Genomic DNA, 60948 nt, shown 5'->3' on the forward strand with positions numbered 1-60948 from the left:
TCTTTCTCTCACCTGGACATCCAAATAGCCCTTGTCCAGTTCAGCTATGAGGTGAGTGTTTGTCTCCAGCACGCTCTCCTTCTCCATCATCACAGCCCTCAGCTCTGCTTCTGTGCTGGCCATGCTCTTCTTTACAGCCTCCAGCTCCTGGTCTCTCCCTCTCACAGCCTGCTGCAGGCTCCTGAGCACAAAGACAGAGCCAGGGGTCAGCTTGGCTCGTGTGGTAGCAAAAAAGTCACATGCTCCTATTTCAATGGCATAGCTGTCAGACATAACATAGTTTAAACAATGAGGATGTATTTAGTTTATGCATCCGGGTATGGTCAATTGAAAGCCTGTTGTCTATTACAGTGATGAACTGGGAGAGGGAATTATTTCATTTGTTAAAATTGAGCATTATTAAATGGCCAGATTAGGAATTTAACCAGGACACCCCGGAGCCCCCCTGCTCTTTTGAAATGAGTGCCATGGAATCTTCAACATCTCATCCAAAACATGGCATCTCCTAGAGTGCTGTGTCTCCATCACTGCACTGAGGCATAGGTGTCCTGTAAGGTCCAGAGAGAAAACTGGGCCCATACTGGCCCACCAGCACCACTTCTAGCAGCAACCTGGTTTTCCAGGAGCTTTCCTATCAAAGTACTAACCAAGACCATCGCTGACTAGCTTCAGCCATCAGGCAGGAAAGATTCAAGATTCAAGAACTTAAAATTTGTACAGACAGAATAAAAAACTAGAAAGTAAAAAAATGTACAGTAAGAATAATAAAAATAAAAACTAGAAAGTATCCCATCATTAAAGTCCAGAGTGTGTGTTTAAGATTAGTGTGGTGGGCATGTCCACGTTGAGGAGTCTGATTTGCAGGGTGGTATGGCTGCTGGAATTCTTATACAGAGACTGATCAGGTCTTACCCTGCTGAGGACTCCAGCTCCTTAACTGTTAGCTGCAGTCGCTCAATGACTCCCTCCTGAAAAACAAGTAAAATGCAAAAGGAATTTTACTCCAGAGATTCATTTAAATGTGGAGGAAAGTTTACTATTGTGAACAAAACTGTGTTCAACAAAACAAAATGTATATATTGCAGACCAACAATACAGAACAGCACAGACTAGTGGAGTACAATACAATGGTAGAGTACAATATAACAATACTAAACAATAGAATAGCGAGGTGCAATACTGAGTAACACAGAGGAGAATAACTGACTAAACAGCCAAAAGTACTGCACATCAGAGCCATATTCAGCATAGACCAGTACTGGGGGGCAGAACACAGAGTAGGGCACTACACTACAACAAAACATTGTTTTTCTATCATACATATGTTTATTCCATGAATTCTGCAAGTGCATAAGCTTTTCCACCCACAGATAGACCAACACTTACATCAGAGGAAAGCAGTTGATTTGTGCAGGAGGACTCAGTGACATAGTCCTGCAAATTCCTCTGAAGGACCTCCATGTCCTGGCGGGACTCCTCCAACTTGTAAAGCAGGGCCTGGGGAGAGTCCAACCAGACTGTCAGACACTATACGTGAGTGCTGGTGACTGGGATATGATACTCAGCTACAACATTCCCTCTTAAACCTGAAATAACAAAGTATTCTGTGTGATAAAACTAAAACACTGACACAAATCTTTCTGCTTTCTGTCTGTCATAGCAGTGATCATACAGTTTGTTACTGAGACACTGGTAATTACTATGAAGCCAAGATATAATGACTTATTGCTTTTTTTTTTTAAATTGTATTAAAGAAGCTGTCAGAATTCCCAGTGAGATTTCATTTCCCTCAAATGTTTCTGTCATTAAACTACTTTAATATTAGTCTTAATACAGTAAGTCTATTACCCCATTAAAATGCCTCAAGAAATTAAAAGAGAATGGAGAAAATCTCAATTCTCCAATTTTAGTTTTGAGTTAAGGGGTATGGCCACATGCTCACCCAGCTGCTGTGGAGGGAAACTCCTCCCCACTCACCTGGTTCTCCAGGTAGGCCTTTTCAAGATTGTCTCTAAGGTGGCAGTTTGATTCCAGCAGAGCGTCCTTCTCCCCCATCACAGCCTCCAGGGTTCCCTCTAGGTCAGACATTTTGTTCCGCATGGCCGCCAGCTCCAGGTGCCTCCTATTCACCACCTGTCGCAGGCTCCTGAGCTCACAAATAGCATCAGAGGTTAGTTTATTTTGCATGTGTCTCTGTTCAGAACAACATCTTGAGAATCAAAAGTTTCAGAATGCCGACTCATGCTCTGACTGAACAGGCCTTACTCTGCGGAAGCCTCCAGCTCTTCAACAGTGGACTGCAGTCTCTGAATGACGCTCTCCTGAAACACAACCATATCACAGATGCCGTTTAAGTCCAGAGATCAATAAGAGTTCACAGCACTGAATTCTACAAAAGACAGAATATATGCTATGTTAAATTCAGTTTAGTACAGGGAACGGCAGCAATGACATCAGAACACTGGGGTGTACAGTGGAGTAACGCATTACAATATAATACTGTTTCCAGTGAACATATGAGGATTCCAAGCATGCTGCAGATACATATGCTTTCCCCTCTATGCTTGGATCAAAATGTACCTTAGTAGACATCAGTTCACTTGCGCACAAGGACTCGGTGGCATAGTCCTGGATTTTGCTCTGTAGGGCCTCCATTTCCTGACTGTATCCTTCCATTTTGCTAAGCAGGGCCTGGGGAGAACAGTGTCAGATGCTGGGGTATGATGCTCACCTTTGTACTAGCATTTTGGAATTCGCTCAGGATAAGGGTATTTGCCAAATTGAATGTAACTACAACATGGACTCGTGTTTTTGTTCAGGAAAACACTGCATCACAATCAAATTTCTGAGCCTAGAGGAAACGTAATGAACTAATGTTTACAGCGGGACACAAAGCAGGCCACCTAAGCAATTGCCAGCGAAAGATATGCCTGATGCAAGACCATGACCAAAATCATGCTTGGTGCTTTAAAGTCACGAACAGGCTGCCGAAATTGCTGGCAAAATTTCAAACAACATTTTGGTCTGAGGGCTGCTGCTCTGTCTTCACCCAGAGATGTGCAAGCCTCCCTCTCCCCCTGCCCCACCCACCTTGTTATCCAGACAGAGCTTGTCAAGGTCAGCTCTGAGGTGAACATTTGACTCTAGAATGGCCTCCTTGTCCTTCTTCACAGCCTCCAGCTCGGCCTCAGCATTGGCCAGGGTCCTCTGTAGGTTTTGCAGCTGCCGCTCACCCCCACTCACAGCCTGCTGCAGGCTCCTGAACACACAGCGAGGGTCAGCTTGTCTACTGTGTCTCTATTCAAAGGGACATCCTCCCCATTACATTACATTATTGGCATTTAGCAGATGCTCTTATCCAGAGTGACTTACATAGGTTACACTTTTTTACAATGTTATCCATTTATACAGCTGGATATTTACTGAGACAATTGTGGGTTAAGTATCTTGCCCAAGGGTACAACGGCAGTGCCCCAGCAGGGAATCGAACTGGCAACCTTAACCACTATGCTACACTACCTCCCCTTTAAATGCTAATGCTATCAGAATGAGATCCTCCCCTTTAAATGCTAATACACCCAGAATGGCATCCTTTCCTTCAAATACTAACAAATATCAGATTGAGAGCCTCCCCTTTAAATGCTAACACTATCAGAATGAGCTTGGTTTAAAGAGGACTTGTACACAGGCTAACTTCTTCTTACTCTGCCGACTTCTCCAACTCCTCAATCTTGAGCCTCTGAATCTCGATGGTTTTCTCCTGAAGTACAAATAAACCACAAATTGAAATTTTGTCAAAGAGATGATGGATTACAACATGGATCAGCCTGCTCTCATATGTACAACCACATTTATGAAAATGTAGTAGCATGAATCACAGTACTGAACAGTAGTACAGCAAAGTACTATGTAGAGCAGCAGTGAACAGTTGAACAGTGTAGTGAGAGCAGTTCGGTTACCTTGTCTTCCAGCTGCTTCTGTAGAGCATCTTTGTCCTGTTTCAGCTGGGAAACTGTAGACTGCAAAGGGCGGGCCTCCTCAGTGAGACCATTCACCTGCTTCAACAGTGAGTCTGAAATATGACATGTTTACACAGGGATGGTAAGAATTATTTCTTTTTTTGCACAAGAAATATAAACACATTTACACTGAGATGGTAAGAATTATCTCTTTTTTCAGGGAATATAAACACATTTAACCCTTTCTCTATCTCTCTATCCTAACTTCTTTGGCTAATTTGTGTATTTGAGATGCTATTTCCCCCAGAAAAAGCTGCACAACAAATGGGGCTAGAAAAGGGGGTGATGAGATACAGTTCAAAACAGGGGATGATGGGATATTGAGTTAGGAGTGTGTACTGGGCGGGGAGCAGGGGTCGCACATTGGGTGTGTTGTTCTCTGTATGTATTTAGTTATCCATGTTAGAGTTCTTTTTCCCCGTGGCAAAAAGCTACAATTGTTGCCATTGGTAACAATTCAAGAAAACTCAGTAACGGTCACTTTCATCTAGTTCATTCGAAACATCGGTTAATTCGCCCACATTCAAGCTTGAGCATCGTTGGTATGTCTTACATCTATTAGATATTTTACATAATTTATATTTTAACATAAGTATATTTTTGGTTATTTTATGTATAACATAATATTCGAGTTAAGTTACAGTTCGTTTGTATCATGAAAGTCAGACACAGACGCAGTGGTTGCTAATGTTATTTACTGAAGTGTGTTAATAATCATTACGACTGTGTTTGTGTGTTTAGTTTCACCCTGTCTGCGATCGTCATTAAAGGAAGACGAAGCCAGTCCAGTGTCGTCTGCGTGATGATTGTAGAGGGAGTTACACTGTCCATCAATTTACATAAAGGGTTGTAGAGAGGCTATTTGAGATGCTATTTCCCCCAGAAAAAGCTGCACAACAAATGGGGCTAGAAAAGGGGGTGATGAGATACAGTTCAAAACAGGGGATGATGGGATATTGAGTTAGGGGTGTGTACTGGGCGGGGAGCAGGGGTCGCACAGTGGACTCTTACCATTCCTCTCCTCCAGCTGTTTGTTCCTGTCCTGGACATTGCGCAGTTCTCTGATCTTGGCAATTAAATTGCGCTGACTGTCACCGAGGGCACTCTCTGTCTTGGATTTGAGCTGCCTGTGAATCAAAGGCAGACACCAGTCAGTCAGTCTAACTGACATATGTTACTGAATCATGCAAACACCTGCCACTCGCAGAAACTGAAATGACTCTGGGCAGATTGCCATGCCTCTGTCAATCTAAACATTTGCCAGTTCATTGATAAACATAATGGCCTGCCTTTTGATCTGAAATGGCCTCATGATGGTATAACTCAATGTGCCAGCAGGGTGAACAACAGCCAAATCAGAATGCTAACTACACCTCACTTACAGAGCAGAGGTAAGCATTTAGTCCTCTAAATACATATAGGGATGCAGTGGGAAATATAGCAGGTGAGTTGCATTTGGATGTTAGGCAGGAACACAGTCCACATTTCCACCAGAGTGAGGAGTGCCCCCTACTGGCCTACCAGTAACATACTAGAGAGGTGTCCTATATACATATATATATATCCATATATCATATACATATATCCTATATACATACTGACTAAGCCCTTGCATGCATACAGTATCTCCTGCCACAGTGGGAAAGTGCTGCAGGGTAGTATCGCTAATGACCGTACGACCACTGTGTGTGCTAGCATGCCTATATCTTACCTCACTGACGTGCACTCTGTTTTGGCCTTTTTAAGCTCCTCTTCGGAGGCCTCCAGCTTGCAGCCTAAACTGTGGATCTCCTCCTCCATGCCCACCATGTCCGCCTCCATTAGAGACTGCCTGTTCATGTATTGATTGCGCTCCTCGTCCAGCTGAGATGGAGACACCAACAGTCACCACCGGCAGTCACCGTTGAGACCCCATTCACAGTTGCAGGTTTGAAAAAGAAATTAAATCCATAATATTATTAAAGCAACACATTTTTGGTGTCCTTTTTGGGGAGTCCCCCACAGGGCCTGTGCTTGGGAGTGTCCTCACAGTGAGAATGGTGGCCTGCAAGTTCTCCACCCTCTGCATCTGGTGTAGCTTCTCACTTAGGGCTCGCTCCCGCGAAAGCTGCAACAGACAATGTGGTGACATTCAGAACATGGCAAACATGAAGGTGTGCTCTTAATTTTCTTCTACGCGTATTACTGCTGACAGTTTTAGCTTCGTGGTCAGGACAAGTCTCCTAACATGTACTCCAACCTGCCCTGAAAACAGCAGATTCCAAAGCACTGACTGACACACCCACACACACTGCAAATGCATGGTCAGCTTAAGTCTTGCATTAATTAGTCTTGAATTAATTAAATACATTACTGTAAAAATAGGGGAGAAATCATTTACCACCTTCAGACAAGACTAGAGTAACTTGCAGCACAAGACCACAATTACAGGCATTCCAAACATCATAATTAAGCTGACAGCTGCAAACTGGAATCCAAGATGTGATTTTAGGCTTCATCACTCCACAGTCATCTAAAGGGCTGCTAGACAGCCAGGCAGATGGGAAGACGATAGGAGAAATCATTTACCAGCTTTAGCCAGGGCTAGATTCTAATTTACAGGCCACAACCAAAAGACCACAACAAACATATCATAATTAGGCTGTCAGCTGCAAACTGCAATCCAACGTGTGATTCTGGGCCCCAGCACCTGTCGTTAATATCTGAATCTCACACTGAATGGGGAGATTACAGGGGTTGCCTGAGAGGTGGAGAACAAAATTAATCTGGGAAGATGGATGTGAAGGATTTGAGCAGAAAAACCAAATACAGTCACTATAATGGTTACAGTATGGATTTTCCTTTAACTAGGTTCTGAAGCAGGTCAGAGACCTCCTACTACTGCAGCCAATCCTCACTTCAAAAGGCTGGGACTTCTAGTCTTGAAGCTCTGAACTCAAAACACTGGACAAATTTAGACACTGCAAAGTTGCCACTTTTAGCAATATCCCTTGAGGTTTCATTGTAGTTAGCTGAACTCTGTGTGCCTGTCTTTCAGTCTGTGCTCTACCCTGAGCTGTTCCATCAAGCTGTCCCTCTCGATGGTCAAGTGCTGCAGGTTGGCCAGAGCTTCCTCCCGCTCTATCTCCACTGACTTTAGGTTTAAGGGTGACCTCATCACCTCCTGCTGAAGGTAGGCAACCTCACCCTATCAGGGGGGACCCAGACAGACGCCAGGATGAGTAAGGTCATTTCCATGTTGATACATCGCTTGTTCAATGAACGCTTCTTTTTCAGGGGTGAGGTGTCCGAGCACTCACCTGCTGGTAGGAAATGCCCGTCAGGTTCATGTTTCCTGGGGGAGTCTGGGCGTCTTCATATATTCCTGGCAAGGTGGACATCAATGTAGCATCCCTCTCTTTCAATGGGTTTGAGTCAAAGGGGTATGCCTGTGCACAGCAGGACACAAAGCAGGCCACATAAGCAATTGCCAGTGAAAGAAATATGCCTGATGCAAGACCAAGACCAAAATCATGCTTGGTGCTTGGAATATGGTGCTACATTCTATGGAGCACCATGTTCAACAAATACACCAGGGAGAAACACCAAAAAAATGTTTCTGCAGCTTTTTTCTTATTTTATGTTCTAGTGTCTTCTCTACCTTATTAAGGTTATGGTTATAGGGGTATCCCAACATGGGGCCGCCAGGGGACTGAATCATATCCTGGTTGCATGCCCACGGTTTTTCCAAACCCAAGTTTCTCTCTGTAGGGGACAAAGAACAAAGCATTGCATCCTGATTACAATGTACTATATGCATTATGTCTTTTTTTATAAATATGTAATATTTTCTGATACATGCATGATAGTCTAACCATATCATATTCTACTTCACATTTCTCTAGCCAGGTTCCATGTATTCCAGGGTAGTACAAGAACAGGACAACAGGAAAAAAAATGACTGATTGACGGACAGGATATGAGCTTGGGATATCCGCTATGAGTGTGGGGCCAGTGTTCACTTAATTGAAGAAACCCTCCTGTTAAAACTGGGTGAAACTTGGTATGTGTGGTGTATGTGAGTAAAGGCCAAACCAAGGAGCAACTTATCCACACAAGGATTGGAGCATGGCAATAATGATTACTGTCTGCAGAGCTGGGGTGCATTCCATCTCAATTCATTCAATTCAGGGAATCAGTTGAAACTCACTTCCTGAATGTTCATAGAAAAGCATGGGGCAAATAATTCATACATCAAATTTGAATTCACTTCTTCACTTGACTAAATTGAAAAGGAACTTGCCCCAACTCTGACTGTCACTGGGATTGCAAGAGCTGTCCCTAAACCTGTCTGTCCCAAAGACTCACCTGAGAGGTCAGGCATCTCTGGGTTTGGCCTGGCTGTGTAGCTCATCCGAGCCTGTGGCACATCCAGGCTTGTGTACAGTGGCCTTCTTTCCTGAGGCAGGGAGAGAGAGAGATGAGAGCTAGTCCTTTCCCAGAGTTAATGAGAGAATGACACTAATGGCAAAAGGGCCAACTGGAACAAACATCATTATCATTTATTCATATAGAAATATGAAATGCAGGGTCTCATAATCTTACCATGGTCTCATCTGACTCGCTGTGAAGAGTCAAACGTAATGTCCTTGTCTCTTTCCAGCTAAAAGCTGCACACACAGAAATACATAAATAATTTACAGCACACAAAGTTGGCAGATCACAATATGTTTACTATCAAGGAAAATTAAATGTTTATATTGAATTTCCAAGGTTTTGCCATCTTCCAGAACAGTATTGAAAAGTGCATGCATGTACCTCATGTATATGTGTATACTACTCACTGAGTGTATACTACCTCTTTTAGTTATTCGTTCTATCACCATTCTTTTAATAATAATAGTAATCATAGACCCAGTGGGCTTTACAGTACTTTCCCCACATATAAAGCAATGATCAATAAACATTTTTCTCTGAAAGAGTTCATTTTATATTGTAGAATATCGTCCGCCTGCAGCAGCGGCATAATCCGCTTGTGACTGGTCAAGAGATGCCCTGGTCCGTTGTGCACAGCTCTTATATCAGGACATTACCTCTCCGCGGCATTGTTGTTATATTCTGTCCTGGTGTTAACTACTGAAGACATCAATTACTAGAAATACTGTCATGATTTGAATCTAGTAAACCACAATCGCAGGGGTCTACTAACCGCTTTTCTCTCGATGTTATAAACGTCCAGTGGTGCAGTACAATACACATTCTTAAGCGTCACAACACCCGCAATTGTTCAGAAACAATTCACCGATACACTTGATAGCAACTAACATTGACGACGGACACCAAGGAGCTACTCCAACAATAAAGAGCCCTGGTCGCATTCTCATAAAAAGTATTTTGCCACCGAGCAAAGACCATGGCTAATCCTCTGCACCAGATTTTGTTAGACAATTCTCCTTTGTTCATATTATTATTTTTTAAAACGGTATGCCAGGCAGATTGTCAGCCGTTGAGGACAAAACGTGTCAACATTACATTTTCACTAACAATTATATTTTATAATTTGCCAGACGCTCTTATCTAAAGAAATTTACAAACGAGTGCAACAAATAAAGTTGCACGATAGACGTTTGGCTACAAGTAGGGCAAGTGTTGCCCTACTTGTTGACATAACATAGGGTTGACATAACATAGGGAACATAGGGAACATCTGGGATAATGGCACTGTTGCGTCCAGAAATAAAACTCAATGGTTGGTGTAATAAAGGGAGGTATTTATTGTTATTACATTCGTGACCAAGCCAGCACACATAGCCTACCGTATCTAGTAGACAGCCACCCTCGTTTTTCAGACAGGTGTCAGGTCAGACCTGTAGATTACTGTAAGGTTTATTATCTGTTTGGTTAGTTATTAGCTACTGTAAGCCAGATACTGTTGAATACGCACTGGATACAAGCTGCAGTATCTGATGCACGCTTATGATTTTGGATGCCCCTTAAATCTGCCGCAACTTGTTCGGATTTACTTTGTGGCCTGACAAGCTAAAGTCCTTGGTCTATAGGCCTACTGCCCAACAGATATTTTTATTAAAATTACAATCCCAAACTGACGCAGTGGCTACTACATTCAAGCAATCATGCCGTACTGTATATCTTCTGATCTTATGACATGCTATAAAAGGCTACGTGACTGTCGTCTTAACAATACAAGTGCAATCATTGTATTTTTAATTTAGAAAGTCTTCTCTGTACAATACACATGTGCCTCTGTAGACTTCTATAGAAACTCTTTAATCTCCCAAAGTCACCTGTCCGGCGCAATATTCCAACATCCACGCTTTTTCGCGTGGTAACTTGTGGAAGTGATCTGCGATAGGAGTGATGGATAACTCGATCGGTGAACTGATTTTATGTTTTGTTCGCTTGGTCTTCTTTACAGATGTCCACTGCTCAACAAACCCTGATGCTGGAATTACTGATCAAGGCACGAAGATCGCCTCATTTGGTAAGGCGCGAAAACACGCCCCAAATTACCATGAGAGTTTTTTTCGTGTGAGACATAGAGCATGGCACGTTTTCACAATCAGTAAACGTTCCTTCTTTGCGAGTTGGTAGGCTAATTGTTTAGTTTGTTGTGGTACGTTGCCAAGGCAATGCATTAGAAAGCATGGCAAAACAATTGCGGGTATTGTTACGTTTCAGAACGGGTAACAGGAATGGAATTGTTCTTTCAATGCGAGTACAATCCAGAGAGTACTATAGCATGCGGTTGAATATACGTACCTTAAATCAAGTTGTGTTTTTGAATTCTTGTCTGCAAAGACAGCAAGCGCAAAACTGCGGCTAAGAGGACAGGTAATGTCCTGACTAATAAAATTTATCCTGTAACATTTTTTATAAATAGGTGAGGTGCTTTACTGAAAAGATACATACTGAAAACATACGGTACTGTACAGAAGAGAGCTTCAAATAAAATAAACATAAAATACTGTCTATGAGGTGAAATGCTTAATAGGAACACCGAAATGACGGCTCAATTAAAATATCCCAAAGCAACACGGTACACAAATAGCACTAAAAATGTCAAAAAAAAAAAAAAAAACAGATTAGTAACTACAGCAGTGCTACCTATTTTGCAAATTTTACATTTAACGATGTATGTTATTATATCATTCTTGTCAAATTCAACGAAATACTGCTGCTTTAAAACTATATATGTAATTTTTATCCTTAGATTCTCTTGTCTAGAGCAATTTACAAGGCTATCTTGAAAATACACATTAAGTACATGGCTGGAGCAAAAACAGCAAAAGATATGGAAAAGCTAGCAACAGCCAGTACACATAAGACTGAAAATCTTTTAAAATATGAGGATTAATCAGGAATTATTATTACAGAACTATTATTAACTATTATTAATTATCATTAAGTGGGGCAGACATACATAATACTAAAGAACAAACATAGCCAAACAATGATCTGTTCCGTTTAAATTCTACCAATTCCTTGTGTGTTTTCTCATGTGTGTGCAGCTTTTAGATGGAAAGAGACAAGGACTCCATGCAAGGATTTCACTCTTCACAGCTAGTCAGATGAGACTATGGTGAGGTTATGGGGCAACACATGTTTACACTGATTTCATATTTATACATGGATAAATGATGAATGATGTTTGTTCCAGTTGGCCCTTTTGCCATTAGTGTCATTCTCTCATTAACTCTGGGAAAGGACTAGCTCTCATCTCTCTCTTTCCCTGCCTCAGGAAAGAAGGCCATTGTACACAAGCCTGGATGTGCCACAGGCTCAGATGAGTTACACAGCCAGGCCAAACTTGGAGAAGCCTGGTCTAATAGGTGGTACTGACACTCGAGATGGACAGGATCAGTACTGGAGAAACAGCTACAGATGCAGTGAGAATGATCATTGGTGTCATTGGTCAAGCCTAGTATGGCTGAGTTTCTCAGCCCTGTTACTGCCTTGGCCCCCCCCAGGCTACACATACTAACAAGTCTCTCCAGTTTGAACAGGATTGTTTCTCTAATCCACTGGGTCCTTTTGGGAGAAGCACAGATATAATGGTATCCAAAGCCAGGCCCTGTCCATCGGTTTATAATCATGTTTATACTGTCTTTTTTGCTATCTGGGAACATCATGGGAAAACAGAGAAATGACTACAGATATGTAATGTAACTAGTTTTTAGTTTCATATGATGCAGAGATTTCCATGCCTATAGAGTGAAAAGGTACCCTAAAAAACATACATGCATTGAGATCATGATGTGGTGCTACGTTATTGTCGCTCCCCCACAGAGGGAAGTTGGATTGTAGAGAAAGAGCAAGCCTACAAAGAGGAAGTGAGCAGACAGCGACCTATGAAGGTAGAGAAAGAGCTCTTCAAAACAAAAATCAGACAGTACCTGAGAATTGCAGGAAAAGCGCAGAAACTAACTTTGGGATGTTTCTCCCTATTGTATTTGATGGCTACCATGCTCTGTATAGTTGATAATTTTTTCTTGCTCTTGAACTGATAGTTGCAGCAACTCTTTCCTTATGCTTATTTGATCTGCTTTGTGGACAGGGGTACACCTTTGACTCAGCCCTGATGAGGGAGAGGGACAACAAGTTCACGTCCAACCTGCCAGGGAAATACATAGATGTCAGAGACCTGCCCGCAAATGCAAACACACCCAGTGTACCCTACCAGCAGGTGAGTGCCCGAATACCCCATCCCTAAAAACGCTGCACATCAACGTTCAGTCAACATGCAGCTCACCTTGCACTTCCCGGCCATGTTTGTAGGCTCCCCGCAAGGATGAGATTGTCTACTTGCAGCAGGAAGTGGCGATGAATTCGCCCTTAAACCTGAAGCCCATGGAAATGGAGCAGGCGGAAGCCAACCTGCATCATGTAATCTCTGAGAGGGACAGCCTGAAGGAGCAGCTCAGGGTAGAGCACAGAATGACAGACAAATGCACAGAGTTTAGCAAACAACAACAGATCCCAGAGCAGTTAGCATTTAAAGCAGTGACTTTGCAGTGCCCGCAGTCGTCCAAACTGAGTTTTGAGCTCAGTGTTAAGACTGGAAGTCCCAGCCTTTTGAAGTGACAAATTGCTGCAGTTTCTGACCTGCTTCAGACACTGGTTAAAGGAAAATCGATGTTGTAACCATTACAGTATCAGGTTTTTATGCTCAAACCGTTTACATCCATTTTCTCAGAGTAATTTTATTCTCCACCTCTCAGATAACCCCTGTAATCTCCCCACAGCTGTGTGGCCCATTCAGTGTGAGATTCAGATATTAACGACAGGTGCTGGGGCCCAGAATCACACGTTGGATTGTAGTTTGCAGCTGACAGCCTAATTATGATATGTTTGGTATGGTTTTGCCTGTAAGTTAGATTTTAGTCATGGCTGAAGTTGTTAAATGATTTCTCCCATCGTCTTCCCATCTGCCTGGCTGTCTAGTAGCCCTTAAGATGACTGTGGGGCGTGTAAGCATCTGCTTTTCCTGTACTCAGTAGGTGTGTGTGTTTGTGTGTGTGTGCGTGTGTGTGTGTGTCAGTGCTTGGGACTGCTTTCATTAGGAAATGAAGTATATCAGCAATTTTAATAATCTGGAAGAATCAGGAACAGCAATTTAGAATAATATTGAGGATGTATTTTTATGTTTCCCATACTATGACTCTCACAACAGAATCACTTCCTTTCTCTGTCTTGACACGTACGAAGTGGAACACTTCCCACTTCTTTCAGAACAGAATTGCTTCTCACATTCTGTCACAGACAGAAGACTCACCTCTTCAAACTGTACCTCATTTCCCCCTCCCTAGTTTGATATTCTTCCCCTTTTATGTCATTTCTTTATTTATTGTAGTTTTGTTGTCTGTAGTTTTTGTACTCTTTTGATTCTCATAATAATTTAGATACTGCATTTCACTTGATGAATCATGTACATGTCCCTGTGTTTGGTACAGCATTTCATGCTGTTTTGTAAAATGTGCTTTGTAATTGCACATTGAAAGTCACTTGGAATAACAGCATCTGCTAAATGACAAATGCAATGTAATGTAAAGATGTATTGTTTTGTGGTGCCACATTTGTAGATCCTCCAGGAACGAGCCCTTAGCGAGCGGGACTACCTGATACAGAGGGTAGAGGACCTACAGGCCACCATCCTAACAGTGAGAATATAACCACACATACACCCTGAGACCAAACAGAACTCCCCAGAGAGAACAGCAAAACAAATGTGTTGATTTATTACTAGTTCTGATGTTCTGTTTGACACAGAATGTAGTGTATGACTGTGCATGGTTACATGTCTCAATGCTGACCCCTGGTGGCGACTTTCTTTCTCTCCTTGTGTTTTCAGCTGGACCAGCAGCGCAGTGAATCTAAAAGCAAGCAGTCCACAATGGAAGAGGATATGCTGGGCCTTGAGGGGGAGATCCACACCTTAGGCAGCAAGCTGCAATCTACTGAAGAGGAGCTTACCAAGACGAAATCTGAGTGCATCTCACTGAGGCAAGATATAAGCACGTTAGTGCACACAGTAGCCACATGCTCATTAGCCATGCCACCCTGCAGCATTTTCCTGATATGGCAAGAGATACCGTATGCACAGAAGGGCTTGGTTAGTATGTACATAAGAGACCTCCCTTGTATGTTACTAATAGGTAGGCCAGTAGGGGGCACTCCGCTCTGTGGAGGAAATGTGGACTGTGTTCCTGCTTAATATGTTCTCCAAATGTATTTGGTAGATTAAATGCTTACTCCTGCACTGAAAGTCAGGTGTGGTCAGTATTATAATACTGCAGTGTTTAATCCTGCTGGTAGACCACTGTTTTACACCTTCATTGTAAATTATGATCAGAGTGCAGGACATTTTTATCATTACTGTACTGGTCTGGCAGTCTTCAGAGCATCAGGTAGGCCAGCCTTTCCACAGCTCTGTCAGTGTGTACAATGGGCAGGTCTGCAGTCTTCAAAGATGTTCACTTTTGTTCTGCAGGCAGCACATGACCAAGTTGGAGACTGCTTTCACTGACAGACAGCGTAATATGGTCACTAAGATCAGGGAGCTGCAAAATGTTGAGGAGAGGAACAAACAACTAGATGAGAAAAATGGTAAGGATCCACTGTGGCTAACCCTTCCTCCCTCCACATAACACACTCTTACCTCCATATCCTGTCAGTTCCCATTCCACACAACACACTCATAACTCTATATCCGAACACCCCCGATTCCACATAACACTCATACCTACATATGCCATCACCCTCCATTTCATGAGACATGCAACATACCGACATTCCTCTGTTAATGTGTTGTATTTCAGACTCACTGCTGAAACAGGTTAATGGTCTCACTGAGGAGGCTCGAACCTTGCAGTCTACAGTCTCCCTGCTGAATCAGGACAAAGATGCTCTACAGAAGCAGCTGGAAGACAAGGTAACTGAACTGTACTCACTATACTGTACACAGTATAGTGCTGTGCTGCAGTACTTTGCTGCACTACTGCTCAATATTTTTCTGCCAAGAACAATACTACTACTAGTAGTAATGCTAATCACTGTTAAATGTTCTGATAGCTAATGTGATTTATTTACATTTCAGGAGAAAATGGTTGGAATTCTGAAGCTCAGAGCGGAGAAACTGGAGACAACTGCAGGGTAAGACCTGATCAGTCTGTTTGAAAAGTCTTGTTCGGTTAGCATTAGCGATTCTCCAGGCCTGTGAAATGAGCTGGCCCCCGGCTCTGTCTGTGCACACAGGAGCCTGCAGCAGGCTATGAGAGGGAAAGACCAGGAGCTGGAGGCCTTGCGGAGGAACCTGGCTGACACAGAGGCGGAGTTGGACGCTATGCTGAGAGAGAAGGAGGAAGCAAGTGCTCAGCTCAGAGCCAACCTTGACAAGGCCTATATAGATAACCAGGTGAGGGACAGAGTTGTACCCCTTTCCTCAGTCCCAAACTCACAAATGAATTATCACTGGTGTTTTGGTACCTTCCCTGAGATTGTGAGTTGAAAACATAATTTCATGGACTTTGGACTCTCGTCAGACCCTCCTGCGCAAGGTTGAGGGCTACAACCAGGAAATGAAGGTCCTCCAAGGCAAACTGCAGGACTACGTCACTGAGACTTCCTGCACAAATGAACTGCTGTCCTCCAATGTAAGTATGGAAAAACACATAGTATGCATATACAGAGTACTTGAAATAAAAACCAATGTTCCATTGTAATGTGCTGCCTTGCTCTACATGGCTCTACTGCTGCGCTAAACTGTCCTGGCATTCAGCAGTAACTGCTAATCGTACTCTGCTCTTGAATTATTCCTGTGTTGCTCAGTATTGCACCATATTCTAAAATCTTTATTGTTCAGTCTGAATCACACTATTCTATTGTTCTACTCTATTGTTCCATGGCATTGTACCTCTGATTGGTTCTGTTCAGCACCATTGCTTGTTTTGATGTATTTTGATCGATATGGTTAACTTATACCAGGTTTCACACTGTAATTGGTTAAAAAAATGGTTGATGTTTTTATTCTATCACAGGAGGAAGTCATTGAACAGCTCCAGAATACAATCGAGGAGCTAGAGATGTCAGCAGGGTAAGACCTGATTGAGCTGATTTCTAATAGCAATGCTACTGAAATGGGAAAATGTGACTTTTTTGCTACCACACGAGCCAAGCTGACCCCTGGCTCTGTCTTTGTGCTCAGAAGCCTGCAGCAGGCTGTGAGAGGGAGAGACCAGGAGCTGGAGGCCATAAAGAAGAACATGGCCAGCAGAGAAGCAGAGCTGATGGGTGTCATGAGGGAGAAGAAGATGATGGTGGACGCAAATGCTCAGCTCAGAGCTGAACTGGACAAGACCTATTTGGATATTCAGGTGAGCATACCTGTGGAGCTAGCTGACAACAGAACAGCACCCCTCACACGAGCAGATGCCCTTACAGGAGGCTGGACAACTTACTCAGTCTCCATGTTTAAACATAAGCTTCAGACAGCAGGGCCCGAGAATAAAACCTGCAACCTCCCAGTTCATCTTTAAATCCTTACTTCATACTATCAACATCTGATTAAAAGAAGTCTCAGTCTTATTTTTGGCAGCTTCTTTTAGTCTTGATATATGACCTTTGGTCATTTGGTCAAGGCTGTGTTGTTTAAAGAACGCTGCAATATAACAGAAGTGAAAGTGTATATTGTAGCTGAATACTTTATCATGGTCACCAGCACTGGTGCACGGTATCTAACACTGGCTTGACTCTCCCCAGGCCCTGCAGCGCAAGCTACAAGAGTCCGGTCAGGAAGTGGAGGTCCTCCAGAACAAATTCCAGGAATATGATGTTGACATGTCCTGTATGATGGATGAGCTGTCCATGAAAGTAAGTGCTGCCCAAACCAGAGGTGGAGCCTGCTAAGAATACACTGAATAGCTCACTGCATAATTATGAGAATGGAGGAAAGATGTACTGTAGACTTTATCGTACTGTATAGTTGTGCACTACACTACAGTGTGTGATAGCTGGTAATTGCGTGCACTGCATTATAATGTTCTACAATCCGTTGCTGTTCTACAGTGCACTACACCTTTGTATTAAACAGTACTGTTTTCAGCTACACTTCTGGTTTAAGATACGGTTATGTTGTGCCCTGCATCCTACTCCTCTGATGCTCAGTAATACTGTTCTCTGGACTGTAGTATACAAGCATTCAGTTCAATTGCACTGCTCTCCATATCCTCTGTGCTGTTCAGTAATGCCACTGTAGGCCACATCTGACTGCATTCAGCATTGCCATTGGTATGGTAGATGGTATGGCATGGTAGATAAGCGATAAGTTTGTGCTGAATTAATTGGAATTTAGTTGGCGGTGGCACTTAACCTCTGGAGTAAAATTCCATCTGTGGTTTAATCTCATTGCAGGAGAACGTGATTGGACGTCTGCAGCTCACTGTTGAGGAACTGGAGAGGAGTTTAGAGTAAGGCGCGATCAGTCCATGCACAAGGCCCTCATTTTAAACTGTGCTGGCTCTGACAGCAGCAGCATTGCTGAGGAAGGATGCTGCTCCCGGTTGCACCTTAAAACAAACTAACTGCTCTGCTCCCTCTATGCACCCAGGAGCCTGCAGGTAGCCTTGAGAAGAGGGGACCAGGAGCTGGAAACCGTGCAGAGGAAACTGGCCGAAACGGAGGAGAGCCTCAGCTCTGCCAAGAGGGAGAAAGAGATCATGCTGCAGACAAATACCCACCTGAGAATCAACCTTGACAAGGCTTACTTGGATAATCAGGTGAATAGGGGAGAGGGAGGGGAGTTTCCCCTTACATGTGAAGATGGGGCAGTACTTAACTGAACTGTTATATTTTTGGCACAAGCTCTTATTCTGGTTTTTCCTTGCATGGCTCACAAAGCTTACATATCTGTGTACTACCCTTTTCGTTCAGCAGCACATTTACTGAATTAGTACAGCCTGGGTATTCATTTTTTGTTGCAACAGCAGTACCCCACCTTGCAGTTGCAGGGTGAGTCTGTACTGTGCCACATTGCCAGCATGTGGACCTCACTGGCATCTTTCACAGCTTCTTTTGGTATCATTTAAAAGTTAACCAATCTAATTGAGAGTTTTGGCAGCATGTTTTTTTTTTAACAAAACACAGGTTGGATTGATTTCATTGACGTCTGGCTGTGGAAAAAGCTGTATATTCCATTGATATTCACTCCCTGTCTTGCAGTAAAGACTGTATAATCTTCTCAACAACACACAGAGAACATCACAGAGAAGGAGAAATGCAATTTTGTTGCAAATGATGTCAGTGTATCAGGCATATTATTCAGGAGAAGAGCACAGTATTAATCCATTAGTGCATCCAAATGCATTCGCTATAGTGTGTTTTTCACATTCTCCTTAGGGCCTGCAGCGGAAGGTAGACAACTCCAGTCAGGAGGTGGAGGTGCTGCAGAGCAAACTAAAGAACTACGATATGGACGTGTCTAACATGGAGGAGCAGCTGTCCTCCAAGGTGAGTGTCACAGACACAGTGGATACACAGGACACACAAAATGATACATGGATGGTGAAAGCATCATTTTAAACTACTGTATTGCTGTACACTACACTGTTCAGTAATGCTTCATCACACTGTTCTATAGTTTAGTGCTGTTCTACAGGGCATATTTATTTTATATATTCTTTACCAGGAAAAGTCACATTGAGAGATAAAATCTCTTTTGGAGCGGAGTCCTGGTAATGTACTTTTATATCTTACAGTACTGCACAATGTTGGCTTAATTTAATGTTCAGCTCAACACTAATGTTCTGAAGTTGAGCAATATTCTGCACTACACTAGAATACTACTTTCTGTTATGTTATTCTGTATTGCACAGCTATGCACTGCTTTGTAATGTTAGGCTACAACAGACTGCCTTCTGCATATTGATAAATTCAGTTAAACATATGATAAGACTGTACCACACATTTTAATTTTCGTGATTTAATTGTGTTTCAGGAGAAAGTCATCGGACGTCTGCAGCTAACACTTAAGGAGCTGGAGACATCAGCAGAGTAAGAACTGCTCAGACCACGTACCCCTCTTTTCAACTGAGCTGTTTATGACATTACCAGAATAGAAAAGGGAGTGTGTTCATTTGCGTGCCCAGGTGAGATACGCCAGCCTCCCTTATTTCCTGTTTGTGCCCAGGAGTCGGCAGGAAGCCATGAACAGGGGCAGCATGGAGCTGGACGGCCTGCGGAGGAAACTGCTTGACACAGAAGAGAGCCTGGACACTGTGATGAGTGAAAGGGATGCTGTGCTGGAGGAGAACACTGACCTAAGAGATGACCTCGAAAAGGTCAAGTTTGAAAACCAGGTGAGTGGGAGAGAGTCCATATGAGGTCTGGACAGCAGTCCTTACCTATGATAAATGGTGTCTTACTTCCTGTTTTAGAAGTAAATTTCATTATCGTTTAAAACTTACCAAAACAAGAATGTTGGGTCACTGGGTCTAGGGCTATCTGTGAAAAGAACTGTAGTCTGTTAATATTCATTATAGAAATGCACTTTATGATTGTCTAAAGAAGATAGTGAGATGTGATTTTGATGCACACTATGTATGAGAGTTAAGTGTATTGCTCTGGAGGACACTGTAACATTACTGTAGTTGAATATAATATCAACAGTCTCCAGCACCCACATGCAGTATCCAAGGCTGGATTATGGACCGGGCCAGTGGGACCAGTGCCCCGGGGCCTTGGACTGCCAGGGGGCCTCCAAGCCTCAGGCCACGCAGTGCGTGGCCCCAGACTTCCGAAGGAAGTTGAACGCCAGGGCCCTCAGTGCGCACAGTGCAAGCTGAACACTAGGCCCCTGGGTGCTTATAGCATGAGCTAACCACTAGGGCCCCCAAGACCCCTCAGCGCTTACAATGTGGGAGCACCCAGGCCCCTTGGTGTTTAAAATGTGAGCTCACCACTAAGGCCCCCCAGAACCCTCAGTGCTTACAATGTGAGGGCCCCCACACCCCTTGGTGTTTAAAATGTGAGCTCACTGCTACTGCCCTCAAACCCCTGGAGCTTACAATGTGAGGGCCCCCAGGCCTCTTGGCGTTTAAAGAGTGAGCCGACCACTAGGGCCCCTAGGCCCCTGGGGCTTAAAGCGTGATCTGACCACTAGGGCCCCTCGGCCCCTTGGCACCTACAGTGTGAGGGTCCCTGGGCCCCTCCGAGCTTAAAGCATGAGCTGACTACTAGGGCCCCCGGGCCCGCAGCACTTACAATGTAAGGCCCCTCGGTGCTTAAAGCATGAGCTGACCACTAGGGCCCCTGGGCCCTTGGGTGTTTACAGTGTGAGTTCAACTCTGTACAACTGAGCCACTGGTTGGCACGCTACAATATGCTGGGACATGATACAATATTCACCAACAAGTCAGTTCATTCTGCATAACAGGACCGTTTGAAGGGTGTCATATAATGGCAAGCCATTCGATATTTGACCTACCGTAACTAGCTATCCCTTTATTTTAGCTAACTTCCCATTTTCCCTAGCTAGCTGCCCATATGATTCAGTTTGTTAACAGAAATTAGTAAGCTAGCTGCCATTTTTGCCAGCTAGCTGCCCTTACAACCAAATTAGCTGCACTAAAAAGCCAGCTAGCTATTGGCCTAAAACTCAGCTGTCCAACTAGTTACGTGGCACACAACTTAACTAGTTAGTTAGGTGGCATTTGTTCGCAGGGCGTCTGTGTGAAAAGGGTATAAAATAAAGGGGTAGCTAGCTAAAGTGGGTTGAATGAATGTTAAAACAGCATGCCATAGTCATGATGCTTAAATCATAGCTAACTGTTAGTGCTATTAGTTCAAAACTACTATTAGCTCAAAACATGGGATGCTGTGGCCATGGGAATAAAAACCTCACTGAGAGCTTATTAGATAGCCCAAGTTCGGTGGTACGTGCAATGATGATAATGAGAAAAGAGATACTCAAATTGAGGCCGCTGGACTATGTGCTAAATTGGACACCTTAGAGATGGTATTCATGGCACATTTCTGGGATGTCATACTTGACCGGTTCCATGCTAAAAGCATTCACCTACAGAAAAGTGACATTGACATCTCTGTAGCAGCACAGCTTTTGCCATCGTTGTTTTTTTTTTTTTCAATTTTGTGGCGGGACAGCAAGACCAGTTTCATGTTTTTGAAACGGCAGCCTTAAATGTGACAGGTGTCTCTCAGTCATATGAGCACGGTCTTCAAAAGACATATGCCCAGGGGCCTCACAGGACCATGATCCGACCATGGCTGTATCTGACAGACTGGCTCAACTCTCTCCCCAGGCCCTATTGATCAAGTTGGACGGGTGCAATCAGGAAATGGAGATCTTTCGAAAGAAACTCCGGGAATATTTCACTCAGAGCTCTAACACCAAGAAACTGCTGAACTCTAAGGTAAGTGTAATTTCCTTAATACTGATGTTCTGATGGTAAAACGCTATGGACATGTTATAGCATATAATGACGAATTGTAAAGGTACAACAATGTTTTTCACTTTTAATAATTACTTGGGCTGATGATTTACATAGGTACTGCAGTTGCAATGTCACGTAAAGCCATTACGGTGGGGGTATTCTACTGATACAAACATTATGATACTAGTTTAACAGTACTATGTTAATACCATGCAAAGTCCTCTCACATACAGATGAAAGATTTTTCAGTGCAAACCTCAACATTTCTAGTTACATTTTTGATTGAATTGTATTTCAGGAGAAAATCATTGGGCGTCTGCAGCTGGCGGTTGATGACCTGGAGTCATCGTCAAAGTAAGACCTGATCAGTCTGTGTGTGAGCTTTCATCATTTTAGTGTGTGGATTCTGACTGTAGTGGGGTTGAAAGAGGAGGATGGTACATTGTGTACCTACATGTGAAACGTGTACAAACTGAATTTATGAAAATAACATTCAGGCTCTGTCTGTGTGCTCAGGAGCCTGCAGCAGATAGTGAGCGGAAGAGACCAGGAGCTGGAGGCAGTAAAGAAGAAACTGACAGCTGCTGAGAAAAACCTGGACACTGTGATGAGGGACAAGGAAACGGTACTTCAGGGTAACGCCACCTACAGGGATGTGAATGTCCAATCGGATGATCAGGTGAGCGGGAGAAAGGGAGAGGAGATGCATAGCTTGAGAAAGATCTCTGTGGCTTTCAGTATTGTTAAAGATGGTCATTAGGTCATTGGGTTTAGGCCTTGATGTGGAATAAATCGACATTCATTCCTACTTGCTAAACAGACACTTATCCAGAGCATTTACATGCTGTAAATTTACAGAGGCAATTGTGGGATAAGTAGAATGCCCTAATGTGGATCTGAATGAACAAACTTTGGGTTAGAATCTCTGCTGCTTACCACTACATTACACTGCCAAACCCCAACTCCCAATAAAATACAGCATGATTACAGTAATACAAATGCAGTATTACAACACTTAGAGGGCATCTTATAGTTGAGTACTGTATCACAGTCACTGGCACCAGTGTCCAATATCTGACGGTGTGGCTGGACTCCCTCTAGGCTGTACAGAGCAAGGTGGGGGGCTACAACCAGGAAATGGGGGAGCTCCAGAGGAAGCTCCATAACTTGAACACAGGTTTTTCTGGCTTTGAGACCTGGGTATCCACCAAGGTAAGTGGGATAAATCCATCCAGGGTTGAAAAATCCTATGGATATGGAGAATGCATGCTGTTGTTACATTGGTGCTGGAACTACCTGTACTAATTCATCACCTGCTGCAATCTGTTGTTCTCATACTCAGCGCTGTCCTACATTTTACAGCAATTAACTATTGTTCAGAGCTGTTATAGCTGTTCAAGACTGAAACACACAATTATTGTTTTTTGTCTGCTTTTCCATTGCACTGAACTCCACTGTTCTGCACTACTGGGCTAAATCCTTCTACATTCTGGCAAATAACAAATTCTGCTCCTTTGCGGTTTATTTGTACCTTAGGAGAGAACCATCAGATGTCCGCAGCCCACCACCGCAGGACTAGCAACATCAGCAAAGTAGGTCCCAATAAGTAGCAGTATCATTAATGGTGAATATGGAGGATGCGGCTCTGATGTTACTTTTTGGTAGCCAAATCTGGGACAACTGACCCCTGACTCCCCCTTTGTGCACAGTAACATGCGTAAGATGGTGCGGGGTTGGAACCAGCCGATGGACACTGTGTGGACAAAACCCACTGAGACAGAGGCTAATAGTGACACTTCAGTGAGGGAGCAGCAGACAAAATTAACCCAGCTTATGGACCAGAGACGTGTGTGTTACTAGTAATGTGACCCTGTGTTACATAGACACTGTGTCTGCTCTTCAAATAAAATGTTTTTGATGAAGTATTAATGGCAAGTGTGTGTGCTTCTCTTCTTTTTTTTTTTTAAATCAAGTAGTAATACTGAGTATACCACAAAGTAGTTAAGGGGCCCAGAACAAAAGGTCTGGTATAATGACAGCTAAAAATTCATTGCTCAATAGACCTTGTTAATCATAAGATAAAATAGAAAATCATATACTTAAGGTCCCCTAATTTCACATTAATTGGACTGATAGTTCAACAGAGGTTAAGAGTTTATTTCAACAGTTAAAAATCCCTGAAAAACATTTGAACATAAGAACATATTATGACGAGAACAGGCCATTCGGCCCAACTAAGCTCACCATTTCAATTAAAGAGTATCCAAAACTGCATCAAGTCTGGACTTGAACACAGCAAGGCATGTATGGAGCTAGATAGTTAATTCAGGACTGCTGCCACATTGTTATTTTTAAAATAATTAATGTTGAGGAGAGAAATATTATCTCTTCACTATTAACAATCATATTTATGCTAATATGCCAGCTAATATGCCTAATTATGCAAATAATGCTTACAATCATTGTGATGTTAATAATGCTGGAAACCACTGTTGTCAGGCTTTGTGGGGAAAGGACCCAGGCGCAGACAATACAGGCAGTATGAAAAGGCTATTCTTTAATAACAAGTCTAAAAATCACAAACAAAATCGAAGTCACAAAAACAATCCAAGTCAGTAGCCAAAAAATCCAGTGGAAAACAGACAACATCCATAATGTAACCTACAGTATGTCTTGAAAGGTTTTCAATCAATCTTCAATTTTGTTGTTTTCAAACTTCTCAGCAATGACATAATAACTAACCATTGCGTCAGAAATCCTCAAATTATAAAACAAAATATGATACACAATTAAGTAATACTGTACCTGCTTTGGGTTACCAGTAGATCACTGCCTTGGAACCAGGGGAATGGTGTTTGTTAATTATTACGATATTGTTTGCAGTAATCTTATGCTGATACTGTAGCTGTGGTTTTAAACAAGCCATGGACATTAGGCACTTAATTTCTAACGCGGTTTATTACTACACTTGACGATTCCACAGGGAATATTTGGTTGCCATACTTACATTCACCACAGGAGAGGGCGAGAGGACACCAAATTTTAAAGGAAACCCATACTTCCATCAAATGTGGTCAACCCGCCCTGTGTTTGGAGCTAGAATTTACCAGTCATTGTGAAAGGACTACGTTAAAATGTTTGTGCATTGAATTACCGCCTGTTGTGAAATTTAAAACTGACAACAATCTCATGTCAATTACCTTGGATATGAGCTGGATAGGTAAAAACCTTCATGACTCTACAAACAAAATGCTCTAGTGTAGCTTATTTTGGGAAGTATTATCTCGTCGTACACTATTGTATCATTAAACATTTGCCCGTCTAGAGGAGCGTTGCTTCTGGAAGATAAGCCCTCCCTTTACCTGTCATCATGCAAGAGCTGGGCCGGGTTGCTACGACCAAGAAGCTGGGCCTACCTCAATGGTGGTCTGTGAATCCTCCCCATACCATTGCGTCTTCATGTGTTATGGGTGTTGGCTCCATGTAGGAGAATCGCACCCTTCCAAGACGATTTGGTGTTTGATTCTTAAAAGGGACAAATGAATGGATGAAGTGGAAGTTCATGTTGTATAACCTTACCTCTTTTCACTGAAATGTCCCTAGCTGAACATGCAATGCCTATTAAGCTAAAATACCTACAGTGGAGAATGACCCTCCTAGAATGTTTGTACAAAAGTCGTCGTTGTGCTTTAAGTAGTTTATTTATTTATTACTGCTGCTATTGACCTTTGTTTACTTAGGAAGTATCTTAAAAAAACAACAACAATAATACAATAGCCATTAATTACCCCCTCAATGCCTTAAAACAAATACAGGTAGGCCTATCTACAATATTCGTCTAAGATATTACATGACAATGACAATGACAATAACTGACAATGATAGTTTCATCTAAGACGGCCTACCTTCTGTAAAGTGTTTCACATTAATGGTGCATTATATGTGTAAGACTTTCCCATCTCTGCTTAATGCTTAATAAGCAGCCTCTGATGTATTTTTCACTACTCTGTAAATCGTCAATGGCATTTACGATTCACCTGGCATTGCTTACACATGTGATGTTGACCGTGGTCTCTCTTTGCTTGCGATAGAAAGACACGTAAGCAAATCAGTTGCGATCATACGCGATAGCCCTGGCTGCCGCGGTGATTGATTGTAGGATCTCGAAATTTGACCAGTGAATACACGACTGAGCGAGGAGGGTGATTAAGAAACAGAAAGCAGAAGGGCGAACACAGGTAAAAGACATGATTTATCCTAGTTCCTCGGTGACAGTATTGCTTGCTTGCTAACAGTGATGACAACGGAAATAGATTGTTAGCTCGGTAATCTAGTTGGTCATCTAACCGTAACTGGTATTGTAAAACTGCACGAAAAGCTGTCAAGCTAGCTATCGAGTAGCAATAAGATCAGAATATATCAAACTAGATGGCTACCTTAACAGCGTTATCTTCCTGCTAGCGTGCTAAATAGAAGTCGAGTCACAGCGATGACACAGAACTTGCTAACTAGCTAGCAAGCTAGCTAGTTAGAGGTACTTCACGATGTGAGTTGCTGTGTTATTTAAATTTAATAAAATACGTGATGACATAGATCGTATTCTAACGTTAGCTAGATAAGAACGTTCTGTCAGAACCCGGCATGTGTCGTTACCTGGCTGTATCCCCTCCCGTCACCTTGGCAACAGTACCGTTTCCCAGGAAGGAGCTGAAACACACCTTGCCGCATCACACGTCTGAAGTGGTACTTCGTTGTAGCTAACGTTAGATTAGATAATTAGTCATGTATTATTTCTGCCTCTCCAAGCCGAAATTAAAACCTACATTATTTGACCATTGTCATTTAGCAGACGCTCTGGTTAAGAGTTATAAAAACACATACAAAAAACCTACATTATACAAATCTGCCTCATGTAAAATGAATCTGTGGTCGATTAAGCTGTTAAGAACTGTTGTAGAACTTCCTCTGTTGAAAAACGTGAACACGTACAGCAGGCTAGCTGAACCTGGGGTGAATATATTTTATCTGCATCTGGACCTATTAGCTGTTGATAGTTAAACAGGTGCATGTGGAATTCTGGTAGATTTGCATAAGCAATTATTATCATGCGACAGTTGTGAGGAGAACTGTTTTATCTCTCTCGATTCTGTGGGGCATGGGGTCTGGCTGCCTGGTTTTGTCCAGCTCTGATGTTTTGTAAAGTCAACGTAAGAGCAGTGCTGCCCCAACCACTCTCTGCCGGGACCGACTATGTTAAAAAATTCTATCAGGACGTTGAGTAGGAATGATCTAATTTTATAGGCACCTGATTCTTAAAAAGTAAGAGCTGAGAGGATTTGCCCGCTGCGTAAAGTTCATTAGTGGGGAGTCTCTCAAATGTTGCTCCTGCGAGCTCCATCCCAACTGCGAGCTTCATCCCGCGCACTATGGCTGGGCTACTGTGGTTACCATAGCGCAGATGTGATATGACGCCAGAGAGTTACTTTGAACTTAAGGGGCAATGAAAAGAGAAAAATCAGGGCACAAATAGTTATGTGTGCATTAGACATAACCCCTCACTTGTTAACACCTCCCCCACCACTGATGGAGGTTTGCCTAGGATGATGGGACCCTCCCCCACCTCCCCCAGCATTATCTGTTCTCTGGAAATGTCTTCACACGGGAGTGTTTGTCCTGACCTCAGCAGGTTTGCACACACTGGCCTTGGGCTTCTGAGGTGCTTTCCAATACTGATGCAACAGGCCTGCAACTGAGCCTCAGCCTCCTGCTTATAAAAGAGCACTCACAAGACCCGGCTTTTCCTCAGTGCCTTTAGACTCACTACAGGTAGGATTGCAGCCTCTCTCCAGCAGCCCCTTGGGAGCTGATGTCTGTTCACTGCCAAAGCCAGGTGGGCAGATTCAATTAAAAGGACATGCATTTGGGACAGTTGTGGTTACAGTCATGCTTGGGATCTTGTAAGGGACAGATTCTGCAGGAACTGAAGGTGCAGGATGGAGTCAGAAGTAGAGGGGTTCCTTTGATTTCCCGTCTACAGGATTGTGCAAGTAGATCAGCAGATGGGTGTTGTTTTTACCCCTGTTCTTCACATGCTACCAGCTTATTTTGCTGTGAGCTCTGTAGAATGTGGTTTCCTCACACGGGTCTGGGAACAGTTTGTAATTGTTGTTAAAGCTTTTGTTAGGGTTGGATGCATGGGGGTGTATTTACTGATGTTCTCACTCTGGAGGTATGTTGAAGCAGCTTAAAGGCTGAAAATATTGTCAGGGATACCACACTCTACAGTGTGGTATCCCTGAAAATGTCTCTGTAAATTAGCACATTGTGAAAAACAAACTCATAGGCATAATGTTTCATCCTGCTCAGAGCTCATCCATGACCTGTTTGGGAAACCTTTTTGAAATCTTTTGAGAGATACAGAACTGTGTGCAAGTGGCATCTCTACTAAACTACATTTTAGCTTTTCCTCTCAGCCAGTACCAGGAGGGTGTTAATGTGTGCTTGGAGAGATAAGGTTAAAGGTCTCTGTAGCACAACATGTGTGTGTGTGTCTCATGCCACTCATTACAGACATGTGCAGTGTGGGTAATGAGGAATGTGACCTTTGCCTTTTGAACTTAGTATTACCATGCAAACAGCACCAAAGTGACTTTAAAAGGTCACAGGCAGTTGTTGCCGCTGGTGTGTATGTGTGTAGTGTGAGGTGCAGAACGGTCATACTGTTGCAAATTATGTACTCACTGCAAGTTGGTTGAAGTGCAACAAACGTCCTATCGAGTTTGTCGTGTCAATGCAGTCATACACTGCTGCTGCAAGTGTGTAGTAAGAGGAAGGTTTGTAATATCACCAACTTGTAGACAGGTTTTCTTCATTCCTAGCTTGCTAAACACACATCGTCATTTTGGGTGTGTAGCATTGCGAAGGTGTGTAAAAATACAAGCTATGTTCTGCACTAGCCCAGGTATTGATTGGTATCTTAGCCACCAGTAGTTTGTTACAGATGACTCACTCTTGTGCTGTTGCATCATCCTCAGACTCTATTTTGACTCAAGGCGGGAAAGGCATTTGTTTCAAGTCTGTCAGGGTTTGTCTGTGCTGAATATCTATATCCACATTACAGACCAGCCATGACAGGAGGGTGGTACACCCATGGCACATGTAAATGCATGCATTTACATCTTTTGCTTGGAAAATAAACACAGAACAAATGCAAACATATGGAGAGGCAGGTCTGTACGCTGTCTGCCTCCTGGAGTTGTTCTGTCAGCTGAACGATGAGATCATTGCTGGGTAAGCTGCACCAGCCATGTGCCTCCTGAGTCCCCTAATCTTCTCTGTACTTCAATGGAGAAGGAGGAGGAAGAATGCAGAATTATTGCCCTTTTATGTCTGAAAATTGAGGAAAATAATAATATGTAAAAAGTGTTGAAGTGGCCTTGGGTAGCCAGAGGGAATCTACCAGTCAAGTGAATGATGCAATGTTACCACTTCAGTTGCGTTAACCACACACCATATGAGCGAATCTCTGCCTTGTTCTGCCAAATGGGATCCCGGTTGTCATTGGCAAATGACACAGTTAGTTTGGAGTCGGGACCTTGATGACAATCCCGTTTGAGAGCTAGATCACAAATTTGGGCAAGCATGTGTGTGGCGTATTCAGGGTCAGCAAGGTCTTCCAAATGGGCCTTGCCTTGTTTGTCTTTTCCTTAATGTTAACTCCTAACCTCTGGAAGCTATCCAGTGAAAATGAAACTACCTCAAGGTATTTCCATGTTGAAGTATTTTTGCTCAAAAGGAGTGGCACATAAATGAACTCCTATCTCTGAACTAACTTCTATCTCTGGCTTTTCTCTCTTCCCCTCTTTTGACCTAGAGGGCTAATACCACAGAGGAAGCTGAAACTGAGCTTGCGGTGAGCAAGGCCGAGAAGAAGAAGACTCGCAGAGGAAAGACGTTGGACTATGAGGATGAAGATGACGAAGAAGCTCAGGGTCAGGGTGATACGGAAGACGACAGAAGTCAGAAAGGCAGGACATCAGCGCCGGTGGCCCCCTCTGCTGCTGCTGCTGCTGCTGCTCCAAACTCAGAGGGCAAGGGTGAGGACCCAGAGGAGAAGGCAGGGCAGGGCCAGCAGGGAGGCAGAGGGGAGCCCTGTGAGGGGGGAGCTGCAAGGAGAGGTGGGGGTGGGGGTGACGATTCGGATGATGGCCCATCGTAGGCCAGAAGAAAGCCTTGGAGCCGCAAAGGCACAATGCCAAAGGGGAAGGTGGATGGTGGAAGTGAGGATTAGGAAGACAAAGAAGAGGAGGGAGCCTTCAAGATGAAGAAGGCGGAGAAGAAGGAATGGGAGTGTAAGAAGGAGAAGGAGAAGGCCTATCTGAAGAGGCAGAAGAAGAAAGAGATGAAGAGGATCAGGATAAAGAGAAGGATACAACAACAGAGGCTGCACCTGAGAAAGAGGCCACCAAGAAGCAGGAGGCAGTGGCCTGCACCTGCAGAGACCTTGGGAACACTGTAGGCAGCTGTGTCTGTGAAGCAACACAGAGCAGATGCTCTAGCAGAGAGTCAACTCTTTAATGTGTAAACAGCCTGAAATTTTATAGATGTATGTGCTGCTCCTCACAGTTATTAAAGTAGGAATCCACACCTGAGGGCCTTAAACCTCCATCCGTAGAAGAAGTTAGACTACTAAAACCACTGCAGCAGCACTGAATGAATGAGTACCTTCACTTCCAATTTGCAGGGTGGTGAAACTGCACATTACACAGCAATACAGGGGACAACTTAAAGATGTTTGTTTAGCAGGTTTAATGTTGCTTTAACCTTGTGTGAGATGCTCAATAGCAGGTCAGTGTGCATGTGCTGTACAGGGCTCGTGACAGGCAGCACGATGGGATGTGGGCACTTCCATGTTCCTCTGCTCCTGCAGGGGAGGGCAAGGGGGACGAGGAGAGGGACAGGAGGAAAAAGAATGGGGGGAAGAAGAGGAGAAGGGCGTGAAGGCCGCCGTGAGGGACACGCAGGAGGCATTGGTCGTCCTGAAGGACGAAGAAGTGGAGAGGAGAGGAGCAGGAGGCCGTGAAGCTGGAGCAGGTGTGGCCCAGGGAAGCCTCAGCCCTTATCCTCCATCCTGTATCCTCCATCTTGCTTGCCCTCTTTCCATTCAGTTCCATTCAAAGTTGCTTTATTGGCATGAAATAGATTGTGTAGTTATTGCCTAAGCATGTTATATGTAGCAAGTTATGAACAGAAAAGATAAATAACAAAAAATAACAGCTACAGATATAAACTAATGAAAGTATATATAATTACTATATAAATATGGATAAATAATTAAATATCAGATATTTAATATTTATATTTATTTATATTTATAATTAATATAATATAGTATATGTTTAATGATTTAATGAATATCAAATCATATATGTCCTCTCTTTCACTCTCACACATGCATACTTTCTTTCTCTTTTGTTAAGACTTTGTTGATGCCCATGGTTTACTACTGTGAATAAAGTTGAACACGTTTGCTTATGGAAAGGTTGCTCTTCTCTGTCCTCATTGCAAGAAAGTCGTGTATGTGTACACCTTCTCATGAACTTTGCTCTCTTAGTGTCTGTGCCACATATATGAAGTAGAGGCTGCAGGAAACCAAAACTCTCCATCCCAGTCAGAATCTAGCACACAGTATGCCCAGATGCAGTCATCACATTTGATCATTTTACACGAGCAGAACAAAACACCGGAGCAGATGGAGAAACCTGAGAAAATTTCTCGTTTGCTGGGGACGTCTAGATATCCGGAATATCTACACATTACATGGCTCTTTGTATTATTGCTAACATGTGCCTGTCGACTTTCCACAAGACAGTAATTTAGCACAATAACTTCTCAGGTAACATGTCAGCTTTGCTGCTATTGTGTTCAACAGTCACAACAAGTAAAGAAGGTGGCTAATGAAGGTGCTTGGAATGAGCTGCATGATGATTGGTATATTGCAGATTTTTCACCAGTGGATGAGAAGTGAGGAATGATAACATATTCATATTAATTTAATAAGCCTTAAAGACTGGAGCATAAGCGTAGACTCAGGGGCCAGTGCAGGGGAATGTTAAAAGACATGAGACTTTGTGACAAAGCCAGAACGCGCTCTCTCTGACTAGCTGTGTCACATCTTTGCAGGTGTCTAAAGGTTCTGTGCTGAAGAAGCCGGCGTATTTCAACAAGAAGAAAAGGCATTGCAGACGCCACAAGATGACGTTCAACACCTCTAATCTGCTGTCTTCCTCATACATGGCCATTAATGTAGGTCCTGGCCTTTCCACCAGGGCCACTGTGTGCCTCCGTGTGCAGTGCCATGATCCCACATCTGTGGCTGATGGATTTCCATTACAGTTATTCACAGTGGCTCACTTGGCTGAACCAGCACATTTTTCATTTATGACAATGGTTTTCTTATTGGTTATGACCATAACAGGAACACTGAATGCTTTGCCTCCACCCTCATGAAAAACCACATTTAAGCTCCACATTTATTCCATTTAAAGCGTGATTCAGTTCTCTGTGTTATAAAAAGACTACAGCATATGATTGGACCTGAGTCTTGCAATGTGGATGACACAGGACACAAAATGTCAGTGAAAATGATTAATTAGTTTTTATTTTCCACAATGGTTGCCAACCCTATCAGAGTGCTCTGGATTCAGTCGGTGCTTTCTCTGCTCTGTCTGATAAGACATTTTGCTGCTAGGTCCTTCTTGAATTAGAGGTGTCTGTGGAGTTGATGTCGAGCCACATGAAAGACGTTCAAAGAGGATCCTGGTTCCAGTGTAGTTTTGTGTTAGGGGACAATTCACCAACCATCTGTCTGCCCTGATTTGACTGAAGTGTAAGGATGAGGAGCTTCTGGCAATGGAAGGCCTCCCTGGGGCATTGATTGCTGTAAGTTGATACATGTAGCTCTAGGGCAACAGAGGAACTGCAGTCCAGAGTGTAACCTTGCACATTTATAACCATCCTGCAACAGCTTGTATGAGCTGTCAAGGATATTTCCTCCATGCCCACACCGTCAGACAAGGTCTATTTCAGCTGCAAACAAGCAAGTGGCAATCTCAAGCCAGTTACGGCGTAAGGTAAACCTGTGTTTGCAATGAATTATTCTCCAATTTTTTATGAGTTAGTAATTTAGGAAATTTCCAGGAGAACGCGAAGCATATTGACTGGGACAAACTGGTCTGTGTCCTCAGCCACATCGCCATGGGGACAAGGCAGGCATGGGCCAGTCACCACATCGGGGGAGAACCGCAGTTTGTGCATGCTGCGTGCCATGATGACGCCTCCCACCTGAGACACATGTTCAGAGTGGGGACATGGGCAGCATCACTCACCAGATCGGGGCAGCCAGCATACCCTTGTAGACTGTCATTGAGGAAACCAGGATGGTGAAGAATGTGAGTGCGTCTTTCTTCTGCTCGAGTAGGCTCGTGCCGTCAGGGGGCCATCCCGGGCTCCAGCGTATCAGATTACGCTGACCTAGCATGATGCTTGATGTGTGTCAAGGTGATCAACCTGCATGGGGCTCTTGATGTCAGTCAGTGTGATCTGCTGATTAGCTGCTTAATGGTTAGCTGCTTAATAGTGAAATATAACTGTAACGTTAGTATGTTGATAAATGTGTTAGCGAAGGCCTCTTTCTCTGCTGTCCCGTGGCAGAACCCGTACCAAAAGCGCAAGGAGTGAAGATTTTGGCCAAGGACCTGGAGAAGATGCTGGCTGGGCTCCCCCTGCTGGTGGCACACAAGAAGGATGAGGTCCTAATGCTTCGGTTACAGTCAGCAGTCTCCCTTTCTGTCACACACATTCTTTAGGTCTGTGACTTGAGCTGTGACTCCCTGTCACTTTTCCACGCACACACTCTCTCTCCCTCTCCCTATTGGTATGCTTCTCTCCCTCTGTCTCTTCACCAGTTAGCTGTCATCTCTCCGTCTCCCTCTTTCTTGCTGGCCCTCTCTCTTTCAAATTCAAATTTAGTTCAAGAATGTAATAATAAATTAACCATATATGCATAATTTGAAGTGGATATGGAATGAAATATGTTATACCCTCCATTACCACCTTTTCACACTGTACCTCCTTCCCCCTACCCTACTGTAATCTCTTCTTCTGAAATGATGAAAAGCATGAAGTTATTTGAATAAACATAATAATGGAGATATTGAATATAACGTTGAAGCATGTATACACATCTCAGCGCTGTGTTTGGCACCGACTCATGTTTGAATATGCCTAGTTGTCTCCTTATTTTTGTACATTTCATGCTGTTTTGCTAAGTGCAATTTCTTCTTTGCAATTTCTTCTCTGGATAAGAGTGTCTGCTAAATGAAAAAAACAAATGAAATAAAGTTAGGGTTAGAGCTAGAGGTCATTTTTTCACTGTTGTATTCTTTGCTGCTAAATTTGATTGCTTGCAGTAAAATTAGATGTTTTACAGGAATAGATTAAAAACCTTGCTTTTTTATTTACTCTTCTTAATATGCTCACTTCAGTTCTCCCAGAATGCTTTACTATTATCCAATAATTTGGAAAATGTAATCTATATTAATGGTGTTAGAGTCATCAGTCGGTGTGAAAACTCTCTGATTTAAGGTCTGTATAATACTGAACAATGTAAGGCTTGTACATACTCATGTGCAGAAACTCTACAGGGAATGTGTAGATCTAAGGTAGTGTACTGATTAATCTCAGAGCAGAATCATATCTGGGGAGATTCTAGAACAGAAAATAGATCCAGACACCTATTGGAGCTGTCAAATGTGTGGGAAGTGAGTGTCACTCACTGTCTTGTGTGAGGCATATCACAGAGATGTGTTATTCTTGAAGCCGGTGATGCAGTTTGATCCTGATGATAAAAGTGTGGCATCAGCTGTAAAATTTGACTGTAAAGTCTGTACGGTATTGTGCTACCATTGCAATGTCCTCTTCTGTCACTCACTCATTCTGTTTTCTCTGTTCTCTCCCCCATTTCACTTTATTCTCTACCTCATCTCTCTCTGTTCATCTCTCTCTGTTCATCTCACTTTGTTCTATCCCCAATCTATCTCTGTTCATCTCACTCTGTTCTCACTCTGCCCTCTCCCTCACCTCACTCTGTTTTCTCCCTGACCTTTGTATCTGTATCTCTGATGCTCCTCTCTGATTCTCTACAGATTTGATGCTGTGTTTCACTGCAAGCTTCAGATCCTGTGGCTCACCTCATTCTGTGGGACCAAGGTATGCCCTGCAAAGGGTTAAGTTTCTGCTGCTGGGGGCTGGCAGCAATTTCCAGCACTATGAAACAACAATGATTTATTCAGTCACCATGCGACTATAATTTCAGCATTTTGTAACTCTGCTAAATCCCTAAGTATGAGCTATCCTGGAACAGCAGAATACAGATGTATTTTTGTTGATGTCGGAATTGTCACTGGCATCAAAATGAAGCACAAGCCTGTGGACATCGCCAAGAAGGGCTAAGAGTTGTGCATGAACATTCAGCCCGTCTAATGTGAGTTGCCCAAGATGTACAGCCACCACATTGAAGCCATTGACGTCACCATCAGCAAGGTCACAGGTAGGGTTTGACCTTGGGTGTTTGGGTTTTGGGTGGGGGTGTCCAAGTTGCAATGTGTTGTGTGACACATCAGAAAACTTCTATGGATGTTGCTGTCATTACACTCCTCCTGAGGGAGACAGTCTGTTTGGTGTATTGCAGTATTATGTAATAGGGAGGGGTCATAGGGAGCTTTGTTTTGTTTTTTGTGTCATTTTGTTTTTGTTTTTTAGTTTTTTTGTTTTTTTACCAAGCCAGGTCCTCTCTCAAAAATGTACAAAAAAACTTCCAATCAAACAATAGCATAAATAAAGACATTAGCATTATATTACTAACACAGAGTATTGTAATACATACTGTTAAAATTGTTATTAAAATTGTTGTGCTGCTGGGTAAGAATTTATCTTCGTTTTTAAGAAAGAAGAACTTGTGTACATGGATAATGGAACTTTCATTACTCAAATTTTCTTGGGAAAAAATCCTAATTAGTACTATCATAGACACACTTCAGTACTGATTAAATAAATATAACTTCACTGTTGAAAAAACATAGCCATGTTTCAACTTACCCTGAATCCACAGTGTGTACATAGTTGTTGCTGAAATGTGAAACAGCTTTCTTTTTCACTGTGTACAGAAGGAGAAGGTCACAAAGCCGTGTGAATGGTGAACAGGTGGCTTTTCTCTTCTGGCATCACGCTTTCTGTGACACTCAGAGAGGAGATGCAGAGATCTGACTGGCCGTTCACCATAGGGCTGAAGAGCTTTGAGATCATCTGACAAACATGCTCACCCCCACTCCTCCTATTCTCTGAGCACGATGTTCAGGCTAAGGGGGAGGAGCTAAAGAATGGTTTTCTACAAGAAACTATTTCTCCAGTGTGCCTGTAATTTATTTTTGGTTTATTTTTTCCGTCGAAATTCTCCTTGACAATCTGAATTTCCCTGTCTTTATGACAGGTGTAGTGGTGAGGACCAGTGAGGGCCTAAAGGGAAAGACTGGGGAGGTGCTTATTTTGGGTATGGCCAAGGGGTTCATACGTATGTGCCAGTTTTAGTCTGAATATTAGGGTGACAGTGTAATTATTATTTTTTTTTTGGATTTATTTGAAAGTTCTGAAAGTGTATATTTACTGGGCAAAATGTAAAATGATGTGAAAACATAATCACAAAGAAAGCACCTGTTTATAGAAAACTGCAAGTCTGTAGCTTTGTGTTGCTTGTATAGTTACTGGCAAATGGCAGTGAAAGTACAGTTTAACTAAAACCAGAATTAAATTTTTAATTATACACAAATATTATTGGTGTATTTTTTTTTTACTTAGAGCATACATTATCCACACTGTTGTAAAATATTTTATTAAGAAATAAACAGTGGCTACACTGGTGACAACATTTAATAAAAAAACTGTTCCAAATGACAGAATAACTGGATCCAGAAAAGCTGAGATAATTTTTTTTTAATTATGGGAGGGGTCATGTGTTCGTTAGATTATAGATTAGTCCTTTTACAAAGTCTGTCTTGGTGGCGTTATGGCGTGTTGAAATGTGGTGTGGTGTCATGGTTTAGAGCTCATGACCCATGGTAAGTTGATGACCCTTAGGTTATTTGTTTGACTCCCACTCAAATGCACTTCTGTGGTACCCTTGAGCAAGGTACTTAACCTGCATTGCCTCTAAAAACTGCACTGTACACATGGTTGCAGGTTGCTCCAAATAAGCATATAATGCAACCCTTGGGTTGTCTCTCTGGAGTAGATTTAAAGTGCATGTTGTAGACAAAGTTGTGCGTCACTTTAAAAACAGTTAAAGTAAGCACAAGACCAAAATCTTTAAGTGATAATACAAAATGAACCAAAGGACTGTTAAGTTTATGTTTTTGTATAGCACAGCTGTTAATGCCATTATGGTATAATTGCTCTAAGTTATTTACTGAGCATGGCCTGACCCTCAGTCATTCGTTTAAGGACATGGCGGCAATGTATGTGAGTTAGTCCAAGTAACAGTAAACGTTTGAAAGTTTATTGTGGTTCCCATTTATTTTCTTTGTAAGAGGAAACAATGTTAGCCATCTGAAAACATGCCTGCCTTATTCCTTATCAGACTGTAGGAGCTGACATCGAACAGGTGACATGCTGTCTGTGGGGTGTGTAGGGACTGTAACTCCAGAGGCATTTTTGCAGAGTTCAGTGTTTATTAATTTTTCTTAGAAAAAAAAAAACATGATTGAAAATGATTTCACAGCTTGAGGTCTCGAGGCACAGGTGAGTGATGTAAGATTAACTGCTTCTTTGCTCCTCCCTTCAATAAAACTATGGTAAGGAACAAATGCTCCTTAAAGCCCTGGTTCTCACCCTTCCTGTTGTAATAGACCTGTAATAAACCTGTCAGTGAAAAAAGCAAATTGCTCAACATTAAGAAAGGGTTTTTTTACATTTCTCTTATGTTAAGCAGTACATTCAGCTTCTGTTGAACACAGCTTTGTTGGGATCTAAACCTTAAAATTTAAGGTCGCCTGATCTAACCTGGGAAACTTTCAACAGCCTACAGTTTGAGAACCAGTGCTTTAGGGAGAAGAAGCATCTCCAACATTAGGAGTTCTCTGTGACAGAGCGCTGTGAGGGACCGCTCACAGTCATACTCAGTGCTTTCTGAGTGCAATATGAGAACTTCAGGGGTTTGGTCAATTTGTGACTTCCCTCACGCACAACTAATGAAAAAAGGAAAATAAAAAAGCCAACGTACATTTCTTATTACAGTTTGCAAACACTGCACTGTAAAAAGCAATAAATCATGTCTGTCCTTATAAACACTTTCCTTTGTAAATACAATATTACCTACAAGAGATTGGGAACCATTATTTACATGCAATACTGAAATTTTGGCACTTTGTTTTGCAAAAGTACAAAAACAAGTTCTTTTTGCAGATTATCGATATAAAAGGAATTCCTTGTGAAAGAGTCTTGTGTAATCGGATATGTTAAACGGCCATGCTGTTTTGCAAATACTGTACAGGCGGATATGGCATAGCGAATAGTGAGACAGACAAGGGGAGCCTGACTGTCCAAGCCACTCACAGTTTGCACCTTCCAGCCTCACTCAGCTCCGTCTGGAGCACAGGACACTGCACCCACCGTTCAATGCAATACAACGTGTCAACTGGTAAAACTGGCATAGGTTCTCTCCTGCCCAGTACCCCTCTAAGAATTGTCTGCAAGTGTCTCAAGAGGAGTGTCCTCCTCTCTTCCGAGATTTAGTGCGTAACAGCAGAGTGGGCGGGCGAGGCAGGGGGCTCCTCCTACGTGATCTTGAGCGTGCTGCCGTAGGTCTGCTGCACCACCACCTGCACGTTGTCCAGGATAAAATCGAAAGCCATGTTCCACACCGAATCCACCGACTGCTGCATCAGCCTGGGGAGACGGGTAGAGACACAGTGAGCACTTCATTTGGAAGGACACCAAGCAATCCTCCTATAAACAAGCAGTCTTCCCACAACAAAGCAGTTGTACTACAACTGAGTAGTCTTCCTTCAAGCTGGTTTCTTCACTCTGTATTCTGCAATTCATCCTGATGCAGTTCTGTCCCACAGAATCTCTAAGCCAATCATAGAGCAGGAGAATTTAACAGTAAAAAAAAATCACATTCTATTTTTGGAATAATGTGGAAGCCTCCCATCTTTCATCTCATCTGAAATCCCAGTTTGTTGCTAAGATAAGCTTGCAGTCAAATTAGATTTAATAAAATGCAGTCTGGTTACCTAATATATTTAGCATGACAGTGATTTCAGATGTTTTTAGGCTTCCTGCGGGACAGACCAGTCCTGTGTCATTTTAATCAGTCTGCCTGGTGTGACTCCACTATTGAGCTCCTGTCCACTGAAGTGCTACCTTTTCATGTATTTGATGACGAGGTCAAGTCTCTCCAGGTCTCGGTCTTCCACCAGCTCACTGCAGTACTTTACCACCTGCAGAATGTCTTCCTCCATGGGCTCTGAGGAGAAGAGTGCACTCAGTACATACTTCAGTCTTTTACTTTGTTTAACAAGTGCTCCTGCGTTTCCTACACTTTCGCCTGCAGTGTGCCGTTACCCTGTAATACAGACGTGCTCCTGGGTTCAGCAGCAGTGATCTGTCCAGTTCAATGTCTGAATTTATAGTTTTGGGAATACATGTTGTGCCGGCAGTACCATTGGCGTTGTTTCACAGGGAAGTGAGTAGTATGACCTATAAATCAGTTCTGGCTGTAACTGACCCCTTGCTCCACCCTTCATAATTCTGAGATGTTATTACCGCATACTGTATCTGAGATGGTAGAGCATTATTAACCCATGTTGTGTCTGAGATTGTAGGATATTATTACTTTGTGCTGTGTCTGGGTTGGTATAGTATTATTACCTACCAGAAACCCATAACCCACTGCTCCCCTATGATGTACCTGACATGGTAGTGACCCATTACTCCCCTAGGTTGTACCTGAGATCGTAGTGACCCATTAATGCCCCATGTTGTATCTGAGATGGCAGTGACCGATTACCCCCCATGCTGTGCCCAAGATGGTAGTGACCCATTAATAGCCCATGCTGTATCTGAAGTGGAAATGACCCATTACTCTCCCATGCTGTACCTGAGATGGTAGTGACCCATCACTCCCCATTGATGTACCGAAAGATGGTAGTGACCCATCACTCACCATTGATGTACCTAAGATGGCAGTGACACATTACTCCCCCATGCTGTACCTGCAATAGTAGTGACCCATTCCTTTAGCAGGGTTCGGATGTCTGAGAGCTCACAGGCACCGGCTAGGGTTGGACCAGGGCGGGGTGTGATTTTGGGCACTTCAAGCTGGATGTCTTGTAATCCATGGTCGAGCTGAAGGGGGGATAACGTAAGGTGAGGGCCGAGATGAATGTCCTATCTTGCCTTAATGTGTGACCTTCACTTATCTTGGAAATTAAACTAAACAGTTTTATTGGAATATAAAGCTTGTTAATGCTAATTTGGTTTGATACAACAAAGCACTTTCACAGCCTGTTCAACACACACCACAACAAAATGAACAAATATGCGCTCTAAAAATAGCCAGACACACACTGGTGCTGCCTTACCTTCAGAGCAATGGCAGGTGCATCCTCGTGTTTGAGCATGTGTGGGAAAAGTATGGCGGGACTGCTTTTGGCAGGACTGTTTCCGTGGAGACGGTTTTTCAGGGGGCTGGGGCCCTTTTTGGCAGGACTTGCGTTCTTCTTGTAGCGCCGCTTTGTTCGGCCAACAACAGGCTGCTTCAGCTGCAGCAGAGGGTTCCTGGCCACTGCTGGATAGAGGCAACAGAGTCACGGTGCATCTGGGGAGCTCTGAGCACACACAACCTTTATATACAACTACACCGACACTCTGACTGTGACCATTATACCCAGTGCCTCCATACTACTCAGCTCTCTAGGGATCATTTTTGACATGATAAAAACAAGATTAGATAAGAAGCTTAAGCCAAGACATGAACTCAAATCCTGATTCCATGATCTTAGGCCCTTGTACCAAACATGGGCGTCCTTCTCTTACCCATGGTGCTGAGGGAGAGAGCAAGGCCCTTGCAAATAAAGATGGACACCCTTCTCTTACCCATGATGTTATGGGAGAGAGCAAGGCCCTTGCAAATAAAGATAGACATTCTTCTCTTACCCATAATACTGTGGCAGAAAGCGAAGCCCTTGCACTAGAGGTAGACTTCTGTCTCTTACCCATAGTGCTGTGGGAGAGAGTGCTCTCGTTGTATCTGTATGCTGAGCGCAACTCTTCTTGGAGCTCTGGAGGCAAGGCTTGGAACACCTCTGGGTCCACCTGAGTGAGACAAAGTGAAAGAGAGAGAGAGAGCGAGAGAGAGGGAGAAAGGGAAAAAGGGACAGAGAGAGAGACGGAGAGAGAGACAGAGAGAGAGGGAAAGACAGAGGGATAGGGACAGAGAGAGTGTGACACAGAAGGAGAAAGAGAGACAGATGAGTACAGTTGTAAATATAGCTACCATAACATGGGTTACAACAGAGAATCACAGAGTGAACAATGACCTATATATTATAAGAGGTAGGCGGGTGGACACCTGGGAGAAGTCAGGCAGTGCCAGTACGATGCCAGCCGACCCACCCTGCCCTGGCTGATCTGGGACCTGCAGGACTAGTGTGCCAAGAGGTGGAGGGGCGGGCGCTGGGCTGCGGGGCGGCTCGTCCTTCCTGCTCCACGACTGCTCCACCTGCTCCCTCAGCTCCGCCGGCAGGGCGTCCAGCACGGAGCGATCCACCTGGAGCACAGGGAGACGCAGGGTTAACCCCACTGCGACCGCAGACTGCTCCATTGCACACCAGGGCAACACGCAGTCCCGTAGGAGCGGCTAGCACAGCACTGCTGTAGGTGGGAGGTGCTATACGTTCACATCATGTTTGTGCAAGCTAATGTGCACTGCATATGCTGCTATGGGGAGAGCAAGAATGTGCAAAATGCCTGAACTGTGTGAAGAATTTAATTATATCTGCACACTGCCTCACAAAACAAATGTTTTTTATAATTCAAAGACCTCTTTTTCAGGTCTCCATTGAAACCTTCCCTATCCCCTGACTGCTTTCAGTGTAATAACATCACTGTCATTGTGCAGTAAAATTGGACTGACTTTTGCACACGCCTTCCTGACCCTGCCTTGTAGCTGTGTGCACCTCTACCCAGTTAGTGTCGCTGGAAAAGAGGATACGACAGCCAGCACCATGAATGAAACAAAGAAACCGCCAAGCCTTTGTAAACTCAGTAAAACTCAGTGTTATACACTACATTACAAAAGCACAGCTTGGGTACATACGGAAAGTATTATAATTATTGGTTTTGACGCCCTTATCCAGCGTGGCTAATGTGGCTTGTATCTCACACAGACTAAAATGTCTGAACACACCTGTGAGGGGGAAGGCACCTCGATGCTGAGGTTGAGGCGTGTCCTGGTGTGTTTTGGGGTATGCAGACCCCCATTATATCGAGGAGGGGGCTCTCCTTTGCTCGTCCCGGGCATTGGCTCCGCAGTGGAGGAGGGGATGGAGTCAGCAGGGGCCAGCGGGACTCTGACAGGTGAGCTCCTGCTCTGATTGGACATCCCATCTGAAGCAGGGGCACTGGGTAGACCTGAAAGCCCAAACTCACCTGGATGTGTGTGCAGAGCTAGCACTGTACGTGGAGATCTTACACATGAACATGCACAGACAAACAGCCATACAAACAGGCAGTAAACCTACATTTACTGTTTTATTACTGTAGTGTAACATAAAAAAAATTCAACACTAAACCCTCCAACCTCCTAATCATACTAGAAAAAAGAATTTTAGCTGGCCTGGTACCGAGACAAAATCTACGGATAGCAACTGCAGGGTGCTTCAGGCAAGCTAAATGGGCAGACTACTCAAGCACACAACACACACACACAGATACATTCTTCTGAGCGTGAGGTCAGACCTGGTGTCATGAGCTGTCTCGGACTGGTGGGAGGGGCGGTGCGCTGGACCAGAAGCATGTCTATGACAGAGCGGTGGCGAGGGGCCAGCGCGCCGGGGGGGTCCTGGGGGGTACCGTGAGCCCCGACCAGCTGCTGCACCTGCATGCCCACCCCCCTCAGGTCGGCCACATTCAGCTTCAGCGAGTGGAAGAGCTTGATGCCCTCAGCGGCGATCAGCTGGGCGTTGTCAGTGGGACGCTCCAGAGTCACTGTCCTGGAGGGGACAGCACAATCAAAACACCCAGCGTGCACTGCATTCAGCTGCAGCCAACATATTTGCTTCACTGTTCATAATGCACACTTTCTTTGTGTCTACAATTACTATAATGTTCATTTCAGTATGAATCAATATGAAGGAATATGGCTTTAATCAGGAAATCATTTTCCAGTTTTCATATCAATGTGGTGTACCTGAGATGGTATATACAACGTGTGTATATTGTGTTGCACTTACATGCTGCTCTAGGCATGAGCTTATGATCTCAGAACTATATTTGTGGCTTGTTTGATGCATGTTCATCTGTGGTTAGTGGTGTCTTATATGCATTTTCATGCCACTTTATCAGATGCAACTAATAAGTTGTTCTGATTAAGAGCATTTGCTAAATGACAATGGCACAATTTCAAATAGGCCAAATTGTGCCATTCACGAGAGCCTAAACTGGGATTCTGATAGCCAGAGCATCCCCAGACTGTACCCTATGTCTATTCAAGGATGTCAGACATAGTTAACAAATGTGCAGTAATTGCAATGACAGCAGCAAGGTAACATTCCCATTAAAAATCCTTTCATATTAAGTCTCACTCCAAGCGAGACTCCAGCAGGTATGTGTGAGCATTCACGAGTGAATCATTCACCTGGCCAGGTTGTCGCAGATGCCGTGGCCCCCGAACTTGGCGGGCTCCACGGGGGCCCCCGGCTTTCTCACCATGACCTTGAGGGTGAGCCTGCGCCCCCAGAGCCCCGCCGCCTGCAGCCGACGCTCTACCTCCAGGGCCAGGTTGGTCAGGAACGACTCTGCCTCCTCCACCTGCAGGAGAGGGAGGGACAAGAGGCGTGGTCAGAGAGGGTGCAGTCAGGGGGCTGTGAGCTGATGCGTTCACCACCCGCATGCCGCTGTGACGCTGAAGAAAATAAACAAGATACGACAGTGCCTAACGGGGAATCAATCATCACAGACTTACAGAGATCCAGAATATGACCTCACACTCTCTACAACTCGAGGAATACAAGGAAAAATGTCAGTGTTAAAAGAGTGAGGCTTCATGAACTCCAAAATGGGTGCAGCTGGAGCTGGATTTAGTTTTTCTGATTAAGTCTCTCTGATTCAGACTTTTTGATACAGTATTCCTGATTCAGTCTTTTTGATACAGTATTTCTGATTCAGTCTTTTTAATACAGTATTTCTGGTTCACTTGAGGAAGTGATAGACAGAGCACGGCTCCATCCATTATGAGGCTCATCCATCACTTGCGTGACTCATGTGGTCGATATCTCTCAGTGCCTGGCCTGACTGGAGTGCCGCTGACCTGCGTGAATCGGATTCCATAGTTCATCTCCGCTGACACGGACTTCCTCTCCCTCTCGCTCCTCACTGGCCGGTCGTCCAGGCCACGGCAGAACCTGAACAGCGTCTGGCCTGTGCGGGGTCCAAACTCCTTCTGCAGGCGGGACATGGACACCTGCTGCAGGTCCCCACAGGTCCGCACCCCCAGGGAGGCCAGCTTGTACCCCATCGACCGTCCCACACCTAGACAGCGCAGCACAGGACAGAGCTCCTAAATGAACCCAGGAATGTCTCAACACTCTGACATGACCTAGTACCACAGAAACCCTGGACCTGGAGTGATGATGCTGAAATCTCAGCATCCTCTCTGACTAAGGACCACAACTTGGTGGTCACTTATTTTCTCCCAGCAGTGCTGTGCGATAGGATGCGGTTCTGATCACTGCAGTACACTGCAGCATAATGCAGTCTCTTCAGGGAGTTGTGAACACTGCTACAATACCCTGCAATAATTTTGATTTATTTTCAGTGTCCCCACTTATTATAGTATTTATTTATTGTAAGGAAAATACACACATGATAAAAGACCTTCATAACTCACAACTCAATTCCATTTCATATTTTCTGTTTACTTGGCCCTCTGTATCTTTCATATGAAGCAAATAACTGTTAAATGTTTACATTATGCTGCTCAACACAGACTTGTAACCAAAGTTGACATGAAAACCTAGAAATAGCTGCAAAAGATACACTCATATTAGCACATAGCCTCCAGTGACCCTTTGTCTTTATCGCAGTTTCAGGTTTTCTAAGCAGCCAGCAGATGGTGCTGTTCTCACCTGGCAGACTTGTGACAGACTGATCCCTGATGAAGTCGTCCACTTCCTCAGTCTTTAGGTAGTACTGACCGTCTGGCTTTGCCTTGCGGGTCGCCATCCTGGCCAGCAGAATGTTTGAGCCTTTAAAAAGGATGTGGGAAATACAGGTTACTAAAATACAGGGCTATGAAAGGATGAAACTACTCTCCACAAATTTTTAATACCATCTTGACAATTCTGGCTTCTTCTCAAAGTGTCTACTTTCCTCCTCATCGCTGCCATCAAACAGAATGACTGGATCATTCTCTGACCTTTTATCTGACCCTCATACCATTAGTGAAACAGAGGAACTAGAGTGTGCTTGTGGGTATGTGTGTGTGTGTGTGTGTGTGTGTGTGTGTGTGTGTGTGTGTGTGTGTGTGTGTGTGTGTGTGAGCGTGTGTGTGTGAGAGACATACACAGTGCCTGGATTCAGTGTGGTCTCTATGAACTCACCCATGCCCACAGAGGCGGGGCAGCCCGTTCTCTCCCTCACATCCTCCCGGATGGCGCTGGCCAGCTCGTCAGGTGACACGCCCAGCTCGGACAGCAGGCTGGTGGCATCCATCAGGGCCTCATCACAGCTCAAGGCCTCGATGTTGTGGGTGTAGCTAGAGACCAGAGAGGGACGGGGGAGTGGGGTGGGGGTAAAGGCACTAAGAAATCTGCTACAGACACCACCCCCTAGAGTCAGGGCAGGAGTATTGGTGATCTCACTCCTTACTCTTAGGCAAGCCAATCACATCTCTTGTTGCAACTCTTCTTTACTTTGTCTAAATGAAAGATAACAGCACTGAACACTGCACCTTGTTCAACGTCACCTCTAATGTGGAGCCTCATTTTTTTGAGGTGTTTCATGAAACACAGAGCACAGCCCAGTGTAGCAGGAGGTCCAACAGCGGGCATCTACACCCCAACCTGTCACCCGCGCATTCCCGGTCACCTCATCTGACATCACACGTTTGTACCTTATGACTATACGGCTTCAGCCAGCACCAAGACGTTACTCATGAAGGCTTTGGCAGAGGGTGTTTTTCAGGTGTCTGAGTAACGCTGGCCGGGGGACAGGAGAGGAGGAGGTACAGACCGTGGGGAACCCTACCTGGCTAGCGTCTCGTACATGGCCAGCGCCACCTCTTTGTAGGCCTGGAAGTCGTAGGGCACAGCCTGCAGTTCTGGGCACAGTTGTTTTGCCTGGCCAAAAAACATCCCATTCCTCACGCCCGCCTGCCTGGTTGGGACGAGAAGAACGGCACCGGGGTTTCCACAGCACGCCGCTTTCAAGTGCAAGCTTGTCACTGTGTACACTGTGTGACACGGGTAAATGATGAGTGCAATGTTTACAGAGGCGGCTGCAAATATGAGGACAGTCGCCCTGGACTCCTGCTCGATGTGTGTGTGTGTGTGTGTGTGTGTGTGTGTGTGCGTGTGTGCGTGCCCTCAAATGGTGGGGTCATCGCGGGACTAGTGAGAAAGGGATTGGCCACCTAATGTCAGCTCCACACATAAAACACAGGCAGAGGCAGGAGATGCAGGTAACGAGCAGGTGAAGGTTGTGTGACAGTGGTGTCCGCACCACAGAGGTGTCTGCTGGGGCCGGGCGGGATAGGTACCTGGCCTCGTAGCTGCAGGAAGCGATCTCAGCCATGGAGAGGGCTTTTGCATCCTGGTCCACCCCATTGCTGTGGGCTTTGGGACTGTCCACCAAGGGTGTCGCCTCCAGGTCAATATCTCTCTTCCCTGTGGGCCAGAAAGATTTTTAAAGCTAACCAACTATGCTATTAAAACATTTACATTTATCACTGAGCAGATTCTCTCATCCACAGCAAAGTACAAGAGTACTTCCACATATAATGGATAGAATTAGATTCATGCAGTTAATTAAAAAAAAAACACATTATGGGTAGTGGTGTGACAGGGCTTAATAAAAAGTTACTAAAACTATCATAAACCTCCATGCCTCCTTCACATCACTGCTGGAGTAGTCCTATCACCAACAGAACATGTAACCATGAACCAGTACTGCATGCCCTTCATGCAGGTGAAAGTATAAGCATTTCACAGAGGCAGGTGTGTGTGGACATGCAGAGATGGGTTTCCTGTCTGCACTGCAGTATTCCAGGGCTCTACCCTTACCCCCTCTGCCTTGGGCCTGTCGCCTCTGGTAAAACTGAAGCTCCATTTGGGGGTTGCTCCCAGGTCGCTGGGCAACTTGGCCTGGCCCTCGGTTACTTGTCACGGCGACAGGTTTCCCTATCAGTAGTCAGTCAGACGCAATCAGTTAGTAGTGAACCAGCCATCAAATGAGTGTGAACCTCATATATACATTTAATGTGGACTTAATGTAGGCGAGATTATGTAACAGTAGCTACTCTGTGTTTTGTGTATGCGTATGCATGTCTGCGTGTTTGTGTGTGTGTGTAAGTTATGTATATATATGTTTGTGTGTGTGTGGGTCTGTATATGTATGTATGTATGTATATATGTATAAACATTTGTGTGTGTGCGTGTGTGTACACATGTGCACGTGTTTGTATGTGAGTGTACAAGGTAACACATGCTGGCGGCTGTGCAATACACAGGTTAAGGCAGTATCACACTAATGTGCAGATTTCAGGCTTAAGTCCAGCAGTGTAGCACCCTCACCCTTGAGCTCCAGCCGGTATCTGATCCCCACGGAGACAAAGAAGCAATCCATGTCCACGTGCAGGATGCAGGGCTGACGATTCTGAGGGCTGGCTGAGGCCACACAGCCTGGGACAGACAGACACAGGAATGAACACAGACCACTACTGCAAAGCACCTCACACCCGGAGAGAATGACCGTGACCCACCCGCCAAAGTCACTGAGTAACAGATGGCCCTACACATCAGGGTAAGAACTGGGAAAGAGTGGTGAAATTAGTCAGGAAGGTGAATGAAACATAAGCTGGGCTTTATTCCTGAGTGACATTCAATATTTATGTCCCCACAAAACCCTTCGCTCTTAAAATGAGATGACACAGATTACCACTGACATTTAGGAAGCACAGAAAATGACAGCGGGATTGATTAACGAGAACTCCTGTGTCTGCAAAGACGCCTCTGTAGCTCGGAGGAGACCGGTTGGCCCGAGAGAGTCAGCAGAAAAACTCGGCGGCGCTTCAGAACTGCAGGCGGATTGGGCCGCTTCTAATTCCACCAGACGCAGACGTTTTGGTGAATGCATTTTAAATAAATAAACCTCCACAATCAGTGGCCTGCTGTAGCGTTAGAATCATTTGGCAGGGAGGTTGGTGTGCAGGGGGTAATGAACAGACCGCTTCAGTTGTCTCTGCTCTGGATTACAGACAGCTAGAGACAGCTGGTTTGTAATTGAACCAAATTCCCCTCCCATAAGACCCCAGTTCTACATTATATATAGAATAGCAGTTTAATTATATTGTGTTCATTATGTGAGGACTAAAAAAAGCTGGTTGTGACACACCCCTGACAACCTTCACACATCTTTGCGATTAGCACCCTCTGGGGTGAGATTCCTTCCGTTAAAGCGGGATTGTCAGATGGAGCTGTGGGATGTCTGTGGCGTGCTCCCGAGGGCGTGTTTATGGTGAAAGAGGACAGCGGGCAGTACCTGCGCCGCGGGCCGCGTGGTGCCGTCTCAGCCGCTCCTTCCCAGGGAAGACGGTGCCCCCCTGTGCTCGCCGGCGATGCTGCAGTGAGCTGACGTACTCAGAGAACTCACTCCTCCAGGTGGAGATGTGGTGGAGCCGGGAGTGGGAGTAGAACTCCGAGATGATGTTCCCCCTGGCGGGGAGGGGTGCCGGCTTGGCCGCGGCGACGCTATGATCCGTGGCGGCGCCATGATCCGTGGCGGCACTATGATCCGTGGTGGCCAGGGCCGCAGGCAGGGTGGGGGCCTGCGGGGGGGCCCGGTAGGTGCCATTCAGCCGAACTCTGCCAGGTGGGGGGGAGATGGCTGCACGGGGGCTGGGCTTTCCAGCGCAGGGTGACCGGGGGGCAGGGGGAGGAGGTGTGGCCGGGGGCAGGGCTTTCACAGCTGTAGCGTCCTTCTGGTTTGCCGGCAGCTGGTGGGTGGGTTGCTGAGTGCTGGGCGATACCTGGCGGGTTTTGGGCTGTGGAGATGGTGGCTTGGGGGAGCTGGATGCCTGGGAGGTGGGTGTCTGCCTCTCAGGACTCTGATGGAGGCCAGGCTTGGAATTGGGGTGCTGAGAGGAAGGGGCATGTGGACCATCAGGCACCATCTTGTCCTTGCACTCCAGAGGTAAGAACTGAAGCTGGGGCAGCTGGTGCTGACGCTTGCCCAAGGGGTACCGTCCTGAGTGCAGTGCTAAGTCCAGGGGTTTTAAGGCACCATTTGCAGGGTGGGCGTGTCCATTGGTCAGGGGCTGCCCTGTGGACACCCAGGGGGAGGAGCAAGGATGATGATCAGGGGGTTCACTATCCTTGCCCTGTACCCCATTCATTTTGGGGCTCTCTGGCAGGTTTGGCCAAGTCTGCAGTGACCCATTCCTGTAGATTTCATAAAATTCAGAATAAAGAACATTCAGAGTTACCAAGCATTTCAACACGATAATGCTCCAAGAACATGAGTATAAATAATGAACGATGTGGAGAGTCCATGTTTTCAGGTCTTTGAGTACCAAACAGCATCTTATGAAAGTGTATATGTACAGTGTACCTATCACTGTACAACTGCACTTCTTGTTTCAGTATCACACTGCTGTGAAACTGTGTCAGAGAAAGGAAAAGGCCAGTGTTGCTTGTTAATTTACAGACCTAAACACAAAATTCAAAGAATGTCACAATACACAATTCCATTCTGTCTTGGCCATATACCCATACAATTCAGTATTATAACAGTGTTGCTTAATGTGGTATAATGAAATTGGGGATACAGAAGCAGGAAATGGACTGAATGGTATGACATACATGGCTCACAAATACATTTGTTCACGAACCATTCAAGTTAAACATGTTCTTACTATTATTCATTCTGTTAATATGTGTGTTTGCCAAAGAGTATGAACTCACAGTCTAAAGCCCAGCTCCAGGTTGGCTGGGTGGGTGTGGCCTAGCTCCTGGTTGGCAGGGTGGGTGTGGCCCAACTCCCGATTAGCAGGGTGGGTGTGGCTCAGATCCCGTTTGGTAGGGTGGGCATGGCACAGATCCCGGTTGGCAGAGTGGGCATGGTCTAGATCCCGGTTGGCAGGGTGGGCATGGCCCAGAACCCGATTGGCAGGGTGGGCATGGCCCAGATCCTGGTTGGCATTGTGGGCGTGGCCCATTTTCCGGTTGTCAGGGTGGGCATGGCCCAGATCTTCATCAGCAGCATGGGTGTGGCCTAGCTCCTGGCTGGAAGGGTGGGCGTGTCCCAGCTTCTGATTGAAAGGGTAGGTTTGGCCCAGATCCTGGTTGGCAGAGTGGGTGTGGGCAGGCTCCCGGTTGGCAGGATAGGAGTGGCCCAGCTCCCAATCTGCAGGGTGGGCGTGGCCCAGCTCCCTGTGGGCGTGACGGGAATGGCTGGTAAAGTGACTGGGCCCAGCTGGCTCCTGGGTCTGAGGCATACAGGTTATAGGGAAGTTCAGTCCCCTCTGCTTGGAATACAGCTGGTACTGAAGGTACGAGAGGAGTCGCCCTGCCTTGATGCTGCAGAGAGGACCGCAAAAAACTCAAACTCATATATACCACACTATACACAAACCATTTTTACACTCACACACACCTACCCACGGTTTACAAACACATGCATACCACAGTATCTCACTCTCTCTCCCCCCTTCACACAGTCTGACAAATACACTCGTACATCCTCCCACACATGCCCACCCACACATTCACTCCGGTATCTCACACATTCCCTTTTTCCCTCTTTCTGTCAGTCTGTATTACACACACACACACACACACACACACACACACACACACACACACACACACACACACAGGATTTAACAGGTCATGGTTACAGAGGAACAGGGCATATTTATACGATAACAGTCTAGGGTCATAAATAAAGCTTCATGGCTCATGGGGAGGAAGTCTGGTAGTGTTTCTCAGGAAATAACTTGCACAGTTTCTCTGATAACATGGATTACAATAACAGTAACATACCCTCTACAGACTGCCTTATTGACATACACACAAGGAATGCATATGACTGGGTAATTGCCAAATTACTTCAGCTACTTCAGCTAAAAGATAAATTTTTGATCAGTTTAAATCACTCTGTTATTCATTAAGTCATTTTGTTCAAACTATTCAGTGCTTCTGAAGATCACCTCAGCCAATCAGAAGTGAGATCCCACCCTCCTCAGCCAATCGTGTGCCAAAGTGAGGTCCACCCCTCCCAAGCAACAAGGTGCTCAAGCATCCCTCCCTCACCTGTCAGTGATCCAGTCTGGCCTCACCACCTTCTCCCCCCTCAGCTCCTGGATCTTGCTGTTGGGCAGGTTGGTGGCGATGATGTGGGTGGTCTTGGAGCGGGAGTAGTACACGTGGAACTGTCCGCCGTGCAGCATCATCAGCCTGCGCAGCTCGTCTGCAGCGGGGTCTGTGCAGATGGACAGAATAAAAACAGCGCTCAGGGCACACTCCACATCAACAGAACTGCATCACTAGCAACCCTTTCAGATTATTACACTGCTAATGAATCCTGTTATTTCAAATACATGCCTAAAGAAAGACTTTGAATGGCATACGGAGGGGAACCCCTCATTAGAAGACTCCCCTATCCAGAGTAATTTACATGAAACACCATCAGTTTATATAGTGAGATATTTACTACAGCATTTTGGGTAAAGTACCCTGGTGAATGGGTACAGAAGCAGTCGCAATCCAACCAGAAATATCATGGTTACAAGACCTGTTCCTTACCACTATGCGATAATACTGTACAGAGACAACAAACCCTGGAGTATTGAGTCTCCCTTCTCAGTGAAATGATCCATTGTAAATCAGCACCATTTTACAAACCTTATCTTTAAAAATCAAGACATGAGAGAAGGAAAATGGTGTACACTGCAGTAAACCGTCATTAAGAGATGTGAGGGTTTCGCTGATGTAAGGGATGGCTTCCATCTTCTTTAATGTCATAATTGATGATACAATTTATCTGGGGGTGCAGAGGACCAATAGAAATCCCAGCACTGTCTGCATTGCAGCTGGATTTAAAAAGGGAAAAAGTCACTTTTTATTCAGCTCTATCACGGCTGCACAATCATGGCATTCACTCATTAAAAAATGTCTACCCCAGAGATAAGCTGTTGTGGCCTGACTGAGCAATGAGCTGGTTCACTCTGCTAAACTACAGCACACCTCTAGCTACTCACACAGTCTCTCTCAGTCAGTGCTTATTCATCACACACACACACACACACACACACACACACACACACAAATACATGCAAAACAAAACAAACATGCACACACAGATACGTACGCACATGCACATACACATACACACATATGCATACACACTTATGCACAAACGCACACATAGAAAAACACACATGTGCCATTACGGTTAGGGTCATACACTCTCCTCACGCACATGCACACTTTTGTTTTAGGTTTTATTTAGTACGTGCTGCAGCGTCATGACAGAAATGTTAGTTATAGTGTGGTAATTAGTTAATGTAGTTTTGTAATGCAGTCTGGATGGGGAGACCAGTTGTGTCAGGGTGGCTTACAATGATTGCATTTGTTTTCAAAGGCTGTTGGTTTTAGCCGGGATGCCAGTATACAGTGGTTTGTTGGGGACCTACCATGACTAAATCACTGGTCGCTTGTAAATGCTGTTTGTCTCACTGGGGCGTGCAAGATATTGGAGACATCTGTTCGACGTCAGTTCCCAGAAGCCCTGTTTGGACTATTGCCTCCACGCCATCATTTTTAATGAGACTAAACAAACTAAACTAAACAGACCAATCCACCTCTGCGACTCTGATAGCTGTGGAGCCCAGAGGACAGAGCTGGTCTGTGAGGAGATTCCTAGTGTCGGTGAGTTCACCTTTTGCTCCCCTGGACTGGGAGGTCTGCCTCATGACACTTTTTTGGGTTTGTTTGTTTTTTTCCATACACTCAAACACAACACACAATTAGGTCATGCTAGCCACTTCCGTTACAGCCCTTTCTTTAAGTTTTTGAGCCAAGGGAGGCTTAGTTGTAACACACGCTCACGCACACACACACACAAATAACAAATACACACACAGACATAAGCACACACAAATACATATGCATTATGTGCACGTGCACACACAAACACACACACACACACAGGCACTCCCATACACACAAACATGCACAAACACACACACACACACACACACACACTTACTTATGCATACACAAACAAGAACACAAAAACAGGCTCACGCATACATACACACAATACCCAAATCTCAGAAAGCACATGTGGACGAACACACACAAACACACATGCACACACACACATGGGTCACGGGTGTGGGAAAAGCAACAGGGAAATCACACAGCCCCCACGCACTGCCCCCACTGGGACCCCTGCAGAAGTACAGTACCGGAGAGCTGGCCTCTTACCTGTGTATCCATTGACATAGATGGCAACACCCCTGAAGATGTTGGAGCCCAAGCCTTCCTTCTGCTTCTCCCTGGGGGCATCCAGTCTGAACTGCTCCTCCAGCTTGCTCACCTTGGCCGCCATGTACCCGCCCTACAAACAGACACATACCACCCCGTGAACTCTGGACTTGCACAATAACGCTGACTCTTTTTGGTGAATACTACAATGGGTCAATTCAACAGAACACATTTACACACATTGCTTATATTAAAACTGAGCCTGAGCCATTAAACCAAGTGTAAGGAGTGACGTTTTATAAAAGGACCAAGGCTATCCCGCCATATTTAAACACCAGACAGCCCACTTTTCATCACATCCCATTGAAAAATTGTCACAAGAATCACCTAGATCCCATAATTCCTCCCCCACTTTAAACTGCCTTAATACATTATTGCTGTACTAAAAATATCTTACCGTTATGCTTGTGTCTGACAAAAGTGTAATTTGTAAATTAGGCTTCTGGTCAAAGTAAAAATATTATGTACATGTAAGAAAACTGAAATCATGGGTTCAGCTCAATGGCTGGACCTACTAAGATGGTATCCATTAAATTCCTACGTTAGCCAAACTAAAGACAACTCCAAAGAAAGATTAGAATATTTTCCTTCATATGAAATTGTTCTGTGGCAGGCAGCTCCCTGGACAGCCTGCACTGGAAAGCAAGCCACTGAATCAGGCAAGCATTACACTGCCTGAGGAATAATCATGTAATGCTCTTTTAGATCATTCTAGAAGGGAATCCACCACCATAGACATGATGAACACTGTACTAAACCTGCAGGAGAACTGTGCCCTTCACAACACTACATGGCCCAGAATACACTGGAAAACACTGTGCTTCTGTGCTTCTTTTCTCAGAGAGAGTTCGCTTAGAATTTATGGCAGATGAATATCATTATTTGATTACCATATTGTTACCATTATTACTATTGTTGTATTTTATGGCTTAGAGGTTGTCTGGGGTAAATCTTAGGAAGCACCAGATATCACTCATATTAGTTTGAGGAAAGGTACATATTTAGTGTTTAGTACAACCTGTCACCTACTGAGGGACAGTGCATAAATGGGTTATAATCATGAAATAGAAATTAAAAATAAACTGAAACAGACCTTAAAAATGGCAATAAAAGGTGAGGCAGGACAACCCCGGGAAGTGACCACAGAACCCAACACAGGTTTTCATTTCTTCCATGTGTAATATACCCTTAGTGAAAGACATGCTAGATAAAAGGCACATAACTTATTAAAAACATTTTTGTGTTGTGCAGTAAGATAGCAGATTTAACAGCAACATTAGTTTTCCAAAATAAAGATTTATTCAGCCTCTTTGTCATGCTCGGTTTATGCAATCTTGTCTTCTGCAAAAAAGCAATGTTAATGCCTTTGTTGCTGAGGTAAAATTTCTACACAGATACAACGTTTCATATTGGTTTTGGTAAACTGAGCTGATAGTAAACAGCTCCATTTTTTGCATTGTGTTTTTCCTCGTTTTCACACAATATTTGCCAATTATGCATGAAAGCTTGTCACCCACACTGAATGCACATAGCAGCGCAGGAAGAAGTGCCTTGATTTATCTGATACACATGCATGCCTACCGTGACCACCTTCCACACTATAAGTCCCACAATGCACCTGGAGGCAACACTGCTGGAGGATAGGCATATCCTCCTGAAGCTCTCCCAGTAACTAACAGGCACCAATATGGGTTCCAGGGTACTGAGAGTAGAGCAACGAGGGGACTCAGGTCAAACCTGCCCAGCCCTGTCCCTGGCGGAACAAACCCAATTTGTTCCACTAACATGGGCTCCCTCTCGGTTGCTGTTGATAAGAGACATGGCCGGTTTCAGAGTGTAGGGCTGAGCCTGTGCTTGAAACAATCACTTTTACTGTCTAAGCCACTCAGGAGGCCTACACATATGCATAAAAAATTCCCCAACATCTCCCGGGCTTTCAGTGGCTGTACTGTAGTACCCACATGCAGTCATTCGTGATCCCCTGGCCTTCATATTCAACATGAAAAGCACACACCTTTTAAAGCACAGTGTGGGCATATTTTATGAGCAAGAAATAATGCACTGGTTATTTAAGTAGCACAGCACTGCATTTTGCAAGAAGGATAAAGAAACTATAAACATACTGTAATCAACAGGGTATAAATAAAAACTCCCTTTAATGATGAATGATTGATAAATGATGAAAGCATATGGTATACTCTCCTGTTGGACTGTGTAACTTCCTATTCCACATAGGCTAGAACAAGCACATCAAGCAGTCATTTGTGGTAAAGCTCCTCTGCTTTTCCCTCTTGCTGGGAAGCACAGAGAGAAGGCTCCACGACTGCCCGTCTGTGCCTTTTTGGCCAGACATCACGATTCAGACGAATGTTGACAGAATGTAATTGCAGGATCAGTGAGGAAAATTGGAATTACTTGGCTCTGCTAATGCAATCAAGAGCTGCCTTGCATACATTAAAAAGATGTTCTCGGAGCGCAAATGGAAGGATTTTAGCCCTGTGAAATAACAAGCCTTATCCTTCACTACGAGACAGCAAACCTTTGATTCTCAGAGTTAAAATGGCCTTAGCAACACCTTAGGCTACAGCTATACACCAGCTCCTACTGAGACACTACGACGACCTCATCTGAACTAACCTTTCAGCTGAGAGGGATTTAGACCATCTGCTGGCCTGAGTGCTAGGACATCCAGTGATGGGTAGTTTGGAGCTATGACTCGAAACACACCAAGCTAAAATAACATACAAGCACCATTTGTGACATGTACGTTTTTCCTACATATACTGTTTGTATGCAAAAGGAGTCAGAAATGTACGTAGAATTCAGAGGGAATTCAGAGGGAATGTTCACTTGTGATTGGTGGATGTGACCTTAAGCAGAGGTTCAGAATTCTGTTTATATGCTTTCAATCTATTTGCTTATTTGCTTAGCAGTTGCTAGATTATTAAAAAAACACTAACTACTGACTAAAAACTCTACTGCTAAATTATTAAAAACACTACGCTCACATCTGTGCTGTGCCAGAGAGAGTGGTGATGGGGGACAGCAGCAGGTCATGTTAAGGGGGCATGCAGCTCAACAGTACAAGCCCCCACAGCAGACAGGTGGGGAGGAGAGAGACCAGGAAGCGACAGAGTGACGGGAAAAAGACTTCAGTGTTTGAGAAAAGGAGCTGTGAAAGCACAAGGGCCAACAGACAGCTCAAGTGAACTGCCCAGAAAGACACCGCAGGACAAGTGGCCCTGAAACGCAGTTGTTAACAATGCTAAAATAAACATTACAATATAAGAAATAAAGAAATCGACTCACATGACAAAGGTAATTAGAACAACTACAAATAACCAAATAACTTTTACCTGAATAGGGACCACTCTCTGACAGAGCCCCTTGTGAGAGCAAAAGACCTCAGAGACAGGAGTGACACTAACAGAGTACAGAATGAGATACCACAGCTGAGCAGCTGGAAAAGACCTGGTCAGGAGGGCAGGCTGTGTAGTGACCATGACCTGGGAAAGCATGCTTCTCCTCAAATTCTCCAAATTGATCATGCATGAAACATGATAAACGCCCTTTAAGGGGAAGATACTGACACTGTGGAAATGGCAGCTCAGTTCCTCTACTCCAGGCCTGATGCAGAAGAGGAAAGCTGATAACCAGAGCATTTTTCAGGGATGGGGAGTCAGGATACGTTTTTATCTGACTCCATTTTGTTCACATTTCATTGCTTGTTGTATATCTTTTACATGCCCACATCTTTTGCAACACAAGATGACTTGTCATGTAAATATAAAGCTTTTTTTGAATTTGAATTTGTGTGAGAATGTGAGATCACACGGAGAGTGGGAGAGAGGAAGAGAGGGAGAGGGAGGGAGACAGAGAAAAAGTCAGAGAAAGAGAGAAAAAGTAGGAAATTGAGCAGGGTGGGTGAGAGTACAGAGAGTCAGACAGAAATAGAGTAGAGGATGAGGATGACGGAGAGGGAGAGACTGCAGAGAGTAACAGACGGAGAGACAGAGAGAAGAGAGCGAGAGAGAGAGGTCAAATGAGTGAGAGACCAGGGAGAAAGAGGCACAGGGTGGAAGACAGAGAAGACGAGAGCAAGAGTGCAGAAGGGAGCTGAGAGAGAAAGAGAGAGAATGACAGAGAGCATGTGAGAGTGACAGAGGAAGGGAGAGTGAGAGATGGAGAGAAAGGAGAGAGAGATAGCGGGAGGGAAAGAGAAGGAGATAAATGTGCTCTTATGCTGTGCAATGACTGACGGAGCCCTCAAGATGATTCCCAGACCTGGCAGCGTTCTGCATAGCCAGACACAACAGCTCCTTCCTGGTGCTTCCCTGACCCACTTTCTGTCCCCCGGGAGACCGTGACACAGTTGTCTGCATGAGGGAGGGAGGGCTGCTGTTCACAGCACCTGTGCAATTAACTACCAGACTCACACACTCCATCCTGCCTTCACCTCCACCCAACACTGAGCTTTCAACCCCCTGATTCAGCCGCTCCACTTCGACCCACACGGCACTCTTAACCACGTGCTTCAAGCACACACATGGTCGAATGCACAAGAACTCTCACTGGCCGTGTCACAAGTCTCGCAGTTAAGAACAGGTCTTCATTTAACTGAATGGCCAAATGCAAACTGTAGCCTTCTCAGAACAGAAATGGGGTGAATGAGTGAGTGCCTGTAAGAGGGCAAGCTCACCTGAGGAGAATATGACATGGACAGGCTACTCATGCATTATCACAGTAGCCACAGAGTTGATCATTAGTCTATATATGCTGGGAGACACTGGAAGACAGGCACTGTGGAACTGTGTATTTCAAGGATCTAGTGATGCTTGCCTCAAAGGAAGTGATGCGCATGCCATTTGACGAAGGAAGTGATGTCTGCAGACTGTGACACAGGAAGTGATACTCACCATGCTACCCCAACCATCACTGTCACCAGCTCTCTTCCTCCAGCCACCTCGACCTCGACTCATGCTGAGGTATCTGAAAAGAGAGAGAGACAGAGAGAGAAGCCATCAGGGAAAGTCTCTTAATCTGACTCCATCATACCTCTCAGGACAAAAATGCTTTATCCACAGCCTTCCTGACCTCGGACTTTTCCTGGCATTCTCTGTGTGCAGCATGAACACTTCATAGGTCTCACCCATGAATGCTTCAGGAATTGGTGGCTCGATGCAAGTGTAAGATGTGAACACAGGCAGCAAATGTTACAACTGCAGAATTCACACAGGCTCCAAACCAGGCTAACAATTTTTAGAGCCATCCCCTGGATAAAACAAACCAATCAGTGGAGAAAATGGAGCTATGAAACTGTTGCTTTTACCCACAATGCACTGGATGTGGAGACTCCCAGTCCCCATGCACTCCCCCTCACACGGAGTCACAGAGAGGTGATCAGGAGAGCAGCCATGCTATTCAAGGTCATAAACCTGTCCCACAGTCTCTGACTGCAGTGACCTCTGATCAGCTCTGACTCACTCACAATAACGGATGCAGCATCTGACACTTAGCCTCTCCTACGTTTCACTGCTTTCTGCAGCACAAGGTGCTCTGATGTAGGATTGCTGATCTGAAATGACTGGGATGGCTGTTCATCGTATGGTCACTACCCATGATTCATCTGTGTGTTGCTGAGTGGCGAGTGGAGAGGTCGTGGCTCGGATGGCGAGCATACTCAACACCTTTTCCAATGTCTGGACAGGATGCATAAAAAACAGCACAGCCATAAAACCAGAGTGGTGTCACCCTAGCTGCTGAGTCACAATATGGAGGGACAGAAGCCACTTCCCATCATGCACAGCGAACAGGATATTAGCAGCCCTAGTATTTACATCTGCCGTAATTACATTAATGAGTTTGCAAAGGGGCTATTGATCAAGCGGGGAACAATGCATTGCTCTCTGCTAATTAGCCATTTGCGCGATAAAGACTGCTTTAATTAGAGACAGATTGGCATCTGACTGACGTGCATGAGAAGAATCTAATTAAAAACACTTTGCTTGTTAAATGCTCCTACTCATGATGACTTGTGGTCCTTTTAAAGCCACGGGGGTGCATGCTCGGGGCTGCATACACTGCCCTGCACAGCTTCCTGCCTTTAAAGACGCAGAAGTGTCTTTCAGCTGCTTCCAGGGCACAAAGTGTTAACTCTTTGCAGCCCCAGCTGGACTGCTGGCAATCTGTGCTGCGCTTGGCAACTCTGTCAGCGCCAGCGATCCCACGCCTCCCTGGTTGGGAGGAAAGCCCATCCTTAAATGGTGCAGACAGCTCTCATGATGGCATGGCAGTGCAGCTATGACGGAGACGGAGTCACAATCCGCTGTGGGCCACCAAGGGCCCCTCGAGTCTCTGATCTGAAGGCCTCCTTGCTCAGCACATGGTGGCTAAACAAACGTGTGAAGATATCAGCAGATGCGGCGAATGGAAAGAGGCTATTCCTCTCCCTCTCCTTCCATTTCCCCCAGGTCTCCTCAGTCATGGTGTGCGTTATCACTCCCTACCCCATCACTCTTCATGTCTCACTCTTTCCCTGCTTCTCTCTGTCTCCCTCTCTCCCTCTCCCCCTCCGTGTCTCTCCCTCACTACTGTCCCAGTCCTGACTCCCCCTCTCTCTCCACAGGGGCACAGATCAATCAGGGTTTACAGATCACTCAATGCCAATCTGCAGTGCTTCCGAGGGCTACCATACTGTTAGACGTCATGCTACCACACTGACCTTTGGCACCACTTAAACCATGTTCAAAATCTGAACACTTGGCTCCTGCATCCTGACTACTCCATTCCCTTTGAAAGCTATGAAAGCTTATATTTTAGCCTGGGGTCTCTGAGGGAACCAACAGGAGCAGAGGAAAGAATTAGATAATGACATAAGGAGGGTCAAGG

General features: G+C 44.6%; 2 protein-coding genes across 3 annotated transcripts; one reads left to right on the forward strand and one right to left on the reverse strand.

Moving 5' to 3' along the window:
- Positions 1-12367: 12367 nt before the first annotated feature.
- On the forward strand, positions 12368-23868 carry LOC118789177 (testis-specific gene 10 protein-like). The gene is made up of 20 exons (XM_036545504.1): positions 12368-12373; positions 12574-12702; positions 12795-12941; positions 14099-14176; positions 14368-14519; positions 15771-15930; positions 16058-16168; positions 16553-16608; positions 16720-16888; positions 17274-17384; positions 17925-17980; positions 18121-18289; positions 18909-19019; positions 19507-19562; positions 19699-19867; positions 21830-21940; positions 22260-22315; positions 22478-22640; positions 23063-23173; positions 23845-23868. Exons 1-20 carry the CDS (start codon positions 12368-12370, stop codon positions 23866-23868), a joined length of 2145 nt encoding a protein of 714 aa, XP_036401397.1.
- A 14652-nt stretch (positions 23869-38520) lies between these two features.
- LOC118788925 (DNA repair protein REV1-like) lies at positions 38521-59045 on the reverse strand. 2 transcript variants are annotated; one of them, XM_036545139.1, is made up of 21 exons: positions 58977-59045; positions 54001-54133; positions 51823-51991; positions 50473-51087; positions 49052-49950; positions 48085-48192; positions 47575-47691; positions 47052-47178; positions 46541-46669; positions 45895-46049; positions 45421-45540; positions 44604-44824; positions 43932-44104; positions 43034-43287; positions 42483-42706; positions 41646-41843; positions 41290-41389; positions 40657-40859; positions 40288-40420; positions 39437-39539; positions 38521-38959 (listed from the first exon to the last, which is right to left on the reverse strand). In XM_036545139.1, exons 1-21 carry the CDS (start codon positions 59037-59039, stop codon positions 38848-38850), a joined length of 4356 nt encoding a protein of 1451 aa, XP_036401032.1. In that variant the 5' UTR covers positions 59040-59045; the 3' UTR covers positions 38521-38847. The 2 variants fall into 2 exon arrangements, with proteins under 2 accessions (XP_036401032.1, XP_036401031.1); XM_036545138.1 differs by having other exon boundaries at positions 40657-40862.
- Positions 59046-60948: the final 1903 nt, after the last annotated feature.

Source organism: Megalops cyprinoides, chromosome 14, assembly GCF_013368585.1.
Source record: "Megalops cyprinoides isolate fMegCyp1 chromosome 14, fMegCyp1.pri, whole genome shotgun sequence".
Taxonomy (NCBI): domain Eukaryota; kingdom Metazoa; phylum Chordata; class Actinopteri; order Elopiformes; family Megalopidae; genus Megalops; species Megalops cyprinoides.

Coding starts and splice junctions, on each gene's coding strand:
- LOC118789177 (XM_036545504.1), top strand. Junction 15,931..16,057: donor AGGCCTATATAGATAACCAG/GTGAGGGACAGA, acceptor GACTCTCGTCAG/ACCCTCCTGCGCAAGGTTGA. Junction 16,609..16,719: donor GAGCTAGAGATGTCAGCAGG/GTAAGACCTGAT, acceptor CTTTGTGCTCAG/AAGCCTGCAGCAGGCTGTGA.
- LOC118788925 (XM_036545138.1), bottom strand. CDS start 59,039: ATGAGTCGAGGTCGAGGTGGCTGGAGGAAGAGAGCTGGTGACAGTGAT. Junction 44,825..45,420: donor GTCTGTCACAAGTCTGCCAG/GTGAGAACAGCA, acceptor TGCGCTGTCTAG/GTGTGGGACGGTCGATGGGG. Junction 40,863..41,289: donor TCTCTCCCACAGCACTATGG/GTAAGAGACAGA, acceptor GCCTCTATCCAG/CAGTGGCCAGGAACCCTCTG.